Below are 72,089 nucleotides of genomic sequence, written 5' to 3'. Positions count from 1 at the left end.
CTTTGAATTGTGCATCTTAATGTGAGGCTTTTGTACAGCAGCTTGGTCATCGAAACCCATTTTGTGGAGCTCCTGACACATAGTTCTGGTGCTGATGCTGCATCCACAGGCGATTTGGAACTCTGTACTAAGTGGTGCAACAGATGATAGGCAATTTTTAACCACTAAACACTTCAGCACACTGGGGCAGATCTAGTAAGGCAGAAACTGACTTTTGGCAAAGGTGACATCCTATGACAGTGCCACATTTAAAATCAATAAGCTTTCCAGTACAACCCATTGTATTGTCATTGTTTGATTTCATAGCTATGTGATGATTTGCTGCACCATTTGGCAATGGGTGTGGCTGAAACACCTGCACTCAACAATTAGTAGAGGTGTCCACATGCATTTGACTATATAATGTGTGTGTATGTATGTATGTATCCTTTAAGATATGTATGTATATGTATGTATGTATGTATGTATGTATATATATGTATGTATGTATATATCCTTAAAAAGATCCCTCTCTACATATCTCAAAACAGAATGCACATGTCATGGTTGATTATATATTTCCTACCTGTTCTATGTTATATTTTTGCATATATTGTGTATTATTATTGTCTTTGTATTTTATTGTACCCTATTGTATCAATTGCAATATTTTGAGATCCTAGGACATACTTGAAAACAAGAGAAATCTCAATATATCCTTCCTGGTAAAAGTATCAAGTACAAATTGCAAACATTTAATACCTGCAGAAGATATAGAGAAGATTTGAGTTTGAACTGCATTTCTGAATGTTATCTGTGCTACTGTACTTGATAAGTGAATACTAAATGTTATGATTGATCTCTGGGGAACATGCCAAATGCACAGCTGCATAGACATCTAAATCATCTCTGCAGAGGGATAAGTGAGACAAATTCCCCCTGTACTCACATAATCAGGTGCTTTTATATTATTACTAGTCAAATACAAAGAGCATACATTAACATATTTATATGTCCTCAACTAGTGACTCAAACAGCTTTAAATATAAAGATGTTTTGGCAAACACACAAAACTGTATACAAAACTATATTCTTCAAGTGACACACTGTACATAAATTAAAAATATGTTTTTATGGTATGAATACCATGGTACTAATACCTAGGGAAATGTGCAATCAGAGGGATAAAAAGAGTGTGCAGAGTGTGTATGTGATTGTAAGAGTGTATCTGTGTGAGTGAGTGAGTGAGTGTGTGTATTAGTGTGAGTGTGAGTGAGTATGTGTATGAGTGTGAGTGATTGTGTGTATGTATAATTTATACATTAATGTGATTTATAGTTACTTGAAAATTGATCAAACATTTATTCAGAGCCTCTTTGATAACGTGAATGCATCTACATATTTGAATGTTGTTTGGCTGTTGAACCTGCCCAACTAAGTACCAAACTCACTTAAGTTTGGTCTCAAGTATATGGCATTTTTGCTTTTAGATACTTAAACTGATATGGTTGGAAGTTTTATGATTTTATTTTTTTGTACTACAGTGCACAGGAAAAAAAAGAAGTTAAAATAAAAAAGTTAACTAATTAAATAAACAAAAAAAAGGTAACATTGCAGTTAATTAAAGGGACAATAAAAACAAAATTAAACTTGCATGATTCATTAAGAGCATGCAACTTTATACAACTTTCCACTTTACTTATAAAGGGCTAGATTAGAAGTGGAGCACTAATTTAACTTGCGCCTGTAAACAGACAAATTTGCCCGTTTACAGGTGCACGTTAAATAACCAGCCATTACAAGTGGCTGGTTAATGATACCACAAGCTTACGGTAGCACTTTGCGCTCCAAAAATGAACCAGATGTCAGACCTCTAGTTATTAAAAAATGTCCCAAAATAAAGAGTTTTGGGATCTTTTCCAGATAAGCCCCGCCACAACAAAAACATTTAAAAAAATAAGATATGAAACTTGTACATTTATTGATTATTGAACAGGAACAGTGTGAAATGAAACTTGTACTTGTGAAATTAAATTAAATTAAACTTGTACTAAACAGTAACTTGTATTGTTATTTTGTATTGAACTTGTAGTTTTATTTTTTATTGAAGACGGTGCATTGAAACTTTGTACTTTTATTTGTTATTGGTGCATTGAAACTTTGTACTTTTATTTTAGTGAATTGGGTGCATTGAAACTTGTTTTTTATTTAAGAGGGTGATATTGGGACAGGTCTTTATTTTTTATTTAAGAGGGTGAAATTGGGACAGGTCATTGATAATTCGCATGAAAAGTTCCGTATTTCGTTTTCATTGTTTTTATTGCAAATTGTAATACGTCACTGTTACGTGCGTGCATTACATTGGAGCTGTCAAAAGTGGCGGGGCTTTACTTTTGGCGCGTGCACTGTTTGCATTAGTGGCGGGGCTTATCTGGAAAAGATCCGAGTTTTGTTTATTTTTATCAATAAAAATTATGAGCATTTTTATTTATTTTTAAATATAACTGCTCAAAGCTGTTTTAATGGGGTTAAAGTGTGCAGATTTTGGGTGAATAAAAACGTCACTGAAAAGTGCCTTTACATTGAAGTCTATTGGACTGTGTTATTGCTATAAATATATCCGTATATGCTTATATACATACTATATTTGTGTGTATACACATATTCATATACATATATATTTACACTTTGCTGCCTATCACTGCGTGACTTACCCCCTTCACTGAGCTAGGTTCTAAGAACAAAAGAACAAAGCTCCCGTTGGAGCCAATGGAAGCCCGCTCTTGTGAGTGCAAAGCTTCCATGTAACTCACAGAATATTCAGCATCAGCACTCAGCTAGGCTAAAATCATAAAAGTGAAGAGTTTATTACAGCATTTGGTCTAATGGTGATAAGCCCAGGTGGTCGATTTATGAAGCAGCGAATGCCGACTCACTCTGCTTCAGCTCCGTCTGAAGTGGAAGTTAAGAAGCAGCGGCATATGGTTTGAGCACTGACAGGCTGACCCCCCACCCCTTTAACCTCTGCAGCAATGTTGTCAGCACTCATACATTTATTTCCCAAAAGACAACCTCTGGATATGATGCTAAACACGTGCACTCAACTTCTTTGGTCAACCATAGCGAGGCCTGTTCTGAGTGGTACCTGTCCCTGTGAAACCGTTATATGGTCTTGCTCACCGTGCTGCAGCTCAGTTTCAGGGTCTTGGCAATCTTCTTATAGCCTAGGCCATCTTTACGTAGAGCAACAATTCTTTTTTTCAGATCCTCAGAGAGAGTTCTTTGCCATAAGGTGCCATGTTAAACTTCCAGTGACCAGTATGAGAGAGTGTGAGAGCGATAACACAAATTTAATACACCTGCTCCCTATTCACACCTGAGACCTTGTAACACTAATGAGTCGCATGACACCAGGGAGGGAAAATGGCTAATTGGGCCCAATTTGGACATTTCCACTTAGGAGTGTACTCACTTTTGTTGCCATTGGTTTAGACATTAATGGCTGTATGTTGAGTTATTTTGAGGGGACAGCAAATTTACACTGTTATACAGGCTGTACACTCACTACTTTACATTGTAGCAAAGTGCCATTTCTTCAGTGTTGTCACATGAAAAGATATAATAAAATATTTACAAAAATGTGAGGGGTGTACTCACTTTTGTGAGATACTGTGTATATATATATATATATATGTATATTATACAAATGCTTCTGTTCAATACCGAAATGCATTCATGTGGTTTACAATTTTGGCTGGAATATCCCTTCAACATTACAAGTGGCTAGTTATTGCTACCGTAAGCTCACGGTATCAGTTAGCGTTCAGAATATTAACCAGAGATTTTCTTTTAAAAGGCCCCAATTGGCCCCAAATTATAGTGTAGATTTTTATTTAAAAATAAATGTAGCATTTTTTTTTAATAAAAGACAACTGTACTAGGCATTTTTGTAGGGGCTAAAGTTGGAGGGGGTGGGGTGTTAGAGAAAAAAAAAGTGCCTTTACATTGCGGTGTATGGGGAACTGTTTTCTCCCTGAAATGTATTGTATATACACATATTAACACATAAATATATATTCATATACATATATATTTACAATTTGCTGCCCATCGCTGTGCTACTTACCCCCTTCACTGTGCTAGGTTCTCATGTTGTGTCTCCCATTGGAGCCTGTAGAAGTGCACTCTCGTGAGTGCACTGCTTCCGTGCAATGTGAAGGATTTCGCCTCACTTGCAATACCAGCGCACATTTCGATCTGCTGGTATCACTAAATTGAGCGGAAATATCGCTTTCGAATAATCTAGCCCAGAATAATAAGATTTGTAAATATCGGCTAATAAAAAGGGCTCTTTCAATATCTGCTTATAAAAAGAACTGCTTACTCCTGAAGCATGCATACTTGTGCGTGTTTTGGAACACTTTGAAATCTATCACTGAGCATAGGTTATTTGTTATAATAAAGGGATAAATATTATGCGTCAGGGTGCGAAAGAAATATAAACAAAATAACAATTTGCCCAATACAACTTTTTTGTCTGTGTGCATGTCTAATAAACAAGCTCCAGCAAATATCAGCCAACCACTGTGTGGCATGTAGGTTTGTCAAGGTACTGCATTTAACTGAAGGCATCCCAACCAATTTTCAGAATTCAATTACAGAAAAAGAAGGCAATACAAATAATGAAAGTGCCATGCAATGTTATTTAAGTATGCATTATGCAGTTATTGAATGATTTACAGAGAACACAATTTTGAGTGTACTACCCTTTTCATTATGCAGCTGCTTACTAAAAGCAACTATTAGAGAAATGCAATTTGACACTTTAATTTTGGAAATAAAATTGTCAAAAACAAATATTTTACTTAATGATTCTTAGGTTCCGAAGTATCAAGTTTCGAATGGAGCTTGATGCCCCTTGTTTAAGGCTCGCCATAACTTGCTCCATAACTTGTCCGCCTGCTCTGAGGCGATGGACAGAAATCAACCCGATCGAATACGATCGGGTTGATTGACACCCCCTGCTAGCGGCTGATTGGCCACGAATCTGCAGTGGGCGGTATTGCACAAGCAGTTCAGGTGAACTACTTGTGCAATGATAAATGCAGACAGCGTATGCTGTCGGGATATATTGATGTGCAGCAGACATGATACGCTACATCATATCATGTCCGCTCGAACTTTGATAAACATGTCCCTTAATCTTTAAACCTAGTTTCATGAGTTAGTGAGGTTTGATTCCATTCCAGCTTTGAATCAAAGTTTGGTGAATATGTTACAAGATGGTGCTCTACAAACAACTGATAATAATAATAATAATAATAATAGCTAAATTGGACTTCCACATATGCTATTAATTATGGGCCCATTTGCAATGCAGAATAGTTTTTTCGAAAAATAAGAGTATCCTGAGATGAGCTTTTCTCTTACATTTTAATTGGAACTGATTCGGTGTTGAAATATTTCTGTAGACAAACATATAAGCAGTGATTATCTATCCTGCAATTGTATGATTTTTTAAATAAGTTAAATAACTTGAGGTCTGTGTAGGAGGGCTAAGAAAGAGTGCTTCACAGCACACAATAGAGGAAGGAGCTGTTTTCAACCTGAGATGAGAAAAAGACCTCAGTCCTGCTTGGATTCCTCATTTTAATTAAAATGTAAAAAGACCTCAAATGCCTGTTATTCTGTTTCATGTAAAATCGAGTCTTATAGTGAAAGGACATCTGTCATTATACATTTTTATTTCTCCCAACTTTTCTATAACTGTAATTAAGTCAGCAGTATCTTGTATATAAGTTGGATATTTTTTATTTAGCATTCAGCTGTAGGGAACTGTAAAGAATATCTTAGATTTCTGCTATAAAAGGACACCTTATGTAATTTTGGGAAGTTGTGAAATATAGGTGTTGTAGGATGAAGTCACCTGGCATGGTTAGAATAATTTGGATCCAAAAAAATGATCCTTTATTTAAAGCACATAACCTATGGGGTAAATTTATTATAGTGCGAGGGAACATGATATGATGTAGCGTATAATGTCCACTTCACATCGATAAATGCCAACAGCATACGCTCTCAGCATTTATCATTGCACCAGTAGTTCTTGTGAACTGCCGGTGCAATACCGCCCCCTGCAGATTAGCCATTAGCAGGGGATGTCAATCAACCCGATCGCATTGAATCGGGTTGATTTCTGCCCGCCGCCTCAGAGCGCTGGGCATCAAGCTACGTACGGAGCTTGCTAAATATGCCCCCAAGTGTCATTTGCAATTTTTTTTATAAATTCTCTACAGCATATGTGAATATTTTAATTAATATCAATATTTTATCACCATAGGGATTAACCAAAAACCAAGTATAATGCTTGAGGTAACTTAAAGTGACAGTAAAGTCAAAATTAACCTTTCATGATTCAGATAGAGCATGCAATTTTAAACAACTTTCCAGTTTACTTCTGTTATCCAATTTGCTTCATTCTCTAGGTATCTTTTATTGAAGAGTAAAACTAAGTAGACTCATAAGAGCTCAGGAGTGTGCACGTGTCTTTAGTACTCTATAGCAGCAGTGTTTTGCAACATTGTAGAACAAAGCTACATATAATGTTGCAAAACACTGCTGCCATAGAGTATTAAAGACACGGGCACACTCCTATGAGCCTACCTAGTTTTACTCTTCAATAAAAGATAACAAGAGAATGAAGCAAAAGAATCATGAAAGTTTAATTTTGACATTACTGTCCCTTTAACAACCTTTAACTCCAGACAGTTTATCAACATTATTTTAACTACACAAGAAAGATATAGCATCGTGAAACACATTCAGTCTCTCTCATTTGTCACTCCATTTAAGAATGCAGAATATTATTCTTGCTACTTACTTAGCCTCCATGGTTATGATGTCACTTAATATATAAACCAGTGGCCATATTCTTGCACTGATCCTTCCAAAGTTGCCAGTTTGTCCCCCTGATATTTGACCATGTGATTGAAAACACCAACCGTATTGTACACTTCCAAGCAACAAATTAAGCAAAAGGGTGAAGTTGCACTCCTGGGATGTATAAAAGAAGTAAAAGTCAAGTAATCAAGATGACATTAATTTTGTGACTAAACTGAAAAGAGCCTGCCAATTGGTGTTCAAGATGTCATATTTGTATAGTAAGCCACAAATTTCTTTGCTATGCTCAGGGGTTACCATACATTAAATGTATTTTTTATTTTAAATTACACACTTGACTCCCAAGTATAGCTAGTCCAAAAGTCCATTGGACTATGTCACCAAGGCTACCTGCTTAATCAAAATTAAAAACATAAATAATATTAAATACTTTTTCACTAATAAAAAGTAGCACAATCAATAACCCAACAAACACACATGCCCACTGTACCCAGAGTTCCCCTCTTCAAATCCATTAGAGAGAATGGCATATCTCTGAGGTTTTGAACTCAGTAGGTTAATTACACATATCACCTTATAACAGCACTACACACCATTAAGAGATTAATCAACATTAAGCCACTTTAGCTGTAATTGCTAAGATGGGAAATTGCTGGTTTGCTTGTCTTTTGTTGGGTATTTTTTAATTTTTCAAGATTTCAAGATGAATGAAGAAAATATAATTTAAGGGTCTGGGTTTGAGGGTTATTATTGATATTATGTGATTGTTATTGCTGACAAGGGACTAGATTACAAGTGGTGCACTAATTATAGCGCGGGAAGTGATTAGCAGTATTACTGGACCTCAGTAAAATTAGCGCGCACCTTAATATTATAAGTCCATGACAAATCAACTACAGAAGGTTTAGCGTGGCCAACATTGCTGTAGCGCACCCATTACCTTTCAATAGACATCACGGCTATGCTAAATAGCGTTATTACAGGTTGAAAGTTATGGCCTGGGCTTGAGTGAAAGCCCAAACACCATTAGAAAAATTAGACCTGAGATCTGACTTGAGACCTGACATGAAGTGTAAAGGTTAAAAGTCTTTTTCACAAAATGAATGTAAAACATTAAAATAAAGTATTACACTTATATATGAACTTTTGTATTAAAGAATATCATTTTAATATTGGATTAAAGGTATCAAAATGTATATGGTATATGCCAAGGTGTACTGCCTCTAGTACTCTCGTGCCTTGGGTACTCCCTCTCACCTGCCAGCATGATGCAGTGCTCCTCTCCCTCGCTGCCATTGTCTTGGTCTCCGCAGCTCCCGATGTTACCGCCACTCCCGAATGTTGTATATCATTTGCCGAAGTGACATCAGCTGCAATGCTGCCTGAGAGCACAGAACCAGAAGTGAAGATAATGGATGGACCTACTTCCAGGGACACTGGGCCTACCTCTGCTGGGGAGCCAGGACCCACTACACTAATGGATGTACCCACAATGCCGACCGATGTTGGATGAAGCACTGCTAGGGACAAGGCCCAGCACAGGCCCACCACTGCCGCAGCTGGACATGCCAGATGAGGTAAGCATTCCTAGGCCTGCCTAACTCAGTCAGAGGAGTAATGTACTCCATGCTAGGCCCTGCACCTGACACCCCAGCCTGCTCTAGGAAGGGGGGCTGAATACCCACATACCCGAGCAGGAGGAGAGGTAGGAAGGCCAAACTTGAGGTTGGAGGGCACACCACCCCGGTGGAAAGAGAAATTGCTTCAATATCACTCATCTCTTTCCCTGCAGGTTTACCACAATGTGCCGGGGATTCATTAGAGTCCAAAAATAACACATGGGAATCACTGAAGTTTGCATGTTCCATCACTGCAGTGGTAAAAAACTTCTCCAGTGAGGATCCAGGGAGAAAGAGGAAATAGACTGTCTCCCTGAACTTAAAGTGATAGTAAATCCTAGTGTTTTTGAAACACTAGGATTTACCAGTGGAACAAATAAAGGGGACTTTCAGTCATAAAGTATAAAATACATCATGCTGAAAGTGCTTTTATTTGTCTGAAGCGTTTACCACTCTTACCCCACTGCAGAACGCTATTTTTTAGTGGGGAGACGTTTCCACCTCTTAGCCAATATCCGTGCGGGCCACCTGGCATTATGCTGGATAGCTAACACGCCATTGGCTAAAATCATCTCAGTGATAAAATAGTGTGGGCTGCCTGAGGTGCTCAGCACAGTGAACGCTGCAAATAAATAAAGGAACTTTCAGCATGAAGTATTTTATACTTCAGACTGAAAGTGCCCTTTATTTGTTGCACTGGTTAATCCTAGCTTTTCAAAAATGCTAGGATTTACTATCACTTTACATAGGGTGAGTACACTACCTCACACAAAATTGCAACATAGTTGCCACTAAACAGACAGGGCTAATGTGCTAGCTAGGGAACAAGGCCCTTAATTCCATTGCAGGAGACAAGCTCCTAACACTCAGCTAGATTACGAGTTGTGCGTTATGAGGGGTGCGTTGTTAACTTGCAGTTTATTCTCCATGCTCACTTACCTGCAGCGCTGGTATTACGGGTTTTTATCAACCCAGCGTTAACAGGCAAGAAGTGAGCGTAGAGCAAAATTGCGCTCCACACTGCACTCCAATACCAGTGCTGCTTAAGTGAGTGGTGAGCTGGTTAAACGTGCTCGTGCACGATTTCCCCATAGACATCAATGGGGAGAGCCGGATCAGAAAAAGTCTAACACCTGCAAAAAAGCAGTGTAAAGCTCAGTAACGCAGCCCCATTGATTCCTATAGGGAAACACATTTTATGTTTACACCTAACACCCTAACATGAACCCCGAGTATAAACATCCCTAATCTTACACTTATTAACCCCTAATCTGCCGCCCCCGACATCGCCGACACCTACATTATACTTATTAACCCCTAATCTGCCGCTCAGGACATCGCCGACACCTACATTATACTTATTAACCACTAATCTGCTGCCCCCAACATCGCCAACACCTACATTACACTTATTAACCCCAATCTGCCACCCACAACATCGCCAACACCTACATTATACTTATTAACCCCTAATCTCCCACCCCCAATGTCGCCGCAACCTACTACACTTATTAACCCCTAATCTGCCGCCCCCGTCACCACTATATTAAATGTATTAACCCCTAAATCTAAGTCTAACCCTAACACCCCCTAACTTAAATATAATTTAAAAAAAATCTAAATAAAATTCCTATCATTAACTTAATAATTCCTATTTAAAGGGACACTGAACCCAAATTTTTTCTTTTGTGATTCAGATAGAGCATGCAATTTTAAACAACTTTCTAATTTACTCCTATTATCAATTTTTTTTCGTTCTCTTTATTTGAAAAAGAAGGCATCTGAGATAATTTTTTGGTTCAGACCCATGGAAAGCATTTGTTTATTGGTAGGTGAATTTACCCACCAATCTGCAAGAACAACACAGTGTGTTCACCAAAAATGGGCCGGCATCTAAACTTACATTCTTGCATTTCAAATAAAGATACCAAGAGAATGAAAAGAATTTGATAATAGGAGTAAATTAGAAAGTTGCCTAAAATTGCATGCTCTCTCTGAATCATGATAAAAAAAAATTGGGTTCAGTGTCCCTTTAAAACTAAATACTTACCTATAAAATAAACCCTAAGCTAGCTACAATATAACTAATAGTTACATTGTATCTAGCTTAGGGGTTATTTTTATTTTACAGGCAAGTTTGTATTTATTTTAACTAGGTAGAATAGTTACTAAATAGTTATTAACTATTTAATAACTACCTAGCTAAAATAAATACAAACGTACCTGTAAAATAAAACCTAACCTAAGTTACACTAACACCTAACACTACACTACAATTAAATAAATTACCTAAATTAAATACAATTAAATAAATTAAATAAAAGTAGCTAAAGTACAAAAAAACAATCACTAAATTACAGAAAATAAAAAACAAATTACAAGATCTTTAAACTAATTACACCTAATCTAATAGCCCTATCAAAATAAAAAAGCCTCCCCAAAATAAAAAAAAAAACCTAGCCTAAACTAAACTACCAATAGCCCTTAAAAGGGCCTTTATGAAGGTTTTTTAATTATATACAAGAAATGAAAAATGCATTCTTTTATAACTTTATTACTAGTGTTATGATAAATTGTTCGATAATGAATATTTAATATTAGTACGCAATAGACTTGCGCGCAGCGGAAAAAATTGTTTAGGTTTGTTTCAGACCGATTTGGATTTTTCCGAATTTCGTTTTCGGATCGATTCGAATTCGGATACATTCGAATGTATTCATTTCGGATTAATTCAGATTCTAATAAATTCGGATGTATTCGGTTCGGATTCAATTCGTAAATTCAGAATTTTGGTATCCGTTAGGTGGGATGTGCTGTGTATTAGACTAGTATTATGTACTGTATATTAGGTGTAACCCACATGAATCAACATAAGTACCAACCTCACAGGTACCAGCTACACAATATGCACAGAACTAGCAGAGGTATATAACCTAATAAACAGTACATAATACTAGTCTAATACACAGCACATCCCACCTAAGTACCAACCTCACAGGTACCAGCTACATAATGTGCCCTGCACAGAGCTAGCAAAATGATATAACCTAATATACTGTATAATACTAGTGTAATTGTGATTAGTCCATGGCAATTTGAATGTAACAAATAAATCCAAACTAATTCGGATTTATTTGTTACAAATGCATTCGGATGAGTTTAGTTTTGTTGCTAGGGTAATTCGGAAATTTGAATTGATCCAAAGCTCCGAATTTGACAAATGGGAAAAAACCTATTTTAGGGGTAGATAGATACAGTACGTCTCAGTGTTCTTTTTCTCTGGGCCTATATCTGCTCTTATTAATTCATCTCTTAAATTTTTACACCTCCTGTATGTGTCACGCCGCGCTGCTCTAGCCGTTGCTAGGGGCGCAGCGTCTCCTTCCTGCTCATTGCCAGGGGCAGTGTCGGCTCAGGATGCGTGCGGCGCTGACATCATCGCCGCACGCTCCTGATGCTGATGGCTCCTCACTGGCGCAAATCCTGTGCCTATTTAAACTGCTCCCTACGATCTGTCACTGCCCAAGTATAGGTGTCACTCTGTGTGCTCCTGGGTGTGACAGATCGTTCTAACTGGTTTACTGCTGCTAATCCCTTCCTGCTTACTGACTCCTCTACCTGCCTCAACCCCTAAACTGCTGGATTTATCTTTGTTGCTGAACTTGCCTGATTACTGACTACTCTACCTGTTTAGCCCCTAAATTGCTTGCCTGATTTACTGCTGTTGATGCCTGCCTGTTTGACTACTCTGCACATTATCCCTGCTGTTCTGGATTGTCTCTTCATTGCCGGACCCTGCCTGCCTGACCATTCTAGTGGTGTGCCCTTGGACTGCTTTGCTGTTGCTGCTGGGGACTATCCTGCCTGTGGTGAGTGCCACCCTCCTCCTCTTACTACTTTGCTCTGGGATATTCCCTATCATCCCGGCTCGATGCAGGGATAACAAGACTACTGGCCAAGTTCGGTCTGATAGAGGAGTATCCTGCGAGCATTGCATTATACTTGGGCCATGCAGCCAGATGAGGTGGCACGAGCTGTTTATCTGCAGGGACAGATGTTGGGAACCCATACCACGCAGCTGCAGAACATGGATTCCAAGCTAGAGGCTATTACCACTCAACTCGCCTTGCTAGTTGCTGCGAGGGACGACGCTCCTGTTGCTACACCACCAGCACCTTCTCCCAGTGCTGTGACTTCTTCCTCCACTCCTGGAAGTATACCCCGGATACCCTTGTCTGACAAGTATGACTGTACTACTGACTGCAGGGGCTTTCTGAACCAATGCAGGCTGCACTTCCGCAATGATCCTGACACCTTCTAGTCTCATCAGTCAAGGGTCACCTTTATCATTTCTTTGTTAAAGGACAAAGCTCTAGCCTGGGTCTCTCCCTTTTGGAACAGAATGCTACACTCCTGCAAGATGCTGATGAGTTCATTACTGCTTTGTCTTCTGTGTTTGGGACTTCTAGCCGTGCCTTTGCTGCAGAATATTCTCTCCTGGATCTCTGCCAAGGCAGTAAAACCGTGGCACAATTTGCCATTTAGTTCCGTACCTTGGCACTAGAAACCAGTTGAGATGGCAGTGCCATTAAGGCAGCCTTCAGGAGGGGTCTCCATGAACGCATCAAAGATGAACTCACTTATCGTGATATTCCCTCTTCTTTTGATGATTTTATAGCGCTTTCTATCAATTTGGACTCTCGCTTTCAGGAAAGACAAGCCGAGAGAGACAGAACTAGGAGGGTCCTTCCCTCCCGACCTCCTGTTCGCCCAGTTTCGACAGCAACCACTACCCCTTCAGCTACTCCAGTTACCTCAGTAGAGGAACCCATGGATCTCTCCTCCTTCAAACCTTCAGAGTCTGAAAGACAGAGAAGAAGGAGACTGAGACTATGTTTTTATTGTTTTTATTGTGAATCTAACACCCACCAACTGAAGGACTGTGACATTCGGCTGGGAAAAGCCAATGCTTAGGGGATAACACTGGGGTACCTCTAAGCATAGTCTCAACAAAATCCCCTCACTCCTCTCGAATCCTGTTACCTGTTACCCTTACCTTCCTCCAGAATACTGGAGCAACAGGAAACTTCCTGGATCATCGTTTTATGTCGCAAGCCGGTTTACCTCTTCTGCAGAAGAGACACTGTCTCAAAATAACCACCCTAGATGGCACCCCCCTTGGTTCAGGCGTGATCCATTTTGAGTCAGCACTTCTGACCCTGACGGTGGGAGTCCTCCACTCTGAACAGCTGAAGTTTGAGGTCATACATTCCCCAGCACAGCCTGTCATCCTTGGTCTTCCTTGGCTTCGGGTACATAATCCACAGTTCGACTGGGCTGAGGGACAACTGGCCTCCTGGGGTACCTCCTGTTTCCACTCCTGTCTTGCTTAAGTCATTCCTCTGCCCCGTATTCCCATAGCAAGTATACAGACTCCTTCAAAGCTTCCTTCAGTATGCACGGACTTTGTGGATGTGTTCGAGAAAAAAAGCAGTGACCGTGCTGCCACCCCACCGTCCTTATAACTGCAAGATCGACCTCTTTCCCGGAGTCCCACTTACTAAAGGGAAGACTTATCTACTCTCCAGGGCGGAAACCAAATCCATGGAGGAGTACATCCAAGAGAACCTAGCCAAAGGGTTCATTCGCCCTTCCTCCTCTCCTGCTGGGGCTGGCATCTTTTTTGTCAGTAAGAAGGATGGCGGGCTCAGACCCTGCATTGACTACAGGGCCTTGAACAAAATAACCATCAAGAATTGCTATCCCATACCTTTGATCACTGAACTGTATGACTCACTCCAGAATGCTTGCTTTCTCACCAAATTGGACTTTTGTGGGGCATACAATCTGATTCGCATCTTTCCAGGCCATGAATGGAAGACCGCCTTTAACACAAGATCTGGGCATTACGAATACCTTGTAATGCCCTTTGGGCTGTGTAACACCCCTGCAGTCTTCCAGGCATTTGTCAACGATGTCTTCCGTGATCTCCTCAACTGCACGGTCATTGTTTATCTGGATGATATCCTTGTTTTCTCTTCCACTTTAGAGGAGCATCATAGGCACGTGAGACAAGTGCTTCTTCGCCTCAGAGAGAATTCTTTGGTAGCCAAATTAGAAAAGTGTGAGTTTGATCAGGAGCAAATCCAATTCCTTGGTTATGTCATCTTGAAGAAGGGTTTTGTTATGGATACTCCTGATAGAGGAGTATCCCGTGAGCATTAAAGTATGCAGGCAAAGGTGGTTCTTGAAATTCTTTAATATGGGGATTTAGATCTTTTAATATAGACCAATGTTTCCTAATGATCCCCTTAATGTTATTACTTAAGGGACTAAATTGAGAAACAAATACCAGGCGTTTGTTCTCCTGTTTGTCCTTACTCTTTTTACTATTAGCCACTTTTAGGATAGATTGTCTGGGTATGGCACTAATTTCTCTTACCTGTTGCTGTGTGAGTTGCTCAGGATAACCTCTTTTCAGAAAAAGTCCTCCAATCTCTTTTAACCTTATCTTAGCTATATTGTCATCAGACACAATTTGTTTGACTCTCAGGAGTTGAATTCTTGGTAAACTCTTAATTAAGGGAGGGGGTGGGCACTTTTGTATCTCAACAGGCTGTTCATGTTGCTTTCCTTTATGTACAGATCCACCTTTAATTCTCTACCAACCTTTAGTATAGTTGTATCTAAAAAGTCTACTGACTCCTCACTGTCTGTGATCTTAAACTTAATGTGTCTGGTAGAAATATTCAAATCAGCTACAAACTCCAACAGGGAATCAATGTTGCCCCCCATATGCCAAAAATATAATATATGTGTCTGAACCAACACAGACCATATTGTATGTGAGTGTATACAAACTTCTTCTCATAGATATTCATAAATATATTGGCATATGTGGGGGCGACATTCGATCCCATGGCAGTCCCCTGGAACTGAATATAGAACTGATCCTGAAAGAGGAAGTAATTACAATAAAGGATAACTTGCAATAATTCCAAAATGAATTCACATTGAAGATCAGAAAACATCCTACTGGTAACTATAGCCTGTCTAATAGCACCCAATCCACTGACATGGGTGACAGACGTATATAAACTAGTAACATCTAAAGAATATAGAATTAACTTATCACTCTGTATTTTTAAGGTCTCTAGTTTAACTAGAAAATCTCCAGTATCTTTAATAAAAGACATAGACTGTGTGTCAAGAAGTCTCAGTATTTTGTCAAGGTATATTGAGACATTAGTAAGAATCGAATTTGTACTAGCTACAATAGGGCGACCAGGTGGTGTCTTTTTATCTTTATGTATTTTAGGCAATGTGTAAAATACAGGGATTGAAAAGGATTCTGAAATCAAGAATTTCTGCTCTCTCTATGTAATCAGTCCATTACACATTGCCTTACAAACACATTTTTCTAATTCCCTCTTGAATTCCAATGAGGGATCCCTATTAAGCGGTTTGTATACCTCTACGTCATGGAGCTGAGTTTTAATCTCCTATATGTAATAGGATTTGTCTAACACCACTGTTGCCCCGCCCTTATCGGCTGTCTTATATACAGTGGGGCAAAAAAGTATTTAGTCATCCACCAATTGTACAAGTTCTCCCACTTAAGAAGACGAGAAAGCCCTGTAATTTTCATCATAGGTATACCTCAACTATGAGAGACAAAATGTGGAAACAAATCCAGACAATCACATTGTCTGATTTGGAAAGAATTTATTTGCATATTATGGTGGAAAATAAGTATTTGGTCACCTACAAACAAGCAAGATTTCTAGCTCTCACAGACCTATATCTTCTTCTTTAAGAGGCTCCTCTGTCCTCCACTCATTACCTGTATTAATGGCACCTGTTTGAACTTGTTATCAGTATAAAAGACACCTGTCCACAACCTCAAACAGTCACACTCCAAACTCCACTATGGTGAAGACCAAAGAGCCGTCGAAGGACACCAGAAACAAAATTGTAGACCTGCACCAGGCTGGGAAGACTGAATCTGCAATAGGCAAGCAGCTTGGTGTGAAGAAATCAAATGTGGGAGCAATAATTAGAAAATGGAAGACATACAAGACCACTGATAATTTCCCTCGATCTGGGGCTCCACGCAAGATCTCACCCCGTGGGGTCAAAATGATCACAAGAACGGTGAGCAAACATCCCAGAACCACACGGGGGGACCTAGTGAATGACCTGCAGAGAGCTGGGACCAACGTAACAAAGGCTATCATAAGTAACACACTACGCCGCCAGGGACTCAGATCCTGCAGTGCCAGATGTGTCCCCCTGCTTAAGCCAGTACATGTCCAGGCCCATCTGAAGTATGCTAGAGAGCATTTGGATGATCCAGAAGTGGATTGGGAGAATGTCATATGGTCAGATGAAACCAAAGTAGAACTGTTTGGTAGAAACACAACTCGTCATGTTTGGAGGAGAGAGAATGCTGAGTTGCAACCAAAGAACACCATACCTACTGTGAAGCATGGGGGTGGCAACATCATGCTTTGGGGCTGTTTCTCTGCAAAGGGAACAGGACGACTGATCCATGTACATGAAAGAATGAATAGGGTCATGTATCGTGAGATTTTGAGTGCAAACCTCCTTCCATCAGCAAGGGCATTGAAGATGAAATGTGGCTGGGTCTTTCAGCATGACAATGATCACAAACACACCATCTGGGCAACAAAGGAGTGGCTTCGTAAGAAGCATTTCAAGGTCCTGGAGTGGCCTAGCCAGTCTCCAGATCTCAACCCCATAGAAAACCTTTGGAGGTAGTTGAAAGTCCGTGTTGCCCAACGACAGCCACAAAACATCACTGCTCTAGAGGAGATCTGCATGCAGGAATGGGCCAACATACCAGCAACTGGATTATATAAAAATATGATCTATCCGACGGCGCTAACTGCCAGGACCTAAGCTCCTATAACAATTGGGTCTCTAGATACCCAAAAAAAGAGTCTAAAAGAATTGTGATGTGTTAGGAGCGCCTAGTGAAAGGCTAGGTCTAAATAAGGGTATGAACTATAAGTGTCGTTAAGTATACTAGCACAATGAGCCCAAATTGACAAATTTAATATAGCATTTGCTTACAAGTATAATATACAATATCTGCAGATGATAACAAGTTAAAAAGCTTAAAAGTATATGGATCCATAATACTTCATAAAAACAATAAAAACAATCAATGGTGACATAATTAATAATAAAAAACAATTTAAAAAAGAGAGATACAGAAGTAATACAGTAAGGTTACTGTATGAGAATATGTATGGATTGGATGTCCTAGGAGACAGCAATGAGGATGGGGTCGTGAGACCAGAGATAAATAGTATATGTGAAAATACCAAATAAAATCCTGTGAACAATTAATAAAAATGTAAAATCAATAGAACCAATAAAAAATGAATAAAGTCTAGGAAGTGGTGGTGTATGAGTCAGTTAAGATGTCCTCGTGGTCCAAATGTGTAAAAATCCAATGAAAAATAATATGAAGTCTAGAATAATGTGATGTGTGAGTCTCCTCGTGATCCGAGTGTAAATCCAAAAAATCAAAAAAGTCAAAGAATATATCAAAAAATCAAAGAATCAAAAAATATATATATACTTCAGTGGTAGTGATAATAATCCAACAGTGAAAAATCCAATACAGACAATGTCATAAATCAAACAGTAAAAAACTGTGAACACTGGTTAACAGAAGTCCATGTGAACAACTTCATAAAAAATACTTGATGTAAGAGACAAATGATGTAGAAAAATGTAAAAAAATGTGAGACGATCCAATCCCTGTGAAAAAAGAAAAATACAACATAGAGCAGTAATGTTTAAAATAAGTTTGCAAAAATAAGAATAAAACTCACCATATATGCCAACGCGTTTCGGCCCACCAATAGGGCCTTTATCAAGACTGATATATGGTTGGTGAGATTGCTTGTTATATACCTGTTTGGGTTGTGAAATTAGCGCCAAATTTCTCAATTGCGCCAAAAAATTGACCTTTAGACCCAGAAGTTAAGATAAACCGGATGTGGGAGTTCCGGTATTAAATTTGGCCTATTACGTAGTGTTGTGATGTATTATAATGTTTTAGCCCATCTTTTCTTAGTGAGGTAGTGTTCAACAAATATTTTCTTCCTGTGCTGATATCCCTATAGATTAATTTGGTTGTTAAATACCTGTTAGGATGATGTTTACCTTTTAGGCGTCTAAGACCGGATATCCGGTTTCGCCGTTCTACCGGAAGTGGATAAGAACCGGAAGTTGACTAAAACCGGAAGTCGGTTTGTTTCGTCAAAACCGGAACTTGCCTAGAAGGGGGTAGACATGTGTTTGAAAGATGTTCAGTGGTAGAAAAAATTAATAGATGTATTGTGGCTCCTAATGATTAAGAAATAATGAGTATGGTATAGGAACTTGATTATAACAAGTGTAGCTTAGATTGTCCACCTATTATATCAGGAAAATGTTCATGTGAACCTATGATGTGGTAAAAAATGTGAATCAATATTTATTTATAAATGTCTTACATCTAAAATGAATGACCCCACATATGGAACACCTATAAACACCTCTATAATAGATATAGATTTCTACATGAGAACACCACTCGATGTAACTGTAGCCAGTAGTTTAATTTAAGGTTCTAAATACTCCCCCAAATGCATCATCTCAACTATGATACTATACGGTTTTCCGTTTATAAATAAATATTGAGAATGATTAGGAGGTTCACTCCTCTTATTCTTGCCGTTTTTAAGCTAATGTTTTCCAACCTATGTCAATTTTAAAACGATTCTGATCTCTCTATCACTGTCTAGCAGTCTGGATTTACCAATTCCTCAATGGAAAGTTACAGATAGGTCATAATCCTAATGACCCATCTACACTCTATATATAAGTCATTTACCCACAGAACCGCTATTACAATCGGCCTTATTATATTATATTTTATATATTATATATTCCTTTTAGGATTAGATCTATCGCATTTATTAATATTTATTATTCAATTTACAATAGATTCACATTTTTTACCACATCATAGGTTCACATGAACATTTTCCTGATATAATAGGTGGACGATCTAAGCTACACTTGTTATAATCAAGTTCCTATACCATACTCATTATTTCTTAATCATTAGGAGCCACAATACACCTATTAATTTTTTCTACCACTGAACATCTTTCAGACACATGTCTACCCCCTTGTAGGCAAGTTCCAGTTTTGACGAAACAAACCGACTTCCGGTTTTAGTCAACTTCCGGTTCTTATCCACTTCCGGTAGAACGGCGAAACCGGATATCCGGTCTTAGACGCCTAAAAGGTAAACATCATCCTAACAGGTATTTAACAACCAAATTAATCTATAGGGATATCAGCACAGGAAGACAATATTTGTTGAACACTACCTCACTAAGAAAAGATGGGCTAAAACATTATAATACATCACAACAACCATATATCAGTCTTGATAAAGGCCCTATTGGTGGGCCGAAACGCGTTGGCATATATGGTGAGTTTTATTCTTATTTTTGCAAACTTATTTTAAACATTACTGCTCTATGTTGTATTTTTCTTTTTTCACAGGGATTGGATCTTCTCACATTTTTTTTACATTTTTCTACATCATTTGTCTCTTACATCAAGTATTTTTTATGAAGTTGTTCACATGGACTTCTGTTAACCAGTGTTCACAGTTTTTTACTGTTTGATTTATGACATTGTCTGTATTGGATTTTTCACTGTTGGATTATTATCACTACCACTGAAGTATATATATATTTTTTGATTCTTTGATTTTTTGATATATTCTTTGACTTTTTTGATTTTTTGGATTTACACTCGGATCACGAGGAGACTCACACATCACATTATTCTAGACTTCATATTATTTTTCATTGGATTTTTACACATTTGGACCACGAGGACATCTTAACTGACTCATACACCACCACTTCCTAGACTTTATTCATTTTTTATTGGTTCTATTGATTTTACATTTTTATTTATTGTTCACAGGATTTTATTTGGTATTTTCACATATACTATTTATCTCTGGTCTCACGACCCCATCCTCATTGCTGTCTCCTAGGACATCCAATCCATACATATTCTCATACAGTAACCTTACTGTATTACTTCTGTATCTCTCTTTTTTAAATTGTTTTTTATTATTAATTATGTCACCATTGATTGTTTTTATTGTTTTTATGAAGTATTATGGATCCATATACTTTTAAGCTTTTTTAACTTGTTATCATCTGCAGATATTGTATATTATACTTGTAAGCAAATGCTATATTAAATTTGTCAATTTGGGCTCATTGTGCTAGTATACTTAACGACACTTATAGTTCATACCCTTATTTAGACCTAGCCTTTCACTAGGCACTCCTAACACATCACAATTCTTTCAACATACCAGCAACAGTGTGTGACAACCTTGTGAAGACTTACAGAAAACGTTTGACCTCTGTCATTGCCAACAAAGGATATATAACAAAGTATTGAGATGAACTTTTGATATTGACCAAATACTTATTTTCAACCATAATATGCAAATAAATTCTTTCCAAATCAGACAATGTGATTGTCTGGATTTGTTTCCACATTTTGTCTCTCATAGTTGAGGTATACCTATGATGAAAATTACAGGCCTCTCTCATCTTCTTAAGTAGGAGAACTTTCACAATTGGTGGCTGACTAAATACTTTTTTGCCCCACTGTATAATCTGTTTATTTAATTTTAGGTAAGACAAAGCTTTTTCTTCCATTTTTGAAAAAATTCTATGTACATTCTTATCATATCTCTTAGGCCCCCTGTTCTTATGTTTCAATATATCAACATCTTTTAACACTAGTTGTATAAACGTTGTTACAAGAGCTAGGATTAAAAGAGCTTTTGTTTCTGGGATTTCAATTATTCAATGACAATACATTACAGTCAGTCTGCGTAGACCTCCCCAGCAATGGGTTAACACCACCTCCATCCTGTTTTGCAAAATGGGCCTTTAATTTACAGTCCCTCTGTAAGCGAAAAAAGTCACATTTGGCTCGGGGGCAAAATGACAGTCCCGTATGTATTACTTTCTTCTCAGTATCAGTTAACTCATACTGAGAAATATTTAAAGCTAGTTCCTGTTATTCCTGCTGCGGGTCGTGCTCTGGGGTTTGGATTCTTTCAAGCCCAGATTCGTTCTACCTGTGGTGGTGCTTCCGACCACCTCTCCTCCACTTCCTTCCAGAGTCCCCCAACAAATCGTTAAGTTGATGACGTGGGACTAGCGTTAGCATCATGTGAGCGGTGTTGTCTCCATCAATTGGTGAATCCCGGTCGCTTCCTTTCTTTATAGGGGTCCCTGGTCCATCTGTAGACTGTTCCATTCCGGTAATCTTCCTCATCCCTATGGAACTTCTGTCTCTTCCGAACCTCTATGGTTTGTTTTAGTTCAGCAATTGATGATTTTACAGATGTCAGGAGTTTATCCATATCTTCAGTGGACAACAGGGATCTCAGGGCTCCTTCAATGTCAGCTTTACCCTCTGGATATCCAGATCTCGCTGCAGGCATTCTACGGTCAGTACCAGGAGATCAAAGGAGCATTTATTTAAGATGTAAGTGAATTTCTCACAGTACTCTTTATTTTCACGCATTAATGGTTGGTCTCACATTCATGAACAGGCCCCTTGGTATATGCTGGACCCTGTGGTACTCTGCCAGAGAAGTAGCATGTAGGTCGTAGGCCAGATTCTTTTAGCCAGCTTTTCATACTCCTTTGAGGAAGTCTCAGTTGGTGGAGTCTGAAGAAAAGTTCTTGAGCCCCGCACTAAGGTAGTGATATGTGCGGCCTCTAGGTCACTATATGTGAAAGTCTTAGGTTTAGTCCCAACATGATTAAGGTCAGTTGGACCGAAACATTGTTCTAATATGTTTATTTGATGTCCCAATAAACAGAGTTGAACATTATACTAAGTGGTGCTGCTACTTTTTGAACATTTGGAATTGATCTGAGGGTATGTGCAAGACCTCTGTAGCGTGCACCTGGTTGCAGTAAGTGCTGGGCATTCCTTTAACTTTTCGATAAGTACTTTCCTGCTTTTTGCTACGTGCACTGGATATCTGCAAGTATATCACTACGGTGAGAATGGAAACTAATACATATGGGACTGAACCTAAGACCGTTTAATAGGGATCCCTCATTGGAAATCAAGAGGGAATTAGAAAAATGTGTTTGTAAGGCAATGTGTAATGGACTGATTACATTGAGAGAACAGAAATTCTTGATTTCAGAATCCTTTTCAATCCCTGTATTTTACACATTGCCTAAAATACATAAAGATAAAAATACACCACCTGGTCGCACTATTGTAGCTAGTACCAAATCCAGTCTTACGAATGTCTCAATATACCTTGACAGAATACTGAGACACAGTCTATGTCTTATATTAAAGATACTGGAGATTTTCTAGTTAAACTAGAGACCTTAGACATACAGAGTGATAAGTTGATTCTATATTCTTTAGATGTAACTAGTTTATGTACGTCTATCACCCATATCAGTGGTTTGGGTGCTATTAGACAGGCTATAGTTACCAGTAGGATGTTTTCTGATCTTCAATGTAAATTCATTTTGGAATTATTGCAACTTATGCTTTATTGTAATTACTTCCTCTTTCAAGATCAGTTCTATATTCAGTGCCAGGGGATCGAATGTCACCCCCACATATGCCAATATATTTATGAATATCTATGAGGAGAGGTTTGTATACACTTACAGACCTTTTTTGCAATATGGACTCTATTGGTTCAGATACATAGATTATATTTTTGGCATATGGGGGGGGCGACATTGATTCCCTATTGGAGTTAGTGGCTGATTTGAATATTTCACCTAGAACTATAGTAAAGGTCGGTAGAGAATTAAAAGTGGATCTGTACAGAAAGGAAAGCAACAGGAACAGCCTGTTGAGATAATAAAGTGCCCACCCCCCTCCGTTAATTAAGAGTTTACCAAGAAGTCAACTCCTGAGAGTCAAAAAAATTGTGTCTGATGACAATATAGCTAAGATAAGGTTAAAAGAGATGGGAGAACTTTTTCTGAAGAGAGGTTATCCTGAGCAACTCATAAAGCAACATATAAGAGAAATTAGTGCCATACCCAGACAATCTATCCTAAAGGGGGATGATTGTAAAAAGAGTAAGGACAAACGGGAGAACAAACACCTGGTATTTGTATCTCAATTTAGTCCCTTAAGTAATAACATTAAGGGGGCCATTAGGAAACATTGGTCTATATTGAAAGATCTGAATCCCCATATTAAATAATTTCAAGATCCACATTTGCCTGCATACAGGAGGTGTAAAAACTTAAGAGATGAATTAATAAGAGTAGATATAGGCCCAGAAAGAAAGAACATCTAGACGTATCTATTTACCCCTAAAATAGGTTGTTTCCCATGTTTAGGCTGCTGCAACTGTAACAGTGTTATTAAAGGGGACTCATTTGTACACCCCTTGAATGGGAGAAAATTTAAAATTCTGGGTTTCTCTACCTGCAATTCAGAGTATATTATCTATCTTATCAAATGTCCCTGTTCCAAAATATACATTGGGGAGTCCACACACAGTATAAGTGATAGAATAAATTAACATAAGTCCAACATGCTCTGTGGTAATAAAGATGCCCCTGTATCTAATCACTTTTTACAAGCAGGACATACTATCTCCCAATTAAGATTTCAAGTGATAAAGCGGGTTAAGAGACCTAGAAGAGGGGGTGATAGACAAAAGATCCTCAAAAGTAGGGAGACTTTTTGAATTTATACCCTACAATCCTTAATCCCCCTAGGTATGAATAAGGAAATAGATTGGAATGTTGCTTTGTAAAATAGGAATTGAGATGTGTTAGCAACTGAAATATATTGCAGAAATATAGTTTATTATATTTTATGTGAAGGTTTGTCAAATTTTGTGTTTAGGAAATATATGTATATATTATAATCCAGGGTTTTCCGGATTCCACCAGAGCTAGGTTTGCGGTTCTCAAATGGGGCTGGTGGACAGTGTAGCTGACTGTAAAACTAACTCCCTGCCTGGAGTAGTAGAGCTAGTAACCCCAACACGTTTCTCCCGGTTGACGCCGGGCTTTCTCAAAAGGATTTAAATCTCCCGGCACCTTGTTAGTATTAATCCTTTAAAGTGCCAAGTATTTGACCCCCCCCAAGAGGAGTAACTATATTGTAACCGCTATTGGTTGTTGTTTTGAGCCAATCAGACTACTTGATTGTGGGGGGGGGGGGGTTCTGGGGACTTAGAACGATTTCATACTAAGACCAGGAATATTAAGCACTATTAAGCACAGTGCTTAATATTCCTTGTCTTAGTATGAAATTGTTCTAAGTCCCCAGAACACACACCCCCAGAATTGAGTAGTCTGATTGGCTCAAACAACAGCCAATTGCGGTTACAATATAGTTACTCCTCTTGGGGGCGGGGTCAAATACTCAGCACTATAAATGATTAATACTAACAAGGTGCCGGGAGATTTAAATCCTCTTGAGAAAGCCCTGTGTCAACTGGGAGAAACGCGTTGGGGTTACTAACTCTACTACTCTAGGCAGGGAGTTAGTTTTACAGTAAGCTACACTGTCCACCAGCCTCATTTGAGAACCGCAACCCCAGCTCTGGTGGAATCTGGAAAACCCTGGAGTATACACAGTTTGCAAGAGACGATAACAGCTGTCTTCATGGGCTTGTGAGCAGCTATACATGAGTCATATTGCATCTTTTTATGGGCTCTGATTCTTGCACTTTGTGTAAGTAGATTTTAATTTGCGTGTATTTCGTACAAATAAACCTACACTTGAATCCTATTTGCACTCTTCTTTCTTTACATATAAAACTGTTACACAAAACTCATAACTAAGATGTTACAAAGTACACTAACACCCATAAACGACCTATTAACCCCTAAACCGAGGTCCTCCTGCATCTCAAACACTATTTTAAAGTTATTAACCCCTAAACTGCTGCTCCCGACATCGCTTCCACTAATAAAATGTATTAACCCCTATTCCGCCGCTCCCCAAAAAGTTATTAACCCCTAAACCTCTGGCCTTCCACATCACTACCACTAAATAAACCTATTAACGCCTAAACCAACAGCCCCCCACATAACCAAAAACTAAATGAAACTATTAAACGCTAAACCTAATAGCCCCGTAACTTTAAATAAAAGTTACAAGATCCCTATCTTAAAATAAATAAAACTTACCTGGGAAATTTAAAAAAAAACTAAATTCAAACTATAAATTAAACTAACATTACTATTATACTAAAATTAAAATAACTACAATTTAAAATAATTAAATTACACATTAAAAAACCTAACCCTACAAAAAAAAATAAAAAATACTAAATTACAAAAATAAAAAAAAAGTACAAAAAATAACACACTAAATTACGAAAAATAACAAACTAAACTATCCAAAATAAAAACAATTACACCTAATCTAATAGCCCTATAAAAATAAAAAAGCCCCCAAAATAAAAAAAAACCCTAGCCTACTATTGTAGATATTGTAGATATCCAGATCTCGCTGCAGGCATTCTACGGTCAGTACCAGGAGATCAAAGGAGCATTTATTTAAGATGTAAGTGAATTTCTCACAGTACTCTTTATTTTCACGCATTAATGGTTGGTCTCACATTCATGAACAGGCCCCTTGGTATATGCTGGACCCTGTGGTACTCTGCCAGAGAAGTAGCATGTAGGTCGTAGGCCAGATTCTTTTAGCCAGCTTTTCATACTCCTTTGAGGAAGTCTCAGTTGGTGGAGTCTGAAGAAAAGTTCTTGAGCCCCGCACTAAGGTAGTGATATGTGCGGCCTCTAGGTCACTATATGTGAAAGTCTTAGGTTTAGTCCCAACATGATTAAGGTCAGTTGGACCGAAACGTTGTTCTAATATGTTTATTTGATGTCCCAATAAACAGAGTTGAACATTATACTAAGTGGTGCTGCTACTTTTTGAACATTTGGAATTGATCTGAGGGTATGTGCAAGACCTCTGTAGCGTGCACCTGGTTGCAGTAAGTGCTGGGCATTCCTTTAACTTTTCGATAAGTACTTTCCTGCTTTTTGCTATGTGCACTGGATATCTGCAAGTATATCACTACGGTGAGAATGGAAACTAATACATATGGGACTGAACCTAAGACCGTTTAATAGGGATCCCTCATTGGAAATCAAGAGGGAATTAGAAAAATGTGTTTGTAAGGCAATGTGTAATGGACTGATTACATTGAGAGAACAGAAATTCTTGATTTCAGAATCCTTTTCAATCCCTGTATTTTACACATTGCCTAAAATACATAAAGATAAAAATACACCACCTGGTCGCACTATTGTAGCTAGTACCAAATCCAGTCTTACGAATGTCTCAATATACCTTGACAGAATACTGAGACACAGTCTATGTCTTATATTAAAGATACTGGAGATTTTCTAGTTAAACTAGAGACCTTAGACATACAGAGTGATAAGTTGATTCTATATTCTTTAGATGCAACTAGTTTATGTACGTCTATCACCCATATCAGTGGTTTGGGTGCTATTAGACAGGCTATAGTTACCAGTAGGATGTTTTCTGATCTTCAATGTAAATTCATTTTGGAATTATTGCAACTTATGCTTTATTGTAATTACTTCCTCTTTCAAGATCAGTTCTATATTCAGTGCCAGCGGATCGAATGTCACCCCCACATATGCCAATATATTTATGAATATCTATGAGGAGAGGTTTGTATACACTTACAGACCTTTTTTGCAATATGGACTCTATTGGTTCAGATACATAGATTATATTTTTGGCATATGGGGGGGCGACATTGATTCCCTATTGGAGTTAGTGGCTGATTTGAATATTTCACCTAGAACTATAGTAAAGGTCGGTAGAGAATTAAAAGTGGATCTGTACAGAAAGGAAAGCAACAGGAACAGCCTGTTGAGATAATAAAGTGCCCACCCCCCTCCGTTAATTAAGAGTTTACCAAGAAGTCAACTCCTGAGAGTCAAAAAAATTGTGTCTGATGACAATATAGCTAAGATAAGGTTAAAAGAGATGGGAGAACTTTTTCTGAAGAGAGGTTATCCTGAGCAACTCATAAAGCAACATATAAGAGAAATTAGTGCCATACCCAGACAATCTATCCTAAAGGGGGATGATTGTAAAAAGAGTAAGGACAAACGGGAGAACAAACACCTGGTATTTGTATCTCAATTTAGTCCCTTAAGTAATAACATTAAGGGGGCCATTAGGAAACATTGGTCTATATTGAAAGATCTGAATCCCCATATTAAATAATTTCAAGATCCACATTTGCCTGCATACAGGAGGTGTAAAAACTTAAGAGATGAATTAATAAGAGTAGATATAGGCCCAGAAAGAAAGAACATCCAGACGTATCTATTTACCCCTAAAATAGGTTGTTTCCCATGTTTAGGCTGCTGCAACTGTAACAGTGTTATTAAAGGGGACTCATTTGTACACCCCTTGAATGGGAGAAAATTTAAAATTCTGGGTTTATCTACCTGCAATTCAGAGTATATTATCTATCTTATCAAATGTCCCTGTTCCAAAATATACATTGGGGAGTCCACACACAGTATAAGTGATAGAATAAATGAACATAAGTCCAACATGCTCTGTGGTAATAAAGATGCCCCTGTATCTAATCACTTTTTACAAGCAGGACATACTATCTCCCAATTAAGATTTCAAGTGATAAAGCGGGTTAAGAGACCTAGAAGAGGGGGTGATAGACAAAAGATCCTCAAAAGTAGGGAGACTTTTTGAATTTATACCCTACAATCCTTAATCCCCCTAGGTATGAATAAGGAAATAGATTGGAATGTTGCTTTGTAAAATAGGAATTGAGATGTGTTAGCAACTGAAATATATTGCAGAAATATAGTTTATTATATTTTATGTGAAGGTTTGTCAAATTTTGTGTTTAGGAAATATATGTATATATTATAATCCAGGGTTTTCCGGATTCCACCAGAGCTAGGTTTGCGGTTCTCAAATGGGGCTGGTGGACAGTGTAGCTGACTGTAAAACTAACTCCCTGCCTGGAGTAGTAGAGCTAGTAACCCCAACACGTTTCTCCCGGTTGACGCCGGGCTTTCTCAAAAGGATTTAAATCTCCCGGCACCTTGTTAGTATTAATCCTTTAAAGTGCCAAGTATTTGACCCCCCCCAAGAGGAGTAACTATATTGTAACCGCTATTGGTTGTTGTTTTGAGCCAATCAGACTACTTGATTGTGGGGGGGGGGGGGTTTCTGGGGACTTAGAACGATTTCATACTAAGACAAGGAATATTAAGCACTATTAAGCACAGTGCTTAATATTCCTTGTCTTAGTATGAAATTGTTCTAAGTCCCCAGAACACACACCCCCAGAATTGAGTAGTCTGATTGGCTCAAACAACAGCCAATTGCGGTTACAATATAGTTACTCCTCTTGGGGGCGGGGTCAAATACTCAGCACTATAAATGATTAATACTAACAAGGTACCGGGAGATTTAAATCCTCTTGAGAAAGCCCTGTGTCAACTGGGAGAAACGCGTTGGGGTTACTAACTCTACTACTCTAGGCAGGGAGTTAGTTTTACAGTAAGCTACACTGTCCACCAGCCTCATTTGAGAACCGCAACCCCAGCTCTGGTGGAATCTGGAAAACCCTGGAGTATACACAGTTTGCAAGAGACGATAACAGCTGTCTTCATGGGCTTGTGAGCAGCTATACATGAGTCATATTGCATCTTTTTATGGGCTCTGATTCTTGCACTTTGTGTAAGTAGATTTTAATTTGCGTGTATTTCGTACAAATAAACCTACACTTGAATCCTATTTGCACTCTTCTTTCTTTACATATAAAACTGTTACACAAAACTCATAACTAAGATGTTACAAAGTACACTAACACCCATAAACGACCTATTAACCCCTAAACCGAGGTCCTCCTGCATCTCAAACACTATTTTAAAGTTATTAACCCCTAAACTGCTGCTCCCGACATCGCTTCCACTAATAAAATTTATTAACCCCTATTCCGCCGCTCCCCAAAAAGTTATTAACCCCTAAACCTGTGGCCTTCCACATCACTACCACTAAATAAACCTATTAACGCCTAAACCAACAGCCCCCCACATAACCAAAAACTAAATGAAACTATTAAACCCTAAACCTAATAGCCCCGTAACTTTAAATAAAAGTTACAAGATCCCTATCTTAAAATAAATAAAACTTACCTGGGAAATTTAAAAAAAAACTAAATTCAAACTATAAATTAAACTAACATTACTATTATACTAAAATTAAAATAACTACAATTTAAAATAATTAAATTACACATTAACCCCTTAACGACCGAGGACGTGCAGGGTACGTCCTCAAAAAAAAGGCAGTTAACGCCTGAGGACGTACCCTGCACGTCCTCGGTGTGGAAAGCAGCTGGAAGCGATCCTGCTTGCTTCCAGCTGCTTTCCGGTTATTGCAGTGATGCCTCGATATGGAGGCATCCTGCAATAACCTTTTGAAGCCATCCAATGCAGAGAGAGCCACTTTGTGGCACTCTCTGCACCGGAGATCGGTGGCTTCCTTCGTTGGTGGGTGGGAGCAGTACCGGGAGGTGGGTGGCGGCCATCGATGGCCCTGGAGATGTGGAGGGGGGCGGGATCGTGGGCGGGGATGCCCGGGGGCGCGCACGGACGTGCGCGCGTGCACGGGAGGGCGGGGGCGGGCGCGTGCACGGGAGGGAGCGGGTGGGAACCGCTACACTACAGAAAAAGGTTTAAAATAAATCGGTTAAAAAAGTGAAAAAACAAAAACGATAAACGATCTATGAGGTGGTGGGGGTTTGTGGTGGTGGTGGTGGGGGGTTTGGGGAAGCTACACTACAGAAAAAAAAAAAACCTAAGAAAAAAAAGCCCTTTTTTGTGCAAGCTGGGTACTGGCAGACAGCTGCCAGTACCCAAGATGGCCCCCAATAAGTCAGATGGGGAAGGTTACAGAGCTGTTTTGGGGGGGATCAGGGAGGTTGGAGGCTAAGGGGGGTCCTACACAGCAGAAGAATTTTTTTTTTTTTTTTTTAAAAACCTGAACCCCCCAAAAAGCTTTTATTTTAGTACTGGCAGACTTTCTGCCAGTACTTAAGATGGCGGGGACAATTGTGGGGTGGGGGAGGGAAGGGAGCTGTTTGGGAGGGATCAGGGGGTCTGATGTGTCAGGTGGGAGGCTGATCTCTACACTAAAGCTAAAATTAACCCTGCAAGCTCCCTACAAACTTCCTAATTAACCCCTTCACTGCTAGCCATAATACACGTGTGATGCGCAGCAGCATTTTGCGGCCTTCTAATTACCAGAAAGCAACGCCAAAGTCATATATATCTGCTATTTCTGAACAAAGGGGATCCCAGAGAAGCATTTACAACCATTTGTGCCATAATTGCACAAGCTGCTTGTAAATAATTTCAGTGAGAAACCTAAAATTGTGAAAAATTTAACTTTTTTTTTTTATTTGATCGCATTTGGCAGTGAAATGGTGGCATGAAATATACCAAAATAGGCCTAGATCAATACTTTGGGTTGTCTACTACACTACACTAAAGCTAAAATTAACCATACAAGCTCCCTACAAGCTCCCTAATTAACCCCTGCACTGCTGGGCATAATACACGTGTGGTGCGCAGCGGCATTTAGCGGCCTTCTAATTACCAAAAAGCAATGCCAAAGCCATATATGTCTGCTATTTCTGAACAAAGGGGATCCCAGAGAAGCATTTACAACCATTTGTGCTATAATTGCACAAGCTGTTTGTAAATAATTTCAGTGAGAAACCGAAAGTTTGTGAAAAAATTTGTGAAAAAGTGAACGATTTTTTGTATTTGATCGCATTTGGCGGTGAAATGGTGGCATGAAATATACCAAAATTGGCCTAGATCAATACTTTGGGATGTCTTCTAAAAAAAAATATATACATGTCAAGGGATATTCAGAGATTCCTGAAAGATATTAGTGTTCTAATGTAACTAGCGCTAATTTTGAAAAAAAGTAGTTTGGAAATAGCAAAGTGCTACTTGTATTTATGGCCCTATAACTTACAAAAAAAGCAAAGAACGTGTAAACATTGGGTATTTATAAACTCAGGACAAAATTTAGAAACTATTTAGCATGGGTGTTTTTTGGTGGTTGTAGATGTGTAACAGATTTTGGGGGTCAAAGTTAAAAAAAGTGTGTTTTTTTCCATTTTTTCCTCATATTTTATAATTTTCTTTATAGTAAATGATAAGATATGATGAAAATAATGGTATTTTTAGAAAGTTAATTTAATGGCGAGAAAAACGGTATATAATATGTGTGGGTACAGTAAATGAGTAAGAGGAAAATTACAGCTAAACACAAACACCGCAAAAATTTAAAAATAGCCTTGGTCCCAAACAGACAGAAAATGGAAAAGTGCTGTGGTCATTAAGGGGTTAAAAAACCTAACCCTACAAAAAAAAATAAAAAATACTAAATTACAAAAATAAAAAAAAAGTACAAAAAATAACACACTAAATTACGAAAAATAACAAACTAAACTATCCAAAATAAAAACAATTACACCTAATCTAATAGCCCTATAAAAATAAAAAAGCCCCCAAAATAAAAAAAACCCTAGCCTACTATTGTAGATATTGTAGATATCCAGATCTCGCTGCAGGCATTCAACGGTCAGTACCAGGAGATCAAAGGAGCATTTATTTAAGATGTAAGTGAATTTCTCACAGTACTCTTTATTTTCACGCATTAATGGTTGGTCTCACATTCATGAACAGGCCCCTTGGTATATGCTGGACCCTGTGGTACTCTGCCAGAGAAGTAGCATGTAGGTCGTAGGCCAGATTCTTTTAGCCAGCTTTTCATACTCCTTTGAGGAAGTCTCAGTTGGTGGAGTCTGAAGAAAAGTTCTTGAGCCCCGCACTAAGGTAGTGATATGTGCGGCCTCTAGGTCACTATATGTGAAAGTCTTAGGTTTAGTCCCAACATGATTAAGGTCAGTTGGACCGAAACGTTGTTCTAATATGTTTATTTGATGTCCCAATAAACAGAGTTGAACATTATACTAAGTGGTGCTGCTACTTTTTGAACATTTGGAATTGATCTGAGGGTATGTGCAAGACCTCTGTAGCGTGCACCTGGTTGCAGTAAGTGCTGGGCATTCCTTTAACTTTTCGATAAGTACTTTCCTGCTTTTTGCTACGTGCACTGGATATCTGCAAGTATATCACTACGGTGAGAATGGAAACTAATACATATGGGACTGAACCTAAGACCGTTTAATAGGGATCCCTCATTGGAAATCAAGAGGGAATTAGAAAAATGTGTTTGTAAGGCAATGTGTAATGGACTGATTACATTGAGAGAACAGAAATTCTTGATTTCAGAATCCTTTTCAATCCCTGTATTTTACACATTGCCTAAAATACATAAAGATAAAAATACACCACCTGGTCGCACTATTGTAGCTAGTACCAAATCCAGTCTTACGAATGTCTCAATATACCTTGACAGAATACTGAGACACAGTCTATGTCTTATATTAAAGATACTGGAGATTTTCTAGTTAAACTAGAGACCTTAGACATACAGAGTGATAAGTTGATTCTATATTCTTTAGATGTAACTAGTTTATGTACGTCTATCACCCATATCAGTGGTTTGGGTGCTATTAGACAGGCTATAGTTACCAGTAGGATGTTTTCTGATCTTCAATGTAAATTCATTTTGGAATTATTGCAACTTATGTTTTATTGTAATTACTTCCTCTTTCAAGATCAGTTCTATATTCAGTGCCAGGGGATCGAATGTCACCCCCACATATGCCAATATATTTATGAATATCTATGAGGAGAGGTTTGTATACACTTACAGACCTTTTTTGCAATATGGACTCTATTGGTTCAGATACATAGATTATATTTTTGGCATATGGGGGGGGGGGCGACATTGATTCCCTATTGGAGTTAGTGGCTGATTTGAATATTTCACCTAGAACTATAGTAAAGGTCGGTAGAGAATTAAAAGTGGATCTGTACAGAAAGGAAAGCAACAGGAACAGCCTGTTGAGATAATAAAGTGCCCACCCCCCTCCGTTAATTAAGAGTTTACCAAGAAGTCAACTCCTGAGAGTCAAAAAAATTGTGTCTGATGACAATATAGCTAAGATAAGGTTAAAAGAGATGGGAGAACTTTTTCTGAAGAGAGGTTATCCTGAGCAACTCATAAAGCAACATATAAGAGAAATTAGTGCCATACCCAGACAATCTATCCTAAAGGGGGATGATTGTAAAAAGAGTAAGGACAAACGGGAGAACAAACACCTGGTATTTGTATCTCAATTTAGTCCCTTAAGTAATAACATTAAGGGGGCCATTAGGAAACATTGGTCTATATTGAAAGATCTGAATCCCCATATTAAATAATTTCAAGATCCACATTTGCCTGCATACAGGAGGTGTAAAAACTTAAGAGATGAATTAATAAGAGTAGATATAGGCCCAGAAAGAAAGAACATCCAGACGTATCTATTTACCCCTAAAATAGGTTGTTTCCCATGTTTAGGCTGCTGCAACTGTAACAGTGTTATTAAAGGGGACTCATTTGTACACCCCTTGAATGGGAGAAAATTTAAAATTCTGGGTTTCTCTACCTGCAATTCAGAGTATATTATCTATCTTATCAAATGTCCCTGTTCCAAAATATACATTGGGGAGTCCACACACAGTATAAGTGATAGAATAAATTAACATAAGTCCAACATGCTCTGTGGTAATAAAGATGCCCCTGTATCTAATCACTTTTTACAAGCAGGACATACTATCTCCCAATTAAGATTTCAAGTGATAAAGCGGGTTAAGAGACCTAGAAGAGGGGGTGATAGACAAAAGATCCTCAAAAGTAGGGAGACTTTTTGAATTTATACCCTACAATCCTTAATCCCCCTAGGTATGAATAAGGAAATAGATTGGAATGTTGCTTTGTAAAATAGGAATTGAGATGTGTTAGCAACTGAAATATATTGCAGAAATATAGTTTATTATATTTTATGTGAAGGTTTGTCAAATTTTGTGTTTAGGAAATATATGTATATATTATAATCCAGGGTTTTCCGGATTCCACCAGAGCTAGGTTTGCGGTTCTCAAATGGGGCTGGTGGACAGTGTAGCTGACTGTAAAACTAACTCCCTGCCTGGAGTAGTAGAGCTAGTAACCCCAACACGTTTCTCCCGGTTGACGCCGGGCTTTCTCAAAAGGATTTAAATCTCCCGGCACCTTGTTAGTATTAATCCTTTAAAGTGCCAAGTATTTGACCCCCCCCAAGAGGAGTAACTATATTGTAACCGCTATTGGTTGTTGTTTTGAGCCAATCAGACTACTTGATTGTGGGGGGGGGGGTTCTGGGGACTTAGAACGATTTCATACTAAGACAAGGAATATTAAGCACTATTAAGCACAGTGCTTAATATTCCTTGTCTTAGTATGAAATTGTTCTAAGTCCCCAGAACACACACCCCCAGAATTGAGTAGTCTGATTGGCTCAAACAACAGCCAATTGCGGTTACAATATAGTTACTCCTCTTGGGGGCGGGGTCAAATACTCAGCACTATAAATGATTAATACTAACAAGGTGCCGGGAGATTTAAATCCTCTTGAGAAAGCCCTGTGTCAACTGGGAGAAACGCGTTGGGGTTACTAACTCTACTACTCTAGGCAGGGAGTTAGTTTTACAGTAAGCTACACTGTCCACCAGCCTCATTTGAGAACCGCAACCCCAGCTCTGGTGGAATCTGGAAAACCCTGGAGTATACACAGTTTGCAAGAGACGATAACAGCTGTCTTCATGGGCTTGTGAGCAGCTATACATGAGTCATATTGCATCTTTTTATGGGCTCTGATTCTTGCACTTTGTGTAAGTAGATTTTAATTTGCGTGTATTTCGTACAAATAAACCTACACTTGAATCCTATTTGCACTCTTCTTTCTTTACATATAAAACTGTTACACAAAACTCATAACTAAGATGTTACAAAGTACACTAACACCCATAAACGACCTATTAACCCCTAAACCGAGGTCCTCCTGCATCTCAAACACTATTTTAAAGTTATTAACCCCTAAACTGCTGCTCCCGACATCGCTTCCACTAATAAAATTTATTAACCCCTATTCCGCCGCTCCCCAAAAAGTTATTAACCCCTAAACCTCTGGCCTTCCACATCACTACCACTAAATAAACCTATTAACGCCTAAACCAACAGCCCCCCACATAACCAAAAACTAAATGAAACTATTAAACCCTAAACCTAATAGCCCCGTAACTTTAAATAAAAGTTACAAGATCCCTATCTTAAAATAAATAAAACTTACCTGGGAAATTTAAAAAAAAACTAAATTCAAACTATAAATTAAACTAACATTACTATTATACTAAAATTAAAATAACTACAATTTAAAATAATTAAATTACACATTAAAAAACCTAACCCTACAAAAAAAAATAAAAAATACTAAATTACAAAAATAAAAAAAAGTACAAAAAATAACACACTAAATTACGAAAAATAACAAACTAAACTATCCAAAATAAAAACAATTACACCTAATCTAATAGCCCTATAAAAATAAAAAAGCCCCCAAAATAAAAAAAACCCTAGCCTACTATTGTAGGCTAGGTTTTTATTTTATTTTGGGGGGCTTTTTTATTTTTATAGGGCTATTAGATTAGGTGTAATTGTTTTTATTTTGGATAGTTAATGATTTATTAACTACCAATAGCCCTTAAAATGGCCTTTTGTAGGACATTTCCCTAAAGAAATCAGATCTTTTCCCAGTAAAAATATACAAAGTAAAACCCACCACCCAACCTACCCCCCAAAATAAAAACCTAACTCTGAAAAAAAACCTAAGCTACCCATTGCCCTGAAAAGGCCATTTGTATGGGCATTGCCCTTAAAAGGGCATTCAGCTTTTTTTATTGCCCTTAAAAGGGCATTTAGCTCTTTTAAGAATGCCCAAAACCCTCATCTTAAAAAAAAACACCCCAAAAAAGTCTGGACATCTATCCTCATGGTAATGTTTGGGCTAAAGCCTCATGGGGAATATGAGTATTAGAACAACTCACCACTTGTAATATAAGTGATGTTTAGGGTGGTCACGCTTTCCATTGAAAATATAGGTGTGCTAGAAAAATGTTGGCCACTCTAAGTGGTAGATTTATCCTCCCCTGGGCAGACATGATTTGTTATAGCGAATTATGTCCGCCCTGCATTGCTAAATGCAGACAGCATACGCTGTTGACATTTAACATTGCACAAGCAATTCTGGTAAACTGCTTGTGCAATGCCACCCCTTCTGCAGATTTGCTGCCAATCGGCCGCTAGCAGGGGGTGTCAATCAACCTGATCGTATACAATTGGGCAGATTGCTGTCTGCTGCCTCAGAGGGAATGGGTGAGTTAAGGGGCAGCGGTCTTAAGACCGCTGCTTCTTAACTCCTGTTTCCGGCGAGCCTGAAGGCTTGCGTGGAAAGAGCTGCATCAACCTCCGTACGGAGCTTGGTGAATTGGCCCCTAAACATTCTCTGCTAATTATTTTTTTACCATTTACTTGTAATATCAGATTGTGAGGTCTTCTTAGCTCATCCCTGCAATATTGATAATGCACCCTGCACTCTCATTTGGTGAACAAAGTGTCGAAGACAGTATGTGGGTTGAGCCAAAAGGAAGGCAAAACATTTCATCATAGAACATGGTAGCACTACTACTATGTTTAGATGGAATTGAGAGCATAAAATTACCCGAGAGGGGTTGACAAAAATAAATTGTTAGTTAAAAGGGAGACTTATTAGATTTTTACATTGCGAACAAGGATGCCCAATATTTTTAATTCAGTTTATGACATAATTTTTGTAAATAATTAATTAGACATAAATTATTAATGTAATTTAATCAAATGTAATATTTTGCCTTATTAACAATTATTATTCTTGATCATTATAACTTTAGTTGAAAAAGAATCAATGTAAGACCTTTTTGGTTTTAGCACATTGGGTAGCTTTTGTTGATTGTTGGCTACATGTAGCATACCAATCATCAAAATCTATGCCTTTTATGAAAAATAAATGGGCCTGCTATTAACCTTACTGTACTATTGTTATAATGAAGATTGCAAGAGAACAAAGTCAAATTTGTAATAGGAGTAAATCAAAAATTTAATTTGAATTTCATGCTGTGCTGCCTATTTATCAAAGTGTCAACCAAAAATACACAGGAATTCCACATTGTAATTGTTGCAAGATTGATCCGACCTAGTAATCAAAGTCTCGATTAGCAAATGTTGAAATTTGTGACGTAACATACGATCCCGCAATCTCAATCCAACGCAGATCTATGCTTACGTCATTACAGATGTTCCTGTAATACTCCATTGATTTTTATGGTAGAAAAAAGTTACGTTTACACCTAACACCCTAACAGGAACCCCGAGTCTAAACACCCCTAATCTGCCGCCACCTACATAATGTTATTAACCCCTATTCCGCCGCTCCCCGACCTCGCCGCCACTAAATAAACTTATTAACCCCTAAACCTCTGGCCTCCCACATCACCACCACTAACTAAACCTATTAACCCCTAAACCGTCAGCCCCCCACATCGCAAAAAACTAAATTAAGCTATTAACCCCTAAACCTAACAACCCCTTAACTTTAAATTAAAATGACAACATCCCTATCTTCAAATAAATTAAAACTTACCTGTAGAATTAAAATAAACTAATTTTAAACTATTAATTAACCTACCCTAACTATTATACTACAATTAAATTAAACTACCAATTAAATAAACTAAATTACATATTAAAAAACCTTACCCTACTAAAATTATTTAAATATACAATTAAACATTCTTACAAAGTCCTAAATTACAAAAAAAAACACTAAATTACAAAAAATAACAAACCAAATTATCAAAAATATTTTTTTACACCTAATCTAATAGTCTTATCAAAATAAAAAAGCCCCCCCCAAAATAAAAAAAACCCTAGCCTACAATAAACTTAAAAGGGCCTTTTGTGGGGCATTGCCCCAAAGAAAAAATAGGGATATGACACCCTATAGAGATGCGCTAAGGAAAACAATATTAGTCCAAGAACTATCAGGTCAGAGGCAGCTCTCCCCAGATAGATGAATCAGAGGTCGATCCATTAGGAAGGAATTTGAAGGCACCACATAGGGTAATATCGTCAAACCAAAAGGCAAAAACAGTAAGACAAATGGAAACTTACAAGTGAGGAGTCACTTAAGAATGCCAAGTATCGCAGGCCGGGACCTTTTCGTTGCCCGACAGACAGAACCACCAGTGAACGCCAACAGGTCATGAGGGGACGTACAGCCAATCCGGAACACGCAGGAACCAACACCTCCAAAGCAAGGCTCCAATAATCAGTGCCAGTAAGAGGGGTGTGTAGAAGTGGATCAATGACGTCACCCAAAAGCCACTCACTTCCCTCAGCAAGCAGGCAATATATCAGAGGGTGGAATAGAGTCCAAAAGACAACAGCAGGGATATAAAAGCTTGTTACAGTTTATTAAAATATATAAAAAAACATCAGCAATGCGTTTCTCGGCTACACAGAGCCGTTTCATCAGGCTGTATAAAACACGCTGTATAAAACACGCTTTTCATTCAGTTACCTACTTTGAGGTTGCGGCTTTGGATATCGTTCCATTTTTTCTAGAGACTATTGAAGGATTGTGTGCTAAGTATCATTTATATTTTCCACTTGAATTATTATGTATTGGCATTACTAATTTATATTTTTTATTTATCACATATGATTGTGGATATCTTTTAGAATATTGATCTCGTTTTGCATTTATAAATGTTTGCACAGTATTTTGAAATATTCACATATATATATTCCTATATTGTAATCACAATATTTATTTAGAATAGTGATTCTGTTTGCATTTATGAATGTTTGCACAGTACCTTGAAATATTCCTGTATATATATTTCTATATTGGAATCACTAAATTCATTGATTAGACATATATTAGCTTATATCTCAAAAGTGTTTTTTATTTTTCACATATCAGAACGAAGTGTATTTTAATTCACATTAAGTAATAGGATTGGTGTAAGTAAAGCTAATATTTTTATTATTTTGCACATTATAGGTCATATTAAGTTATAGGATTCACCAATTATTGTATATAATTATTATCTATTTTTTTCTATTTTAGAAATAGGATATTTAACTCTCTATGCTTTCAATTAATGAGAGACATAATAAAAGACTTCTATTAGTCTCACATATTGGGTCTACCAATGTGGCGCCAAGTGATGACAATTCAATTGAAAATATGCCTATTCACACTTTGTTTGCCAAATTTGAAGATTTAATAAACTATGAATGTAGGCATTGGTTAGATGCCGAAATGCTCCAGAAATATGTAGATAGGAATCAAGTCCCTAGAGGTCTTAGAATTTTCAAAAGCTGTTCCTTTAAGGAAGATCAAGCTTTAAATTCCAAATGGGATGACACTTTGACTAACTGTTCAGTTACTCTTATGAAAATTTTAATTGCACATCGTAAATCATTGGTGGAAAAAATATCTAAGGAGATAGACATTATACAGAGTAGTCTCGATAAATTTAAATCCCTTAAGCAATATGAGGAACTTAATAATATGATGTTACAGAAAAATTATGTTTTCCAAAAATAACTAATGGAGAATAAAAAACATAAACTAGCAAGAGATAATGAGGACAATGGTTTATACTTATAATAAAAAGAAACCACAGATTGAATCATCAGTTGTTAAGGAACATAATTATGATAATCACCCCAGCACACCAAGTGTATTAACTTCGAATTATCATACTGATAATCAGTGGACTGTGGTTAATCATCATAAGAGAAACAAACAAAAAAAACACTATGATAGAGATTATAGAAATAATCGACCAAAGTCAGGATATGGACAACACTATACTTATAGATGGTACATAGCCATATAACCATAGATGGGAACATAGCAAGAATCAACATAACACCGATAATAATAATCATTGGGGAAAAGTGGCACATGGTCAGTATAGATTTAAAGACACAAGACACAAAAATAATCAATATGTGTCCCAATCGAATAACACTAATCAGTGGTCCAATATCCCACACGCATTAAATAGCCATCCATCGTATGTAAGGGTACCATTAGAGGCCAACAATCAAGCAAATTATGCAAACCATGGAGACCCGGGGTCATCTAGATTTAAAAATGTCATTACCTCCAATAGATTTAATGTTTTGGATAGTACTGAGTCCCATTTTTATGATAATGGACCTTCAGATTCACATGAAGTGATAAATACTCAATCATCACCACATTTTTTAGATCCACGCCCAAGGCAATCTACATGGAAACAAAAGAAGATTGCCAGCTATTTGGAACCTGTAGTCTCCCTAACACCATCCTACAAAGGCAAAAGACCACACGGAAACGAGGGTGTAGAGGACGTAATACAGCCCTCAAAAAGGCAAGACTACAGGGACTAAAGAGTGGCAACTTTAATTTATCATCTCACATCTTGAAAGATGATGAGATTAGTGTCCTTGGTAAAGGACTATATTTCAGTCCAACCAATACACATAATACCTTTGCCCTTTTTGTCGATCTCGATCGCTTCACCCAAAAGCTTTCTATGCAAAAGTATTTTGCGGAGAAGCAATTGAAAGATGACTTTAGGTTGCCTATTTTAACAGAGACAATGGACTCAAGGCTCATCAACCAACAGATTCCGGTGTATGAACCGGATTCTTTGGCTGATCATCTTTGTGATAGTTATATTCGCACCAATTTAAGAAATAAATCTAATTTCTCCCCTAGACTAAATAATAATGCTCACATAGTTGGTTGGTGACGATTTCGACCGTATCCCTAGGAACAGTTCACATAAATGTAATCTCTTTGGTAATGAGAAACAAGCCTTAGAAACTCTGAAAAATTATCAATCAATAGTGATCAGACAGGCCGACAAAGGTGGTGGGATCGTCATACAGGACCTGGCAGACTATCTTGTGGAAGCCAGAAAGATCCTTATTGATACAGTATACTACACTAAGTTGACATTTGATCCCACCACCAAGTTTTTGGCCCTATTAAAGAACCTGATTGAATATGCATTTAGGGAAGGAATGTTAACAAAAAAAGAAAAAAAGACTATCTTATCCCTAAAGAGCCGAATCGAGCCTTTTACTATCATCTCCCCAAATTACATAAAAATCCCACTTGTCCACCCGGTCGCCCTATAATAGCCGGAATAGGGAGTTTAACTGACAATGCATCCTCTTACATTGATTATTTTTTACAGAAATACGTGGTAGGACTTGAGTCCTATATTCATGACTCGTCGGATTTGATCAACAAACTTGAACAAGTGGAAATCATGCATGATCTTATTTGGATTACGTGTGATGTTTAAGCATTGTATTCAAATATTCCACACGATATGGGACTTCAAGCAGTATCTGGCTATCTGGAAACAGATATGTATTTACCTGATCTTCAGAGAAAATTTATTCTAGAACTAATCCTGTACATTTTAAGTCATAATTATTTAATGTTCCAGGATGAATATTATCTTCAAGTGAGGGGGATGGCCATGGGTATCAGGTTTGCCCCAAGTTATGCGAATTTATATATGGGATCATTTGAACAACATTATATATATGATTCCATATATGGGGCGAACCTGGTATTCTATGGCAGTTTTATAGATGATCTGATCATTATTTGGAGAGGTGACCAAGTTTCAGCAGGCAATTTTGTGGAACATCTCAATACAAACAATAGAGGTTTAAAGTTTACTAGTACAATTGATTGGATTTAAATCTCCGTTTTGAGAATGGGAAAATTATTACAAGTACCCACTTCAAGATGGTAGATTGTAACAGCTATCTTGACTTCACTAGCAACCACTACTATCCTTGGAAAAGAAATGTCCCTTACGGACAATTTAAACGTGTGCGCAGAAATTGCTGTACAATCTCAGATTACGAGATACAGAGTTTGGTTCTAAAAGATAGATTTCAAGAGAAAAAATATTCCCAATATATCATCGATAGTGGGTATGAAAGGGCTAAATCTGATGATAGAAATTTATACTTTCATAATAAAATAAAAACTATAGATAATGTGAAGAACCAATCTATGTTTATTACACAATATAATTGTAACCACGATTTGATTAAACAAATCCTGAATAAACATTGGAGCATTTTGACCAAGGACCCGATATTGGGGAGTTTGATTGAAACAAAACCAACAGTGGTATTCAAAAAGGCACCAAATTTAAAAAGCATTTTGGCTCCAAGCAAAGTGGTTAAAAATAAAAATACAGGAAATAAAAATAAAAAAGCATCTAATCCAGGAGATTTGAGGAATGGTACTAGAAATTATACTAATAACGAAAACAAAAATATTAAAAGATTTAGAAAGGGTTGCTTTAAATGTAACAATAAGAAGTGCAAAATGTGTGATCACATCACACACAATTCATATTTTTTCCAGTCAAATGTAGCTTAAAAAACATACACTATAGGGCACAATATGTCGTGTGCAACAAACTATGTAATATATCTTTTGTCCTGTTTTTGTAGGTGTCAGTATATAGGGTGCACCTGTAGACGCCTTAGCATAAGATGGTCGGAACATTTTTGCAATATTAAAAATAATTTTAAAACACATACGCCTAGATTTAGAGTTCTGCTTTAGCCGTCAAAACCAGCGTTAAGGGGTCCTAACGCTGGTTTTGGCCACCCGCTGGTATTTAGAGTCAGTCAGGAAAAGGTCTAACGCTCACTTTCCAGCCGCAAATTTTCCATACCGCAGATCCCATTACGCCAATTGCGTATGCTATCTTTTCAATTGGATCTTCCTAACGCCGGTATTTAGAGTCTTGGCTGAAGTGAGCGTTAGAACTCTAACGACAAAACTCCAGCTGCAGAAAAAAGTCAGGAGTTTAGAGCTTTATGGGCTAACGCCGGTTTATAAAGCTCTTAACTACTGTTCTCTAAAGTACACTAACACCCATAAACTACCTATGTACCCCTAAACCGAGTTCCCCCACATCGCCGCCACTCTAATAATTTTTTTTAACCCCTAACCTGCCGACCGCACACCGCCGCCACCTACATTATCCCTATGTACCCCTATTCTGCTGCCCCTATATCGCCGACACCTACATAATATTTATTAACCCCTAATCTGCCCCTCCCAACGTCGCCGCTACCTACCTACACTTATTAACCCCTAATCTGCCTACCAGACCTCGCTGCTACTTTAATAAATGTATTAACCCCTAAAGCTAAGTCTAACCCTAACACCCTCCTAAGTTAAATATAATTTTTATCTAACGAAATAAATACTTACCTGTAAAATAAACCCTAATATAGCTACAATATAACGAATAATTATATAGTAGCTATTTTAGGATTTATATTTATTTTACAGGCAACTTTGTATTTATTTTAACTAGGTACAATAGCTATTAAATAGTTAATAACTATTTAATAGCTACCTAGTTAAAATAATTACAAAATTAGCTGTAAAATAAATCCTAACCTAAGTTACAATTAAACCTAACACTACACTATCAATAAATAAATGAACTAAACTACCTACAATTACCTACAATTAAATCAACTAAACTAAATTACAAAAAAAACAACACTAAATTACAAAAAAAAAAATATTACAAGAATTTTAAACTAATTACACCTACTCTAAGCCCCCTAAAAAAATAACAACGCCCCCCAAAATAAAAAAATGTCCTACCCTATTCTAAAATAAAAAGTTAACAGCTCTATTACCTTACCAGCCCTTAAAAGGGCCTTTTGCGGGGCATGCCCCAAAGAAAACAGCTCTTTTGCCTGTAAAAAAAACATACAATACCCCCCAACATTACAACCCACCACCCACATACCCCTAATCTAACCCACCCAAACCCCCCTTAAAAAACCTAACACTAAGCCCTTGAAGATCTTCCTTCCTTATCTTCACCCAGCCGGGTATCACCGATCCATCCAGAAGAGGGTCCGAAGTCTTCATCCTATCCGGGCAGAAGAGCTCCTCCAGAGGGTCCGAAGTCTTCATCCTATCCGGGCAGAAGAGGACATCCGGACCGGCAGACATCTTCATCCAGGCAGCATCTTCTATCTTCTTCCATCCGGCGCGGAGCGGGATCATCTTGAAGCAGCTGACGCAGAGCCATCCTTCTTCACCGACGGACTAACGACGAATGAAGGTTCCTTTAAATGACGTAATCCAAGATGGCGTCCCTCAAATTCCGATTGGCTGATAGAATCCTATCAGCCAATCAGAATTAAGGTAGGAAAAATCTGATTGGCTGATTGAATCAGCCAATCAGATTCAAGTTCAATCCGATTGGCTGATTGGATCAGCCAATCAGATTGAGCTCACATTCTATTGGCTGTTCCGATCAGCCAATAGAATGTAAGCTCAATCTGATTGGCTGATCCAATCAGCCAATCGGATTGAACTTGAATCTGATTGGCTGATTCAATCAGCCAATCAGATTTTTCCTACCTTAATTCCAAGTGGCTGATAGAATCCTATCAGCCAATTGGAATTCGAGGGACGCCATCTTGGATGACGTCATTTAAAGGAACCTTCATTCGTCGTTAGTCCGTCGGTGAAGAAGGATGGCTCCGCATCGGCTGCTCCCGAAGAAGATAGAAGATGCCGCCTGGATGAAGATGTCTGCCGGTCCGGATGTCCTCTTCTGCCCGGATAGGATGAAGACTTTGTACCCTCTGGAGGAGCTCTTTTGCCCGGATAGGATGAAGAATTTGGACCCTCTTCTGGACGGATCGGTGATACCCGGCTGGGTGAAGATAAGGTAGGAAGATCTTCAGGGGCTTAGTGTTAGGTTTTTTAAGGGGGGTTTGGGTGGGTTAGATTAGGGGTATGTGGGTGGTGGGTTGTAATGTTGGGGGGGTATTGTATGTTTTTTTACAGGCAAAAGAGCTGTTTTCTTTGGGGCATGCCCCGCAAAAGGCCCTTTTAAGGGCTGGTAAGGTAATAGAGCTGTTAACTTTTTATTTTAGAATAGGGTAGGGCATTTTTTTATTTTGGGGGGCTTTGTTATTTTTTTAGGGGGCTTAGAGTAGGTGTAATTAGTTTAAAATTCTTGTAATATTTTTTTTTTTTGTAATTTAGTGTTTTTTTTTTTGTAATTTAGTTTAGTTGATTTAATTGTAGGTAATTGTAGGTAGTTTAGTTAATTTATTTATTGATAGTTTAGTGTTAGGTTTAATTGTAACTTAGGTTCGGATTTATTTTACAGGTAATTTTGTAATTATTTTAACTAGGTAGCTATTAAATAGTTATTAACTATTTAATAGCTATTGTACCTAGTTAAAATAAATACAAAGTTGCCTGTAAATAAATATAAATCCTAAAATAGCTACAATATAATTATTCGTTATATTGTAGCTATATTAGGGTTTATTTTACAGGTAAGTATTTAGCTTTAAATAGGAATAATTTATTTAATAAGAGTTAATTTATTTCGTAAGATAAAAATTATATTTAATTTAGGGGGGTGTTATGGTTAGGGTTAGACTTAGCTTTAGGGGTTAATACATTTATTATAGTAGCGGCGAGGTCCGGTTGGCAGATTAGGGGTTAATACTTGAAGTTAGGTGTCAGCGATGTTAGGGAGGGCAGATTAGGGGTTAATACTATTTATTATAGGGTTTGCGAGGCGGGAGTGCGGCGGTTTAGGGGTTAATACATTTATTATAGTGGCGGCGAGGTCCGGTCGGCAGATTAGGGGTTAATAAGTGTAGGTAAGGTAGCGGCGACGTTGGGGGGCAGATTAGGGGTTAATAATTATAATGTAGGTGTTGGCGACGTTGGGGGCAGCAGATTAGGGGTTCATAGGGATAACGTAGGTTGCGGCGGTGTCCAGAGTGGCAGATTAGGGGTTAATAATATAATGCAGGGGTCAGCGATAGCGGGGGCGGCAGATTAGGGGTTAACAATTTTAAGGTTAGGGGTGTTTAGACTCGGGGTTCATGTTAGGGTGTTAGGTGCAGACTTAGAAAGTGTTTCCCCATAGGAAACAATGGGGCTGCGTTAGGAGCTGAACGCTGCTTTTTTGCAGGTGTTAGGTTTTTTATCAGCTCAAACTGCCCCATTGTTTCCTACGGGGGAATCGTGCACAAGCACGTTTTTCAAGCTGGCCGCTACCGTAAGCAACGCTGGTATTTAGAGTTGAAGTGGCGGTAAATTATGCTCTATGCTCCCTTTTTGGAGCCTAACGCAGCCCTTCAGAGAACTCTAAATACCAGCGGTATTTAAAAGGTGCAGGGGAAAAAATACATGCGTAGCTAACGCACCCCTTTGGCCGCAAAACTCTAAATCTAGCCGATAGTGTACCCAGACATTGTCACTTTAAACATAATGGTAGAATAGATTGTTTTAAAATTACACCAATTGAACATTTTCCTAGGTCTGATTTATATAATCGTTTTTTTTAGATTAAGACAAAGAGAGACTTACTGGATTCATAAACTTCAGACACTATATCCACTTGGTCTTAATATGAACTTAGACTTAGCATCTTTCCAGTAACCCTTATATTCAATATGTCAGTTTAACATAGGGATTATGTCTCTTTAGAATCTGAACCAACCATTCTAGTAAAGTCTGATATACATTGATATCAGTGGGTGCAGCTTTTTGAAATAATGATATGTGTGTCGGTTGGATATTACCGGTGATAACATATGTCATGATCAGAGTCCTATAGGGTATTATAACAACACACCTATATGTCATTACTATATCCATATATATATGATTGGGCTGAACACACTAGTAGCCTGATAGTGAATTCATTTAAAGCCACCCACATTGGTGGTGTTATAGTTACACATCAGAATGCCACACATTGACTGTGTCTAGTTGTCTGTGAATTGGTGATACACTGGGATGCACACTTATTACTTAAATAAAATTCTTCATAAATGAGATTATCTTAAATCTTGTGAGTATGCGATCGTATAGGACTGTTCTATGTTTTTAATATATAGCTGAACACACAAGCAGCCTGATAATGAATTAATTTAAAGCCGCTTACACTAGTGATAGTGTTATAGTTACACATTAGAATGCTACAAATAGACTGTGTTTAGTTGTCTGTGAATTGGTGATATACTTGGGATGCATACTTATTACTTAAACAAAAGTCTTCATAAATGAGATCATCTTAAATCTTGTGAGTATGTGATTGTATAGGACTGTCCCATGTTTTTAGTATATAGTCTGCGATTTTGTGATCAATTGTATTTTAATCATTGCATAGATCAAATGTTTTATAATGTTTTTTATATATCTCCAAATTGTATACAATGCCTGTATTTGTTCACTGACATTAAGGGTTAAGATATTGTTCTCTATCACATTAATTGTTTTAATATGGAAGTACACTGATTTGTGTAATCTGATTGGTGAGAGGGAGGTACTAATATAGCAGGGGTTTAGCGTCATTTATACAGCCTGATGAAACGGCTCTGTGTCGCCGAGAAACGCGTTGCTGATGTTTTTTATATATTTTAATAAACTGTAACAAGCTTTTATATCCCTGCTGTTGTCTTTTGGACTCTATTCCACCCTCTGATATATTGCCTGCTTGCCGAGGGAAGCGAGTGGCTTTTGGGTGACGTCATTGATCCACTTCTACACACCCCTCTTACTTGCACTGATTATTGGAGCCTTGCTTTGGAGGTGTTGGTTCCTGCACGTTCCGGATTGGCCGTACGTTCCCTCGTGATCTGTTGGCGTTCACTGGTGGTTCTGTCTGTCGGGCGCCGAAAAGGTCCCGGCCTGCGATACTTGGCATTCTTAAGTGCCTCCTCACTTGTAAGTTTCCATTTGTCTTACTGTTTTTGCCTTTTGGTTTGACGATATTACCCTATGTGGCGCCTTCCTATTCCTTCCTACAGGATCGACCTCTGATTGCCCCAAAGATAGCAGCTCTTTTACCTGGCAAAAAAAATACAAACACCCCCCAACAGTAAAACCCACCACCCAACCAACCCCCCCAAATAAAAAAACTATTTAAAATAACCTAAGCTACTCATTGCCCTGAAAAGGGTATTTGTATGGGCATTGCCCTTAAAAGGGCATTTAGCTCTTTTACTGCCCAGACAATAATCTAAAAATAAAACCCACCCAAAAAACCCTTAAAAAAATCTAACACTAACTCCCGACGATCCACTTACAATTCTTGAAGTCCTGCTTGAAGGATTCATCCAGCCGGCAAAGTCCTCATCCAGGTGGCAAGAAGTCTTCATCTAGGCGGCAAGAAGTCTTCATCCAGATGGCCTCTTCTATCTTCATCCAGCCAGCATGGAGTGGGTCCATCCTGAAGACATCTGACGCGGAGAATCCTCTCTATATGGTCGCCGCTGTACACTGATTCTTCAATGCAAGTGATGCAATCCAAGATGGCGTCTGTCATGAGATGCAGGACATATGCAGGACACAGCAATGATGGTACAACTCTATTTTATTACAGAGCATAGCAATACACATCCAGACAGGTTGATTGTACTAAACTAACTGCGACACAGACACCGGACCTAAGCCCCGCCCACCAGCTAGTGACATCACATCCTGCTATCATTACATCTTCCCCTTTTTCAAAGGCAAAGCATACATTCGCATATATTAAATAACAAAGTACACCAACAGGGTATACAACAACATTTTGTTTTAGAACATTATAAGAACAGATGGATTAGAAAACATGAACAAATAAATTACATCCTGACTTGGACATCGGGGTAGACTACCCTAGTCCACAGTGACCATGGGATTATTCTGCCCATACTTCCGGTCACTGTTCTAGCTAAAGTCAGTCCCTGTATCGGGCCGGAAGCCTCACCACTCTTCCGCTTGATGTAACTTTGCATGAACTGTCCTCTGATACAGAAGATGGTGAACAAGAGTCTGCTGGAGGCAAAGATATATCCCCGCTATGATCTTGCTGAGGGGAAGGCACCTCTCTTAGAACAGGAGATCCCACCGGCGGTGGTACTGAGGTATCCGGTTCCAGACTCTCAGGTACAGGCTGAAGATGTCTTCGGTTACGGCGTGTAACCGTCCCTCCCTCTGTAAGGACTGTGTAAGACCTTGGTTCTGGAGAGCGGCCCACTACCGTAGCAGGCGTCTTCCATTTCTTCTCATCATCCAGTTTAATTCTGACACTTTGGCCCGCTTTCAGTTCCTGTAAAGGCCTGACAGAATGTCTCCTGTCGTAGAAGAAACGATAACCCTTTTTGGCCTCTTCATCCCTCCTAAGGACTTCGTCCCGAGGGACAGGGCCAGGCGGCTTGAAGACACCCACTGAGGGTAAAGTGGTGCGAATCTGGCGTCCTAGCATCAGCTGTGCCGGGCTAAACCCGGTGGCTTGAATGGGCGTCGCCCTGTATGACAAGAGGGCTAGGTACGGTTCAGATTGCTTTAGGATGAATTTTGTTGTTTGAACTGCCCTTTCAGCCATTCCGTTGGCCTGCGGATAATGTGGACTTGACGTGGAATGTACAAAATCATATTCCCTGCTGAAAGCACTGAATTCTGTAGAAGCGAACTGCATGCCATTATCACTCACCAGCTCCATTGGAATGCCCCAGCGGGCGAACAAGCTCTTCAGGCGAATGATAACGGCCTGACTTGTGATATCATTCAGGGGTGCTATTTCCAAATACCTGGAATAGTAGTCGATAACAACAAGAAACTTTTTCCCGTGCAGTTCGCACAAATCAGCAGCTATTTTCTGCCACGGCCCCGCAGGCAGCGGAGTAGACATTAAGGGCTCCCTTCTCTGAGTAGGCCGGCGTTCCCGGCAAAAGGCACATTTAGACACGTGATTTGCAATGTCGGAGCTGATCCCAGGCCACCACACAGCTGTAGCTGCTCTTTCTCTGCACTTTGTAATGCCTAAGTGGCCATCGTGAATCCTGTCTAACATCTCCTTCCTCATGCTGACAGGAATTACAATACGGTCTTGGAACAGTACCAACCCCTCCAGCTCCGTGAGCTGTGACCTCTCTGGCTGGTAAGCATTTAAAGACATCCAGGCTGCCCGGCTCTCGGGCCAGCCATCTCTTATGTACTTTATAACTTCTTGCAGATCTGTGTCCAAATATGTCTCTTTCTTTATCTCTTCCAGTTTCCTTGAAGAAATGGACTTAGAGGCCAGAACTGAATCAACATACACTTTTACATCCGATTCTGTAGAGGATTCTTCAGCAGCAGCCAGCGGGAGCCTGGACAGTGTATCTGCCACAACCAGCTGCTTCCCCGGCACATGCACTGCCTGAACATTGAACCTGAGCAGTCTCATTAAAAGTCTCTGGCATCTCAAGGGTGTTTTGTCGATGTCATAAGAATTGATAAGAGGGACTAGCGGTTTGTGGTCAGTTTCCAGACTAAATTTCTCCAAACCCACTAGATAACGCTGAAAGCGCTCACAGGCCCAAACTGCAGCCAGGCACTCTTTCTCAATTTGAGCGTATTTTGACTCCGCAGCCGTCAGTGTGCGGGAACAGTAGGCGATGGGCTGTAGTTTGTTGTCATTCAGCTGCAGGAGTGCAGCCCCCAACCCATAACTGCTTGCATCAGCACTAACCACAGTCTTTTTTGAAGGGTCGTAGAACCCCAGCACTGGGGCAGACCCCAGCAGGGACTTAGCATGCAGGAACGCTTTTTCTTGTGAGGGTCCCCAGACCCAGGCAACATCTTTCTTAAGCAACTCTGTGATAGGGTGCAAAACTGTAGATAAATCTGGAAGAAACTTGCCCACGTAATTTACTAGGCCCAATATCTGTCTCAGCTCATGTACATCAGAAGGGCTTTTCATCTGTTCGATAGCCCGAATTTTCTCGGGGTCCGGCTTGATGCCATCCCCATTGATGATATGCCCAAAGTAGCATAATTCCGTTTTCCTAAAATGACATTTTTCTTTATTCAGCTTCAGCCCAGACTCTTTGATAGCCTGCAGCACACACCTCAAACGCTGATCATGCTCTTCCACTGTAGACCCATACACTAGAATGTCGTCCATGACGACTGCTGTGCCCACGTGGCCACTCAGGAGAGAACTCATTTCCCTCTGAAAGATCTCAGGAGCGGAGGATATCCCAAAGGGAAGTCTGCAGAAACAGAACCGACCTACCGGAGTGATAAAGGTAGTCAGTTTGCGGCACTTTGGATCCAGGGGGATCTGCCAAAAGCCGCTAGAAGCGTCTAATGTGGAAAAAAACTTCGCCCCAGCCAACTTCGGGGCTATATCTTCCAGTGTCGGCAGCACAAATCTCTCCCTCTTCACTGCCTCATTCAACCTTTTCAGGTCCACACAGATGCGCACCTTTCCGTTTTTCTTTGCAACTGGAACAATGGGGGCACACCAATCAGTTGCTTCAACAACCTCTTCAATAACCCCCATAGACTTCATGCGCATGAGCTCTTTCTCCACTTGAGGCATAAGCGGGAACGGAATTCTACGAGGAGTAGAAATACTGTACGGGACTGCGTCACTTTTAAGTGCTATACGGACAGGTTTGCAGCTCAGTAGGCCCAACTCGCCAAACATATCTTCAGAGATCTCATTCACTCTGGCCACGAGGCCCAAGTCACAGGCTGCTTTTCTGCTCAATAAACTGTTAACACACTGACCTCGGATCACATGCACCCACATGGTGAACTTCCTTTGTTTGTACTCACAGCTGGCAAGAAATTTCCCCACACAATCAATGCGGCCACCAGGACTATGAACATTTGTAGTAACCTTCGCCAGCTGGGGCTGTCGAGGCAGTCTCATAAATTCAGCAAAAGACATTACAGTGATATCTGCTCCTGTGTCAATCTTAAAATCAACATTGGCTCCCATTACAGTAAAGGTAACTTTCCAATCTTCCTCTGAGCTTGTCCGTTCCACAACAGACCCCACAAAAGACACTTCCTGACCCTCCTGGTCACTGTCCACCTGCATCTCCTTAATGTATTCAGTTTTACACACCACTTCAAAATGGCCTATTCTGTTACATTTTCTGCATCTTTTATCTCTGGCCGGGCATATAGCACTCTGATCATGAGCCCGGTAGCACCGTGTGCATCGGCCATGTTGCGCCCATCCACTTCTAGGCCTTTCCAATACTTTAGATCTACCGCTCACACTGTGCCTTTCACTAGTAATTTTCCTAGACTGTTGCACTTCATCCACAATACTCTCAGACCTCAGATCAGCACTTTGCTTTTTCACCAGTTCACTCTGGCGGGCCATCCTAATAGCCCCGTCTAATGTTAAATCAGGCTCTAACTGCAGCTTCAGGGAGACTTCAGCATCTGCAATTCCAATAACTATTCTGTCTCTGATTTGCTCTTCTTTAGCAACACCAAACTCACAGAATTCAGCTAATTCATACAGGCTGCGCAAAAATGACTCCACAGATTCTCCCACACGCTGATTACGTTTGTGAAAACAAGCTCTCTCATGAATCACATTTCTTTTGGGCACAAAGTGGGCACTGAGTTTATCCATAACTATATCAAAGTTAACTTCTTCCCCTTCTTGGAAAGTAAAAGCATTGAACACTGGCTCTACATCTTTCCCCATAGAGTATAAAAGAGAATTAACTTGTACTTCACCACTCTCCTTGTTCAGTTTGGATGCAATCCTGAAGCGCTGAAACCGCTGACGCCATGTGGGCCAAGCTGCAGGCTGAGAGAAGTCAAAAGGCTCAGGTGGGGTAAACTTTGACATCGTCATCATCAGAAACAGAAGCGTAGTCCAGAACTTCTGACACCATGTCATGAGATGCAGGACATATGCAGGACACAGCAATGATGGTACAACTCTATTTTATTACAGAGCATAGCAATACACATCCAGACAGGTTGATTGTACTAAACTAACTGCGACACAGACACCGGACCTAAGCCCCGCCCACCAGCTAGTGAAATCACATCCTGCTATCATTACAGCGTCCCTTGCATTCCTATCGGCTGAAAGATTTCAATCAGCCAATAGAAATTAGAGCTGCTAAAATCCTATTGGCTGTTCCAATCAGCCAATAGGATTGAGCTCTCATCCTATTGGTTGTTCCAATCAGTGGATCGTCGGGGGATAGTGTTTTTTTTAAGGGTTTCTTGGGTAGGTTTTATTTTTAGATTAGGGTCTTGGCAGTAAAAGAGCTAAATGCTTTTTTAAGGGCAATGCACATCCAAATGCCCTTTTCAGGGCAATGGGGAGCTTAGGTTATTTTAGATAGTTTTTTTTATTTGCTGGGTTGGTTGGGTGGTGGCTTTGTCAGGGTTTTTCACTGCTTTGTTTGAAATGTGCTGCTGGCAGCCATTTTGCTCACCTTTTCTTGCTGAATCTGGTGCAGAGTGTGTGATGCTGCTCATTTCCTGCACGCCCTCTTATGACCAGATTGTTGTACATCATACGTGTGAGACAGGTTGCAGTCTCAGAATTGTGATGTCATTACTTATTATTTAAAGGACCTCTGTTCAGTATGCTTTGCCCTTGCATTGTCTTAGACCTGTTTGTGAGTACCTGTGTTCCAGTGCATTACCTGGCTAGTCTGATGTTTCTTCTGGTTCTTGATCCCTGGCTTGTTCCTGACTTTGCTGTTCTCCTAGTTCCTGATTCCGGCCCATCTGACTACTTGCTTTGGTTCCTGACTCGGCTCGTCTGACTACCAGCTCCAGCTTTGACTCCTGGCTTGTTATTTGACTTGTGGTCTTTTTATTATTTTTGTTATTAATAAAGGTGCGATTATTTTTGCACTTCTTGTCTTAGTCTGTTTCCTGGCACCCTGACATTACGCAAGGGTCATGAATCCTGATGCTGGTGCTAATAATCCACCTTTACCGACCATCATTTCCATGGTAGATGAACAGGATCACTGCATGGATCAATTTTCACTAGCTCTGCAAACCCTGCTGACTCGCACTGCACATTTGGACCAAAGTGTCCCATAAGTTATGGCTGCTCTTGTTACCGCTCCTGCACCTAGTGCTACCAGGAGCATGTCCGGTTCTGCACCTCTACCTCAGTGTTATGGAGGCAATCCTAATCAGTGCAGAGGGTTTTTGAACCAGGTGGGCATTTACTTTGAGATTTTACCTCAGGCGTTTCCCTCTGACAGAGCTAAGGTGGAATTTCTCATTTCTTTACTCTCTGACACGGTCCTTGACTGGACTAATCCCTTGTGGGAGATTAATAAACCTGTGATTTCAAATTACCCTGAATTTGTGACCTCCTTTCGAAGGGTATTTGATATTCCGGCTCGCTCTTCCTCTGCTGCCAAATGACTCATGTCCATTCAGCAAGGTATGAGATCTGTTGCTCAGTATGCCATTGAGTTCCGAACGCTTGCCGCAGAGGTTGGTTGGAACAATGAAGCCCTTGTTGCTGCTTTCTTTCATGGGCTCTCTGATGCGATTAAAGATGAAGTTGCTGCCAGAGATCTACCAGAGGATCTCGAGGCTTTGGTGTCGTTTTTAATCCTAATTGACATCAGACTCAGAGAGAGGCCCTCTTTTAAGGAGTGCTTGCGGAAGCCTCCTGTTCCGTTGTCTCCTACGTTATCGTTCCCACCCATGCCTTCCTCTCCTCCCATGGCTCCTGGTCCCGAGTCACCAGGTACTGCTGTGCCGATGCCGTTGGTATTCACGTGTCTCTCCACGGCAGAGAGGGCCTTTAGGAGGAGGGAGGGGCTCTGCCTCTATTGCGGGTTACAGGGTCACCTTTTAAAGTCTTGTCCTACACGGCCAGTTAAATGCTCGCACCTAGGGTGCTGTCGGGGGCAGACCTTGGGTGGTTTATCCTCACCCCTGGAACCACTAAAGGAGAAACCTTTGGTCACGGTTGTCCTTTCCTGGGTGGACTCTTCCATAGTCACCCAGGCTCTTGTTGACTCCGGTGCTGTGGGCTATTTCATTGACAGTGCTTTTGTATCACAGCACTCCATTCCTGTATTGCCTCGGTCTGTTCCACTTGCTATTGAGCCATTGATGGCAGGCCCCTTCAGCCTGCACTCGTTACGAAACCACTCTGTTATCCATGGCTTTTGGGGCTCTCCATTTTGAAACCCTCCAGTTTCAGGTGATTAACTCTCCACATTTTCCAGTTGTTCTGGGTTATCCTTGGCTATAAAAGCACAATCCCAGTCTCGACTGGCTTCGGTCCGAAATATTGTCATGGTCTCCGCAATGTATTTCCACTTGTCTTCAAAGTCCTGTGCGCTTCTTCAGTATCTCAATTGCCTGATGAGTACCAAGAGTTCCAAGACATTTTTGACAAGGTGCGTGCCGGTACGTTGCCTCCTCACCGGTCTTACTATTGTGACATAGACCTGCAACCCGGAGCTATTCCTCCTCGGGTACGGGTTTACCCTCTCTCGGATGCAGAGAATTGTGCTATGGAGGAGTATGTTGCCGATGCTCTGTCACGGGGGAATCATCCACAAATCCTGCTCTCCTGCAAGGGCTGGCTTCTTCTTCGTGAAGAAAAAGGGTGGTGAGATAAGACCATGCATTGATTATAGGGGTCTTAATCGTCTTTTCTAAACTTGATTTGAGAGGAGCATACAATCTCATTAGGATTAAGGAGGGCCACGAATAGAAAACAGCATTTAACACCAGGGATGGGCATTATGAGTAATGTAATGCCCTTTGGCCTATGTAATGCTCCAGCTGTTTTCCAGGAATTTATTAATGATGTCCTATGAGATATGTTGTAACAGTGTGTTGTGGTGTACTTAGATGATATCCTCATACACTCACCCAGTCTTGAGGCTCATCGTTCTGATGTTACATGGGTACTTCAGAGACTACGTGAGAACGGCCTGTTTTGTAAACTCAAGAAATGTGAGTTCCATCAGACTCAAGTAACCTTCCTAGGTTATGTAATCTCTGTTGCAGGGTTCTCCACGGATCCTGACAAGTTGTCTGCAGTCCTGCAGTGGCCTCGCCCAGTTGGTCTTCGCTCTATTCAATGTTTTTTGGGCTTTGACAATTCCTATAGGCAGTTTATTAAAAACTTTTCTTCCTTAGTCAAACCTATCACTGACATGACCCGTAAGGAGAATGATCCACTCCATTGGTCATCTACTGCCAATAAGGCTTTTGAGAGTCTTAAGACTGCCTTTGCTGCTGCTCCAGTTCTGGCTCATCCTAACCCTGTCCTGACTTTCGTTCTTGAGGTCGATGCAACTTAGACTGGAGTAGGTGCCCTCTTGTCTCAATGTCCTACATCTGATAGTTCCTTGCATCCATGCGGTTTCTTCTCTAAGAAATTGTCTCCAGCGGAGTGCTATTATGAAATTGGCGACAGGAAATTACTGGCCATAATTTTGGCACTCAAGGAATGGAGGCACCTTCTCGAGGGTACTAGCGTACCAGTGCTTATTCTTACTGACCACAAGAATTTGACTTATCTATCTGAAGCAAAACGTTTGTTGCCCCGACAAGCCAGATGGGTGCTAATTTTGTCTCGGTTTAATTATGTGGTTTCCTACCTGCCTGGTAGTCAGAATGTTAGGGCTGATGCCCTCTCTCGTCAATTTTTGTCTCTGTCCAAGGAGGAGTCTGTACCTTTTCCAGTTATACCTCCTGACCATATTTTAGCCACCATACGTACTAATTTGACTTCTCCCTTACGGGAGGAGGTCCTCGCTGTACAAACCAATGCACCTCCTGAGAAACCTAGTAGTAAGTGCTTTGTACCTGAGAATCTTCAAACTAAACTATTGCACACTTACCACTATCCTAAAGCTGCAGGTCACCCAGGCAAGAACCAAATGATTTGGTCTGTCAATAGACAATTCTGGTGGACAGGTCTTCATTCTGATGTTGCTGCGTATGTTGCCTCCTGCTCAGTCTGTGCACAGAAATAGACTCCTCAACATCTCCCTGTGGGTCTTCTTCAACCTATTGCTAATAATGAGCATCCTTGGACACATCTTTCAATGGACTTCATTCTCAAGCTCCCTGTTTCCAATGGCAATACTGTTATCCTAATGGTGGTTGACTGTTTTTCTAAAATGTCACATTGCATTCCCTTGAAGAAGTTGCCTACTGCTCAGGAGCTTGCTTCAATTTTTGCCCGGGAGGTCTTCAATTTACATGGTATCAGGATAATTGTCTGGGAAAATTCACCATTTTGATATTGCATATTAATCACATATGTCTGTGCTATATAATATAGGGTTAAAATTGATCATGTGTATTTACTTATAAATTTAGGTACACATACACATATATATTATTTATCAGTATTAATATGTAGCTATTAGCTAGTGTTGCTTGTCAGTATATAATTGCTTACAGTGAAGTTTTTGTACCTTATCAAAATAATTCATGTTTAGTTACTATGATATTTAAGGTCCCCAACATAGCTGCATGATTCCTATCATTATATTATTGGTATAAATATCCACAAATATCCCCATGTTTTTATATATGGTTCCAGTAAGTCTCTTTTTCTATAAACATTTGTGGGGTTCAACCTTGGTTAACGGTCAAATGGAGATACTGACTTGTTTTTCAAAATATATTTACAAAATATATATTTGTCTATTATAGCTTAGTGACGAGTGCCATCTTCAGAGGGAAAAATATTCTGATTGCTAAACCTTAGCTCATTAACAAAAATGTTAATTAATCTGTAATTAGTGTTAGCCAATCATTTATGTGAACCTAACCTTATCAGTTGGGGTGGAGTTAAACGTTTTCCATAAAATACACACTCACCCACAAAAGGAGGAGAAGGGGACACAAGCAGACAGCACAAGGGGCCATACTGAGCATGCATGATGATCACACCCTATCCAGAGGAGATGGGAGGCTAAGCTGACCAGATAGATAAGTCAGGATAATGGCAAGAGAGGGTCCAGGGGTAACCTAAGAGGGTCTTTTTAAACTGAACCCCAGTGAAGGATCCCACAATGTTGATAAGTATGAAACAAACCTATATGAAACAGATTGGCTGAGCCAATCGGATTGAACTTGAATCTGATTGGCTGATTCCATCAGCCAATCAGAATTTTCCTACCTTAATTCCGATTGGCTGATAGAATCCTATCAGCCAATCGGAATTCGAGGGACGCCATCTTGGATGACGTCGCTTAAAGGAACCGTCATTCGTCGGGAAGTCGTCGGCCAGGATGGATGTTCTGCGTCGGCGGGATGAAGATGGATCCGGAAGAAAGAAGATTGAAGATGCCGCTTGATAGAAGACTTCATCCAGCTTTAAAGCTAAATACTTACCTGTAAAATAAACCCTAATATAGCTACAATATAACGAATAATTATATTGTAGCTATTTTAGGATTAATATTTATTTTACAGGTAATTTTGTAATTATTTTAACTAGGTAGCTATTACATAGTTATTAACTATTTAATAGCTATTGTACCTAGTTCAAATAAATAAAAAGTTGCCTGTAAAATAAATATTAATCCTAAAATAGCTACAATATAATTATTCGTTATATTGTAGCTATATTAGGGTTTATTTTACAGGTAAGTATTTAGCTTTAAATAGGATTACTTTATTTAATAAGAGTTCATTTATTTCGTTAGATAAAAATTATATTTAACTTAGGGGGGTGTTAGTGTTAGGGTTAGACTTAGCTTTAGGGGTTAATCCATTTATTAGAGTAGCGGCGAGGTCCGGTCGGCAGATTAGGGGTTAATAATTGAAGTTAGGTGTCGGCGATGTTAGGGAGGGCAGATTAGGGGTTAATACTGTTTATTATAGGGTTTTTGAGTCGGGAGTGGGGCGGTTTAGGGGTTAATACATTTATTATAGTGGCGCAAGGTCCAGTCAGGAGATTAGGGGTTAATAATTGTAGGTAAGGTAGCGGCGACATTGGGGGGGCAGATTAGGGGTTACTAAATATTATGTAGGTGTCGGCGGTGTTAGGGGCAGCAGATTAGGGGTACATAGGGATAACGTAGGTTGCGGCGGTGTGCGGTCGGCAGATTAGGGGTTAAAAAAAATTATTAGAGTGGCGGCGATGTGGGGGGGGGGCCTCGGTTTAGGGGTACATAGGTAGTTTATGGGTGTTAGTGTACTTTAGAGCACAGTAGTTAAGAGCTTTATGAACTGGAGTTAGCCCAAAAAGCTCTTAACTCCTGGCTTTTGTCTGCGGCTGGAGTCTTGTCGTTAGATTTCTAACGCTCACTTCAGCCAAGACTCTAAATACCGGCGTAAGAAAGATCCCATTGAAAAGATAGGATACGCAAATGGCGTAGGGGGATCTGTGGTATTGAAAAGTCGCGGCTGGAAAGTGAGCGTTAGACCCTTACCTACATGACTCTAAATACCAGCGGTAGCCCAAAACCAGCATTAGTAGCCTCTAACGCTGGTTTTGAGGGCTAACGCAAAACTCTAAATCTAGCCGAAAATCATTTAGTAATTGTTTTCATTAGTTTTAACCTAATAATCATTAAATCATTGTAATGATGTATGCTTATTGATTTGCTTTATTCAAATATTGCTTATTATTTCCAATAATTCTTTTAATAAACTAAGTTCGCTTATTGATCTGGTCTCAGTTTAATTAATAGACAAATCAGAACTAAAAGGATTCAGGTTTTATATATATTATCCTTTGCTACTGATAAAATTCAGAGTGTTATTAAATTGCACACATTGCCCCTGCAAAATTGGTAACCGCTATTATATATATATATTGAATTACATTATCAGAATGATATAGATGTTCCATAATATTTATTGTATCTAAACACATAATACACTTTACGGGTACACTACTGAAATAATAATATTAAAAATTATAATAAGGATAATATTCACTACATTATATTTGGAGGCACAGCGGAGAGTTCAAAGGCTCTATTAATTATTATTTTTTGTTGTTGTTGAAATAATTAGCATTTATCAGGTTTGAGTATAAATTTTATATTTTTTAAGCAGTAAACAGTGTTTCTCCTTTAAGTAAAAATGAAACTTTGAGTTTGCTTTACTATCCTTGAGAAGAACGATAACATTGTGAATGTTTTGTTTTTCTTTTTTATAAAAAAAAGTTCTCTCTTGTGTTTGGCTTTGTCGCAGAGAGAAAGATTTGTACTTTACATTTAAAACGGCAGTATTGATGTTCTATGTTATAAATAATGATAACTATAAATTGCTAACTGCAAGAAACAAGTATTTATATTATATTCTGTCACAATCTAACTTAAAACTGATAATTTTCAGTGGCAGTCTGGTGTCAAACTGAATCTCACATATATTACAGAAGTTACAGAACTCTTTGTTATTAAAATAACCCTCTCAGAGTTCAATAAATATATTAGATATAATTTAATGAATTGATTCAAGTGACACTTATGGTTATTTGGCTACTAACCAGTCAACAACTGTAACTGCAATAAGTTTTATTGTTGCTTAACAGCTAAGCCGTGGTCTATAATAAGTACGTTTCTACAAATAAACACCGCTAATTAAGGCAATAGGGGACTGCAAACAAGGGATGCAATATTTATCTGATTCTACTGAATTGACATAACTTGCTAATGTATCTGATTATAGTTTTGCTCTAACAAAACTGATTTCTCTTGTTAAGTGTATCCAGTCCACGGATCATCCATTACTTGTGGGATATATTCCCTTCCCAACAGGAAGTTGCAAGAGGATCACCCACAGCAGAGCTGCTATATAGCTCCTCCCCTCACATGTCATATCCAGTCATTCTCTTGCAACCCTCAACATAGATGGAGGTCGTGAGAGGACTGTGGCAGGACTTATGGCAGACGGTCCCTAAGGTGGAGGGAGCAGTTTCTACTTTAGCAAAGCGTACCACTATCCCGGTTGAGGATAGTTGTGCTTTTTCGGATCCAATGGATAAAAAATTAGAAGGTTACCTTAAGAAAATGTTTGTTCAACAAGGTTTTATCCTGCAGCCCCTTGCATGCATTGCGCCTGTCACTGCTGCTGCGGCATTCTGGTTTGAGTCTCTGGAAGAGGCCATTCACACAGCTCCATTGGATGAAATTATGGACAAGCTTAAATCACTTAAGCTAGCTAACTCATTTGTTTCTGAGAACTGGGAGGCGGACTTTCTAAGTCGTCAGACTTTTCATCCGGGGGAGTGGGAACTCCATCCGGAGGTGTTTGCTCAACTGGTCCATCGTTGGGGCAAACCAGAACTGGATCTCATGGCGTCTCGCCAGAACGCCAAACTTCCTTGTTATGGATCCAGGTCCAGGGACCCGGGAGCGACGCTGATAGATGCTCTAGCAGCTCCTTGGTTCTTCAACATGGCTTATGTGTTTCCACCGTTTCCTCTGCTGCCTCGACTGATTGCCAAGATCAAACAGGAGAGAGCATCGGTGATTCTGATAGAGCCTGCGTGGCCACGCAGGACCTGGTATGCAGACCTAGTGGACATGTCGTCCTGTCCACCATGGACTCTGCCTCTGAGGCAAGACCTTTTAATACAAGGTCCTTTCAATCATCCAAATCTAATTTCTCTGAGACTGACTGCATGGAGATTGAACGCTTGATCCTATCAAAGCGTGGCTTCTCCGAGTCAGTTATTAATACCTTAATACAGGCACGAAAGCCTGTTACCAGGAAAATCTACCATAAGATATGGCGTAAATACTTGTATTGGTGCGAATCCAAGAGTTACTCATGGAGTAAGGTTAGGATTCCTAGGATATTGTCTTTTCTCCAAGAGGGTTTGGAAAAAGGCTTATCTGCTAGTTCGTTAAAGGGACAGATTTCTGCTCTGTCTATTCTTTTGCACAAGCGTCTGGCAGAAGTTCCAGACGTCCAGGCTTTTTGTCAGGCTTTGGCTAGGATTAAGCCTGTGTTTAAAACTGTTGCTCCTCCGTGGAGCTTAAACTTGGTTCTTAACCCCTTAATGACCTCAATGTACCCTGTATGTCACTGGTCGTTAAGGGTTTTTTCAGGACATAATAGCACAAGTCTAGCAAGAACACACTATTAATGCCCTCCCTCCAGCAGGCTTTGTGGAATAGAGCAGTCTCAACGCTGGTGGCAAGACCGCACTATAAAACAATCAAGTCCCAAAAAAAGGCCAGCGACATACAAGGTATGTCGCTGGTCCTTAAGGGGTTAAAGTTCTTCAAGGAGTTCCATTTGAACCCCTTCATTCCATTGATATTAAACTTTTATCTTGGAAAGTTCTGTTTTTGATGGCTATTTCCTCAGCTCGAAGAGTCTCTGAGTTATCTGCCTTACATTGTGATTCTCCTTATCTGATTTTCCATTCAGACAAGGTAGTTCTGCTTACTAAACCTGGGTTTTTACCTAAGGTGGTTTCTAACAGGAATATCAATCAAGAGATTGTTGTCCCATCATTGTGCCCTAATCCTTCTTCAAAGAAGGAACGTCTTTTGCATAATCTGGACGTAGTCCGTGCCCTGAAGTTCTACTTACAGGCAACTAAAGATTTTCGTCAAACATCTGCCCTGTTTGTCGTTTATTCTGGTCAGAGGAGAGGTCAAAAAGCTTCGGCAACCTCTCTCTCCTTTTGGCTTCGAAGCATAATATGCTTAGCCTATGAGACTGCTGGACAGCAGCCCCCTGAAAGGATTACAGCTCATTCTACTAGAGCTGTGGCTTCCACCTGGGCCTTTAAAAATGAGGCCTCTGTTGAACAGATTTGCAAGGCTGCGACTTGGTCTTCGCTTCACACTTTTTCAAAATTTTACAAATTTGACACTTTTGCTTCTTTGGAGGCTGTTTTTGGGAGAAAGGTTCTACAGGCAGTGGTTCCTTCTGTTTAAGTTCCTGCCTTGTCCCTCCCATCATCCGTGTACTTAAGCTTTGGTATTGGTATCCCACAAGTAATGGATTATCCGTGGACTGGATACACTTAACAAGAGAAAACATAATTTATGCTTACCTGATAAATTTATTTCTCTTGTAGTGTATCCAGTCCACGGCCCGCCCTGTCTTTTTAAGGCAGATCTAAATTTTTAATTAAACTACAGTCACCACTGCACCCTATGGTTTCTCCTTTCTTGTCTTGTTTCGGTCGAATGACTGGATATGACATGTGAGGGGAGGAGCTATATAGCAGCTCTGCTGTGGGTGATCCTCTTGCAACTTCCTGTTAGGAAGGGAATATATCCCACAAGTAATGGATGATCCGTGGACTGGATACACTACAAGAGAAATAAATTTATCAGGTAAGCATAAATTATGTTTTTTGTTACAGTGACAAGACTGGATGAGTCTTTATTTCTTAATAATACAAATTTTGCAGGGAACTGTGACTACTACAGAAAATAACATTTTCCTATTTGTTTAACAGAACAAAGATGTTCTCATGAGACTTATAAGCCTTCTTATCCTGAATTAAGGGTAACATGAAATTGCAGGCTGCAAGAAGAGATCTACATTCCTCAGTCGCGCAGAGACCAAATGTCCTGTCTAGAACTGATGACGACATAAGGTAGTACTGTATTTTCAAATCATTACAGTATTAATTATACTGTGGTTTTTCTATACTTTAGTTGGGTGACAAAACTAGAGGGGGTAGTAGTATTTTCTTCCCCTCCACATAAAATGTTTATTAACCTAAAACTGCAATACATATATAGACCTAGCTTAATATCTAAATAACTAGGCCTCTTGTTAATAATACTCCTACTGGGGACAAAATGGATTCCCTATAATGTACCCTTAGGGGAAGGGAACCTTATAAGAATTGCAATAAACTCAAAGCAAGAAAGTAAGATTAAGACAGCTAAACCGGGCTTTGGTCAGAGGTGTTCCTGGAAGAGTATATAAGGAGGTAAGCTTCTCCAAAAGCATAAAGGTACTTTACCAGTAAAAACCCACCTAGGTATAAATAGGGTGAGAAAGGTACAATGTAGGCTTGAAATGCCAGACCTAAAGTTTCCTCAGGGTGGCAGAGTCCCCTTTAGAAGAAATACCCTGCCTAAGGTTAATAGGGTGTATATGGTTTAAAAGTCTAAATGTGAAAAACTGAAAAGGGTCCCTAGAATAGGGTAAACCTGTTAAAAGAAGCTAATAAAGTTAAGGCATAGCCGATAATATAAATCCTCCTGATCTTTAGGAACTTAAATTAGTCCAGGGTCAAACATGACTCTAGGATGTCTTGTTTACTAGGCCAAAGTAAATAGGCAATGAAACTGAAGGTAACTATTAAGCTATTGGTAAGTCTGAAACTAAAACTTGCTTAAATTACTTGCTCAATTAAACCAATTAATAGTTACACTGCTCAGAAATAACTAGAGGGGTGATTATTTATACTAATCTCCTGTTTGGAACTGGATTACAAACTTATATGACAATAAAAGTGGTATAGTTAATATACCCCTGTATCTATGTAACTGCAAATGGATATGATATCCTAATCAATGATTATTTTACTATTTTACAAATATATTCTAAAGGACTATGACTTGATACAAATCTGCTTATTAACCAAGTATGATTTGTTTTATTTTTATTCCAGGTATCAACTTATTCTTGCTGGAAAAAGAGTGACAGATATGACAATATCGTAATTAATATGTGAAAACTGCATCCAAGTGAAGCATTACTATGATGTAATGACAAAATATTGCATGTTTAATAAAAAAAAAAAATTCAGGTCTCACATCTCCTAGTAACTAGAGATGTGATGTGATGTGACATTACTTTATAGAATTATACTTAATGTGCTATTTTTTATTTTATAGGTGTCAAGCTTAAACTGACAGATGCTTGATCCAAAGAAAGATGACCATTTAAGGGACCACCATGTTCTGGGCCATCCTCATACTGTGCCAAGTGTTCCTCATGGATCCACAATGTCTATTAAATACCTTATCCACGCGATGGAGGCCTTATACAGACACAACCATGATGTTTAATCAACCAAAAACCAGCACAATAATTTCTTATGAAGTTGCTGCATACATTCTCCTAGGCCACATACATACACAAAAATAAAGTTGTTCTGAAACAATCTAGTGGTTTAATCCTGTAACCACAAAATATACAATAACTTTATGTGGATGCCTGAAGAAAGAAACTGCAAACTTTTCACTTTATTTGTTTCTTGGAGATGCAGCATTGCAACCACTTAAAGGGACATCAATTGTTTACACAAGTGGGCATTGCTTGACTGACTTTTGATATTTTCCACACCAATAAATGTTAAAATATTTTATAAGTTGAATTTTACCCCATTCAGGTACTAAATCATTGTGTACCTGATAACAGGACATTTATCAAGATAACCTTGTCTCACTCACTCGTGACAGGTCATCTCGAGAGGGGGATTATGTCAGGACAATTGTCTGGAAAAATTCACAATTTTGATATTGCATATTAATCACATATGTCTGTGCTATATAATATAGGGTTAAAATAGATCATGTGTATTTACTTATAGATTTAGGTACACATACACATATATATTATTTATCAGTATTAATATGTAGCTATTAGCTAGCATTGCTTGTGAGTATACAATTGCTTACTGTAAAGTTTTTGTACCTTATCAAAATAATTCATGTTTAGTTACTATGATATTCAAGGTTCCCAACATAGCTGCATGATTCTTATCATTATATTATTGGTATAAATATCCACAAATATCCCCATGTTTTCATATATATTTCCAGTAAGTCTCTTTTTCTATAAACATTAGTGGGGTTCAACCTTGGTTAACGGTCAAATGGAGATACTGACTTGTTTTTCAAAATATATTTACAAAATACATATTTGTCTATTATAGCTTAGTGACGAGTGCCATCTTCAGAGAGAAAAATATTCTGATTGGTAAACCTTAGCTCATTAACAAAAATGTTAATTAATCTGTAATTAGTGTTAGCCAATCATTTATGTGAACCTAACCTTATCAGTTGGGGTGGAGTTAAATGTTTTCCATAAAATACACACTCACCCACAAAAGGAGGAGAAGGGGACACAAGCAGATGGCACAAGGGGCCACACCCTATCCAGAGGAGATGGGAGGCTAAGCTGACCAGATAGACAAGTCCGGATAATGGCAAAAGAGGGTCCAAGGGTAACTTAAGAGGGTCTTTTTACACTAAACCCCAGTGAAGGATCCCACAATGTTTATAATTATGAAACAAACCTATATGAAACAGTTTTGATAATATGATTTATGCTCTTTACATTTATATTCAAAGTTTTATTATTGAATCAGGTGAGTTAATCAATTCTGGTTTGCCCTTTATAGTCACAAATAATTTTGTTTGGTAATTCCTGTTAAACTGGTCTTATCTGTCTACAATAACACTGGGTCAATCAGGAATCTGGTAATAATATTCTTTTCTTATGGTTTTCCAGGATTATTAGTTTACCTGATTCTTGCCAGCTATGCTGATAATTTAAATAAAAAAAGTTTCTGTTTCTCTATTATACATGCAAGCTACTGCAAATAAAATAATTTAGTGATTGTTTTTATTAGTTTTAACCTGATAATCATTAAATCATTGTAATGATATATGCTTATTGATTTGCTTTATTCAAATATTGCTTATTATTTCCAATAATTCTTTTAATAAACTAAGGCCTAGATTTGGAGTTCGGCGGTAAAAGGGCTGTTAACGCTCCGCGGGTTTTTTTCTGGCCGCACCATAAATTTAACTCTGGTATCGAGAGTTCAAACAAATGCTGCGTTAGGCTCCAAAAAAGGAGCGTAGAGCATATTTACCGCAAATGCAACTCTCGATACCAGAGTTGCTTACGGACGCGGCCGGCATCAAAAACGTGCTCGTGCACGATTCTCCCATAGGAAACAATGGGGCAGTTTGAGCTGAAAAAAAACCTAACACCTGCAAAAAAGCAGCGTTCAGCTCTTAACGCAGCCCCATTGTTTCCTATGGGGAAACACTTCCTACGTCTGCACCTAACACTCTAACATGTACCCCGAGTCTAAACACCCCTAACCTTACACTTATTAACCCCTAATCTGCCGCCCCCGCTATCGCTGACCCCTGCATTACACTTTTAACCCCTAATCTGCCGCTCCGTAAACCGCCGCCACCTACGTTATCCCTATGTACCCCTAATCTGCTGCCCCTAACACCGCCGACCCCTATATTATATTTATTAACCCCTAATCTGCCCCCCACAACGTCGCCGACACCTGCCTACACTTATTAACCCCTAATCTGCCGAGCGGACCTGAGCGCTACTATAATAAAGTTATTAACCCCTAATCCGCCTCACTAACCCTATCATAAATAGTATTAACCCCTAATCTGCCCTCCCTAACATCGCCGACACCTACCTTCAATTATTAACCCCTAATCTGCCGACCGGAGCTCACCGCTATTCTAATAAATGTATTAACCCCTAAAGCTAAGTCTAACCCTAACACTAACACCCCCCTAAGTTAAATATAATTTTTATCTAACGAAATAAATTAACTCTTATTAAATAAATGATTCCTATTTAAAGCTAAATACTTACCTGTAAAATAAATCCTAATATAGCTACAATATAAATTATAATTATATTATAGCTATTTTAGGATTAATATTTATTTTACAGGCAACTTTGTAATTATTTTAACCAGGTACAATAGCTATTAAATAGTTAAGAACTATTTAATAGTTACCTAGTTAAAATAATAACAAATTTACCTGTAAAATAAATCCTAACCTAAGATATAATTAAACCTAACACTACCCTATCAATAAAATAATTAAATAAACTACCTACAATTACCTACAATTAACCTAACACTACACTATCAATAAATTAATTAAACACAATTGCTACAAATAAATACAATTAAATAAACTATCTAAAGTACAAAAAATAAAAAAGAACTAAGTTACAGAAAATAATAAAATATTTACAAACATAAGAAAAATATTACAACAATTTTAAACTAATTACACCTACTCTAAGCCCCCTAATAAAATAACAAAGCCCCCCAAAATAAAAAATTCCCTACCCTATTCTAAAATACAAATATTACAAGCTCTTTTACCTTACCAGCCCTGAACAGGGCCCTTTGCGGGGCATGCCCCAAGAATTTCAGCTCTTTTGCCTGTAAAAAAAAACATACAATACCCCCCCCCAACATTACAACCCACCACCCACATGCCCCTAATCTAACCCAAACCCCCCTTAAATAAACCTAACACTAATCCCCTGAAGATCTTCCTACCTTGTCTTCACCATACCAGGTTCACCGATCCGTCCTGGCTCCAAGATCTTCATCCAACCCAAGCGGGGGTTGGCGATCCATAATCCGGTGCTCCAAAGTCTTCCTCCTATCCGGCAAGAAGAGGACATCCGGACCGGCAAACATCTTCTCCAAGCGGCATCTTCTATCTTCTTCCATCCGATGACGACCGGCTCCATCTTGAAGACCTCCAGCGCGGATCCATCCTCTTCTTCCGACGACTAGACGACGAATGACGGTTCCTTTAAGGGACGTCATCCAAGATGGCGTCCCTCGAATTCCGATTGGCTGATAGGATTCTATCAGCCAATCGGAATTAAGGTAGGAATTTTCTGATTGGCTGATGGAATCAGCCAATCAGAATATAGTTCAATCCGATTGGCTGATCCAATCAGCCAATCAGATTGAGCTCGCATTCTATTGGCTGATCGGAACAGCCAATAGAATGCGAGCTCAATCTGATTGGCTGATTGGATCAGCCAATCGGATTGAACTATATTCTGATTGGCTGATTCCATCAGCCAATCAGAAAATTCCTACCTTAATTCCGATTGGCTGATAGAATCCTATCAGCCAATCGGAATTCGAGGGACGCCATCTTGGATGACGTCCCTTAAAGGAACCGTCATTCGTCGTCTAGTCGTCGGAAGAAGAGGATGGATCCGCGCTGGAGGTCTTCAAGATGGAGCCGGTCGTCATCGGATGGAAGAAGATAGAAGATGCCGCTTGGAGAAGATGTTTGCCGGTCCGGATGTCCTCTTCTTGCCGGATAGGAGGAAGACTTTGGAGCACCGGATTATGGATCGCCAACCCCCGCTTGGGTTGGATGAAGATCTTGGAGCCAGGACGGATCGGTGAACCTGGCATGGTGAAGACAAGGTAGGAAGATCATCAGGGGCTTAGTGTTAGGTTTATTTAAGGGGGGTTTGGGTTAGATTAGGGGTATGTGGGTGGTGGGTTGTAATGTTGGGGGGGGGGTATTGTATGTTTTTTTTTACAGGCAAAAGAGCTGAAATTCTTGGGGCATGCCCCGCAAAGGGCCCTGTTCAGGGCTGGTAAGGTAAAAGAGCTTGTAATATTTGTATTTTAGAATAGGGTAGGGAATTTTTTATTTTGGGGGGCTTTGTTATTTTATTAGGGGGCTTAGAGTAGGTGTAATTAGTTTAAAATTGTTGTAATATTTTTCTTATGTTTGTAAATATTTTATTATTTTCTGTAACTTAGTTCTTTTTTATTTTTTGTACTTTAGATAGTTTATTTAATTGTATTTATTTGTAGCAATTGTGTTTAATTAATTTATTGATAGTGTAGTGTTAGGTTAATTGTAGGTAATTGTAGGTAGTTTATTTAATTATTTTATTGATAGGGTAGTGTTAGGTTTAATTATATCTTAGGTTAGGATTTATTTTACAGGTAAATTTGTTATTATTTTAACTAGGTAACTATTAAATAGTTCTTAACTATTTAATAGCTATTGTACCTGGTTAAAATAATTACAAAGTTGCCTGTAAAATAAATATTAATCCTAAAATAGCTATAATATAATTATAATTTATATTGTAGCTATATTAGGATGTATTTTACAGGTAAGTATTTAGCTTTAAATAGGAATTATTTATTTAATAAGAGTTAATTTATTTCGTTAGATAAAAATTATATTTAACTTAGGGGGGTGTTAGTGTTAGGGTTAGACTTAGCTTTAGGGGTTAATACATTTATTAGAATAGCGGTGAGCTCCGGTCGGCAGATTAGGGGTTAATAATTGAAGGTAGGTGTCGGCGATGTTAGGGAGGGCAGATTAGGGGTTAATACTATTTATGATAGGGTTAGTGAGGCGGATTAGGGGTTAATAACTTTATTATAGTAGCGCTCAGGTCCGCTCGGCAGATTAGGGGTTAATAAGTGTAGGTAGGTGTCGGCGACGTTGAGGGGGGCAGATTAGGGGTTAATAAATATAACATAGGGGTCGGCGATGTTAGGGGTAGCAGATTAGGGGTACATAGGGATAACGTAGGTGGCGGCGATTTGCGGTCGGAAGATTAGGGGTTAATTATTTTAAGTAGCTTGCGGCGACGTTGTGGGGGGCAAGTTAGGGGTTAATAGATATAATACAGGGGTCGGCGGTGTTAGGGGCAGCAGATTAGGGGTACATAAGTATAACTTAGGTGGCGGTCGGCAGATTAGGGGTTAAAAATTTTAATCGAGTGGCGGCGATGTGGGGGGACCTCGGTTTAGGGGTACATAGGTAGTTTATGGGTGTTAGTGTACTTTAGGGTACAGTAGTTAAGAGCTTTATAAACCGGCGTTAGCCAGAAAGCTCTTAACTCCTGCTATTTTCAGGCGGCTGGAATCTTGTCGTTAGAGCTCTAACGCTCACTGCAGAAACGACTCTAAATACCGGCGTTAGGAAGATCCCATTGAAAAGATAGGCTACGCAAATGGCGTAGGGGGATCTGCGGTATGGAAAAGTCGCGGCTGAAAAGTGAGCGTTAGACCCTTTAATCACTGACTCCAAATACCAGCGGGCGGCCAAAACCAGCGTTAGGAGCCTCTAACGCTGGTTTTGACGGCTACCGCCGAACTCTAAATCTAGGCCTAAGTTTGCTTATTGATCTGGTCTCAGTTTAATTAATAGACAAATCAGAACTAAAAGGATTCAGGTTTTATATATATTATCCTTTGCTACTGATATAATTCAGTGTGTTATTAAATTGCACACATTGCCCCTGCAAAGTTGGTAACCGCTATTATATATATATATATATATTGAATTACATTATAAGAATGATATAGATGTTCCATAATATTTATTGTATCTAAACACATAATGCACTTTGCGGGTACTGAAATAATAATAATAAAAATTATAATAAAAATAATATTCACTACAATGGGTTACCCAAGGAGATAGTCTTGGACCGTTGTAGCTAGTTTTTCTCCAGATTGTGGCATTCCTTTTGTGCTCAAATGGGGATTCAGCATTCCTTCTCCTCTGCATATCACTCTCAATCCAATGGGGCTGTGGAACGGTCTAATCAAGCTCTGGAACAGTTCCTCCGTTGCTATGTTTCAGATCACCACAATAATTGCTCTGAACTGTTACCTTGGGCAGAGTTCGCTCGTAATAGTGCTATTAATGCTTCCTCCCACTTATCCCCATTCATTGCAAATTATGGGTTTCAGCCATCCTTGT

The sequence above is a fragment of the Bombina bombina genome, chromosome 11 (assembly GCF_027579735.1).
Source record: "Bombina bombina isolate aBomBom1 chromosome 11, aBomBom1.pri, whole genome shotgun sequence".
Taxonomy (NCBI): domain Eukaryota; kingdom Metazoa; phylum Chordata; class Amphibia; order Anura; family Bombinatoridae; genus Bombina; species Bombina bombina.
The sequence above is the reverse complement of the archived record's forward strand: the minus strand, read 5'-3'. Positions refer to the sequence as shown.